General features: G+C 35.8%; 1 protein-coding gene across 1 annotated transcript; it reads right to left on the bottom strand.

The window, feature by feature from the left end:
- Nucleotides 1-36,574: 36,574 nt before the first annotated feature.
- On the bottom strand, nt 36,575-68,271 carry LOC149815835 (DDT domain-containing protein DDR4-like). Its single transcript, XM_089989788.1, has 12 exons — nt 67,613-68,271; nt 67,392-67,502; nt 61,969-62,055; nt 61,824-61,861; nt 61,654-61,735; nt 60,675-60,781; nt 60,367-60,520; nt 49,063-49,155; nt 48,788-48,911; nt 38,132-38,174; nt 37,831-38,019; nt 36,575-37,748 (listed from the first exon to the last, which is right to left on the bottom strand). The coding sequence occupies exons 1-12, from the start codon at nt 67,970-67,972 to the stop codon at nt 37,016-37,018; spliced, it is 2,121 nt and encodes a 706-aa protein (XP_089845914.1). The 5' UTR covers nt 67,973-68,271; the 3' UTR covers nt 36,575-37,015.
- Between the last annotated feature and the right edge of the window lie 312 nt (nt 68,272-68,583).

Genomic DNA, 68,583 nt, shown 5'->3' with positions numbered 1-68,583 from the left:
GACATAAGGTGCAACTTATATTTTTCAAAATATTCCTTTGCTAGGTTATTGATGCGCCTATCAAAAAACAGACACCCATCAAACTTATATAAAGTGAATGAATCTAGAAATTGGAGTTCTCTTGGAAGAGCCCTTAATGGGGATTGTGTCATATAATTAACCATCAAAGCCCATCTTTTAATATTAACAATTTTTACATCCATGACCAATAACAACAATGAATACAATTACAAGAAAATATACATTTATATCTCAACTAAAAACACACAAACTGGACCTACCATGCACATCTCAACAACTAAAGATGAGTTCATTCAGGAGGTGAGCGTTTGCAACCACAGAAGATGGCCGAGAAACTGCACCCTTTCCTGGCCGTGGGCTTGGCGTTCGGTGACTCTGCGCGGTTCGCCACCAATTCGGTGCTCCTGTTTGGGACAGGCCCAGATGTTGATGGCCTTCCAGTGATGATGAAGCGATCATCCCAAACACGGCCAGAGGAGCCTTGTCTCCTAAAGGACATCGATGACCTCTGCAATGTACTCATGAGGGGGAAAGGAAGGTGCGATGGTCACACAAAAATTGCTAAAAAGATAAAGAGAATGCATTGCTGGCTTTGGTTGTGTAAATTAATCAAACAATTGGTGAGCACAAGATGCGCTCGTCCGTGTGGCCATGAGTTGAGTTCGTTATGTTTGTTTTGGTGGTGCTCGGTTGTACCAAACGGCTGATGCGAGGTCCTTTAGTTCTTGAACATCCTGCCGAAACGCCTGCACGATTCTCCACTTGTGGCTGGTCATATTGTATATAACGGATTCATTGGTCATATTCAATCCTCGCCGTGAATCTCACTTGGTGAGATGTACACGGGCCCTACTCTAATGGTTTTCGAGCGAGATGCACAGTTCCCAAGTAAGATGTGTGATATTCAATCCTCACCACGAATCTCACTTGGTGGATGCATGGTTCCTAAGTAAGATGCGTGATGTTTGATTGGATATAACTGATGATAGGATTATGTTTAATATGCCCCAAAAGCAGCTCCATAATTTAAAAACCATGATATTTTCAAAGGTTGATGTGATAAAAAAAATATCGCCTATTTTTAAAAATACTGAAATTTTATCACAAAAATAACACAATTAAAAACGGATTTTTTTAGCACTCATATATTTGAAATTGTTCTTTATACTTTTCTAATCCTTTTATATTTTCGTATGTTTTGATATTTTCCTTGGATTTTCCCCAAAAAAAAAACATTTCAAAATGTTGCTAGATGTTCTTTTGAAAAATATTTGTGGCATCCAAATGCAGCTCCATAATTTAAAAACCATGATATTTTCAAAGGTTGATGTGATAAAAAAAATATCGCCTATTTTAAAAAATACTGAAATTTTATCACAAAAATAACCCAATTAAAAACGGATTTTTTTAGCACTCATATATTTGAAATTGTTCTTTATACTTTTCTAATCCTTTTATATTTTCGTATGTTTTGATATTTTCCTTGGATTTTCCCAAAAAAAAAAATTCAAAATGTTGCTAGATGTTCCTTTGAAAAATATTTGTGGCATTTGTCTAATTTAGGCTGCATGTGCCAAAACCGTGATCCCGATTTTGCCTTTGTAGGAAAAACGATAACCTGATCCATATTTAGCTAGGTTTAGTTTTGCAAATTTTAGGGGCCAGCTTTTTGCCCCTAATCCCAAAACGGGTCTCGCATTTCTGAATTTTCTGATATTTTCCATAAGTTTTCTGGAAATTACCAAATAAAGATCTCGAGTAATATCCATTATCTTAGGTAAAATCATATGTTTAGTTTTTTGTTTAGCCCTTCGGAATTTAAAACTACTTATTTATCCTCATAAAAAAACATAAAGGTAGGTGCTTGGGTCATTCTGTTATGCAGGATATTATTGTTAGTTGATTCAATCTAATTGAGATTTTTAAATGAAATTTTTACTTTACAAAATTGGACATCTTCCTTTGTTATCAAATCCTACTGTTCCTACCAGATCCAGTGCAGCTAGTCAATTACACAAGATAAATTTTAATTGGGTCGGTCGGATACCCAGACAAAACTCACAGCCCAAACACAATTAGAATGATGTTGGGATCCAGTGATCGGTTAAGTGATCTCTTATGTAATACCAGCCAATGACATGACAGCATTTTGAGTGGTGCCTTCATTCAGTTGCTGTGGGCTCATGGAGTGTTGTCATATGGTTGGCCTGTGTCACAGATCACTTAAGCGATCCATGTATCCCTACTAATGGGAATGGTACTCGGGTCGGTATTTTTATGCCCATATGTGGAAACTTTGATTTTGTGCTGGGCCGGATATCAAATACAGATCCGACCAATTGAGTTGCCATCCCCCTTGTTCTGGCCATACCCAGAAGATATCCTCTGTCAAGCATCTTCAACCTTGAGAACCACCACAAGGGTGTCTCAATAGCTTTCAGAGGTGGCCCACAAAAAGGCAGGGTGGTCATGAGGCCCCACCTGGGATTTTCTTTGCACCGGCAAGGGTTTTTCATCATAATAATAATAATAAAAAAAACTCTTGAGGAGGAACCATCGTGCACTATATCTACGGCTGTCAACAGATCAGACTTGCGTCGGACCAGCATTTGCCCAAATCTGCCCAAATAATAACCGGTCGGGTTCAGGGGCTCCACCCTGATTATGTCATGTCATGAACATGAATCCCAAACCCTACTTATTAAATTTAAAGAGTGAATATATGTTCGAAAAATTGATGCGTACCTTGTGACAAAAATGATGTGTTTTCAAAAATGCCTCACAATTTACTAAAATTCGTCAAATAGACAATATCCTAGGTTTTTACATTTTTTTTATGATTTTACCTCTTGTAGATGAGAATTTCTTATTTTTGCAGGCCACGATGCTGAAAGTAAATGGACCCACAAAACTCATCAACAAACTCGCATATGAGGTTGTGAAGTTTCAAAATACTTGTGAAATTCATGACAAGTATCACAAGGTACGTTGCAAAAAACTTTAAAGTTTGCAAAAGTTCATACCATACGAAATTTCAAATGAGTATCGTAGGGCTATTGTGAAATTTCTTTTTCTTATGAAATTTTGTCCTATATAAATGATGTATCATTTTTCAACCCCTTATTTGCATTTGGATGCCCTATTTTCGCAACCTTAGGATTCTTTTGGTCTCCCAACTAGTGGTCTTCAATCCTTTCGATGACATTCCGATGACATTCAGGCTTTGAAAAAATCCCTCACAGGCAGTGATTTACCGACAATGATAAACCCCGAAAGCATGGGTGGCACTTCATTGACAATGAGTTTTTTATATAAAAGCATGTGTGGCACTTCATTAAGAGTGAGTTTTTCTAGTAAAAGCATGAGCAACACTTCATAGATGATGAATTTTTTCGATAAAAGCATCAATGGTGAGAAGATCAATGACACTTTATCGACAATGAATTTTTTCAATAAAAGCATCGATGATGAGAAGATTGGTGGCACTTTATCGACAGTGATTTTTTTAATAAAAGCATCGATGATGAAAAGATTGATGGCACTTCATCGATAGTGAGTTTTTTTCTGTAAAAAGCATCGGTAGTGAGATCTTATGCTATGGGTGAGGTAGGAAACCAAAAGTCTGCGAGTTATTCATGAGTGTTGCATTCTCATCATAGAGAACGTAAAGAATGGTAATGCAGAAAGCATCTGCACTAATGAACTATGACAACCGAAAAAATGTGTTGAACGATGATGATGTAGAGTCTATATATCTCCATCAGCGTTCATTTGATCCTCAAGAGAACAACACGGAATGTAAAATCAATGATGGTATATTGTGTTTTCTTCCTACCAAAGATGTGGTATAATTTGGCATTCTTGAGGTCGAAAAGATGAAGATACCTTATACATACTTTATTTTCTTTTCATAAAAAAGGCAATGAGAAGCAACATTCTTGTGAAAAAATGGAATGAATGAAATGTATGAGTGTTTTCATTTTGTAAAAAAATAGAATAAATGCAAAATATATGAGCAACTTCAGTTTATAAAATAATAGAATTAATGTAATATATAAGCGACTTCATTTTATGAAATAATAAAATGAATGAGATTATGAGCAACATCATTTTGTAAAAGAATGCAATATATGAGCCACTTAATTATGTGAAAGAATAAAATGAATGTAAAATGTATGAGCGCCTTCATTTTGTGAAAGAATGGAATGAATGCAATATATGAGTGACTTCATTTTGTAAAAGAATGAAATAAATGAGTGACTTTATTTTATGAAATAATAGATCGCACGTACACATGCAGATTTCTATACAAACTCACACACATATATGCATATTTCTTTCAAAATATGTGAATTTTTTACTTATATAATATTTTTACTTTAAATTTCACTATTACAGAATAAATCCACTTGTTTAACAATTTAACAATACATATAAACAAAATTAAAATCATCTACAAACATAACAAAATAACTATAAATTTTATCAATCTTACATGCAAAGTTATAACCAAATTTTTAAATAAAACTATGAATGAACTTTACATCCAAATGACATCTAAGTTTTTATTCATTCTATCAAAATTACATCCACATAGAGATGCAAATAAGGGGTTGAGAGGACCACAAAAACTCTAAGGTTGCAAAAATAGGGCATTCAGATGCAAATAAGGGGTTGAGAAATTAAGTGTCATTTATATATAACAAGATTTCGCAAGAAAAAGAAATTCTGTAATACCCCTGCGATACTCGTTTGGAATTTTGCAAGGTCTAGACTTTTTGCAAGTTTTTCATAATGTTGCAATACCTCATGTGATGCTATTTTGGAATTTCAAAAGTTATGAACTTTCACAATACTTAAAAGATTTTTGCAATGTGCCTTGCGATACTCTTCACAATTTTTGCAAGTGTTTTGGAATTCCGCAATCTGTTTTAGAATATCTTAACCTCATATGTGATTTTGCTGATGAGTTTTGTGGGTCCATCCACTTTCAATATCATGACCCTCAAAAATCAAAAAATCGCAGCTGCGAAGGGGTAAAAACATCAAAAAAAGTGAGAACCTATGGAATTGTCCATTTGATGAATTTGGTAAATTGTGGGACATTTTTTTAAAATGCATCTTTTTTGTCTTCCATTACAATCATTTTTCAATATATTTACACTAAACAATACATAAAATGATTAGTTCAGCTGGGACAAGTTGGAAATCTGAGCAAAATTATATTTTAAACCCAACTTACATGTTGTGCAGTTCAGGTTCAGGTCGACCTGAAAGTTAAGTCGAGTCATAAGTTTTCAACCCTATACTCGGGTATTAGGGTTCAGCTCAAGTTTGGTATATGACACAAACCCAACCCATTGACAACCCTACCAACACCGCAGTTCATTCCATAATCAAGTAGTGTCATGGCCTTAACGCGCACCTTGGTGGAAGCACGTACCCCTGGATAGCCTAAAATAAATTGTATTTATTCATTTATACTTTGGCTCGTACCCTATGTCACCAAGACACAGATTTGACTGATTGTGATTTTTTTCAAAAAAATAGGACACAAGAACATTGAATCTTTTTATTATTTAATTAATTAAAAGCATTTTTTATAGTTTTATGTATAATATTTTACTATCAAAGTATTATTCAAACATTTAAAACAAAAAATAACCATGCTATCCTTGAAAATAATGGTATTTCACAAAATAGCAGCAAGATATCACAATATTGCTCACACTCACCCAATTTTTATCAAATTCTGATGATTTTACCCTTTAGCTAAAACATGATCTAGTGAAACTCAAAACTTTCAAGAAACTTGAGTTTGCCAGTGAAACTAAGTTTTGCCCTACATCAAAATAGCAAAACTGACTTTGGTAAACGAAATTGAGATTCACCAATATATTGAAATAGTGAAAGTCAGTTAATAAGACTTACTTTTATTTCTATAATTGTTTCTTTTCATCCACTTTAGCCTCATCGCCAACATCACTTCTCCTCCATCACCACTATAACACTTGAGAATTTTCAATGATATTAATTAAATAAAGATGCATTTTTATGTCTAATAATTGCATAAATTTTAAATTAGAAATTGGTTTCTGGATTTTAGATAATATTATGAATGGATCTAAATTCTAATGTTTGGATCCAATATGAGTTTAGATTAAAATATTGGATTCGGACTCTTAAATTAAGGGATGGACTTGAAAATTAATTAATGCTAATTACATCTAATCCAATTAGATTGGACCCTAGGTGGGATGCCCCTCTATGTGGGCCCACTTGAATACAAATGACAAGTGGTATCATGTGGTGGTGATTCACTGGAAGGTTCTAAGATGGTGGGACATCCCCACCTCTTTTTTTGATAATTAACTAATTAATTAAATTGGGTTGGAAACCTTATATATATGGACTCTCCCAAATGGGTTAGGAGTCTTCTTTGGTTATGGAGTCCTACTTGGAATTGTTGAAATATCTAATAAATTTTTGGACTCTCTCCATCTATCCACACAATTTTGTGATAGAGGGAGGTCTTCTTGAGAAAAGGAGAATATGAAGTTTCCTACTTTCTCTAGATAATGGGAGAGAGGGCATATATAAAGACCTTCTCACATGTCCCTCTATCTCTCTCATAACTCTCTTATCTCTCATAGATCCCTCTTCCTCACTTAGTTTTTTTGGGGGATTTTTGTTCTTCTTCTTTCTCTCCACTCACACTCCTAGAGAAAAGCACCAATCATGTGTAGAGTGCTGCCATAAATGTGCAGCTTTAAGGAGATGATGAAGCTACACACCAATATCCAACGATTTCTCAACAATTTTTTATCCTAGACGATTTTTGACGTAGGGATCAATTGACTTGAGTGTATGCATAGCACCAAGGATGCATATGCATGCAGAGATAATTTCTAGATGTATGGTTTCATATTATATCATCCCTAAAACATAATGAGATTAATATTATATGGTTTAGGGTTTCATAAAGCTTCAACATGAGTTTTTACCAAAAATAGTTTTGGGAAAACCCTCCCCCTAAATTATATTAATAGTATAAAAGTTATGTTGATGATTTTAATGTTTGTTCTAGATAAATATGATTAGTATGTGATGCATGATAACCATGTTAAAAATTATATGTATGGTATATAACTAATTGGGGTTCAAAAATAAAATAAAATGCTAATTTATACATAAAAGATTTTAAGGTTTTAGAGCCTTTTTAGAAAAATGTTTTTATAAGGCTTATGCTTTTGTACTTCATGTTGAGATTTATATACAGTATGATCTACATTTTTTTATGATTAGATCTTATATGATTATGGATGGCTAGAGTGAAACACTTAAATAGATTCATGTAAGCTAACTCAATTAGGGTACATGGTTTTGTTTATGGTTTGTGAAAGATTAATATACAATGAGCATGTGTTTATTCATATTTATGTCAGATTTGATATACATGTGCATGATTGATATGTAACTTGTAAATTAATTCTAAATTTATGATACATGTTTTGGTGTGCGTACACATGTTTTGAAGAAAATAGCCATGTGTGATTTAGGACTTATTTTCATGCATTGAATTGCATGTATACAACATAAATTGATTATATTTTGCATCAAAACATATATTAATTATGTTAAATCAATCTATCTAAAGGCATATTTTGTTGTATTTTGTGAAAAACATGAATTAAATATGTTATTTGTGTGAAAAACATGATGTCTAATTTTTATGAGCATAAACACTTTTTAAGAACTTTATAGTATGCCCGAATGGTGAGCCCAAAAATTTTCAAATTTTTATAGAATGTTCTAGACACATAGAGGAAATCTTTAAAAAAAAATTGTGTTGTTTGAGGTATAGATTGAAAAATTTAAACTTAGAGTGTGAACAGAAATTTTGTCCTAACAGAAAGTTTGTAGATGATTATATAGATTTTTAGATTTTATTTCTCTTAATCTGTTTTATGGATATGACAAAAAAATGTATACATATTGAAAAACTTTCAATAAAAATTTGATGTATAGATTTATTATGGTCTCTGAATTGAAATCATGAGAAATGGTTCCAAAACCTAAAAAAAATTGAAACATTGTTTGTCCAAGAACCTGAATAAGTTATGGTCTGTGTTTTAATTCATAGCTAGGATGGGGTTTGGACCTGATCTTAGTGGAAGATTTATTTAGACATATTCATCTATCTATGGTAAAATGTACATAATTGATATCCTTCTATAAATTTACTATTTCATGTTTCTTCGGATGACTAAACTAGACCAATTTTAATAAATTATTTATTTCTCCCTGATCCAGACTCTGATTGAGGCAAGCTTTATGGCTATAATTATCTAATACACCCATGCATCTGCTGTAAAAATTATATATTTTTATTCATTGTGGTTTGGTCATGACAGAATTTACACTGACTAATAAAATTTTGACCTTGCAGTTCCGAGTTAAAACTCTTATGGTTTTTGTATCCTGGTTCTAAAATTTAACCAGTTGAACATGTTTTGGTTCCAAAACTAAACTAGATAGACACACTATATGTTAGAAACCAATTTGTATTTCTAATAATATTTATGATTTGTTATGCGATGAGTATGCATGCTTTTATGTTATGATGTTTAGTCTGTATTGATGATATATTCATGTGTTTATGATGAATAACATGTGTATGGTATGCATATGATGTGTTTAATGTATATAGTGCTATGACAAATAATATGTATGTATATAGTGCATATGAGGTTATACATGTATATAGTATTGTGATATATAGCATGTGGACATGTCGTATTTATGATGTGATGATATGCATGTTACTGATTAAGTGCAACATGATATGATTATGCATAAAATGACAATAAAGTATGTCATGTAAAACCCATAATTTTTAAATATTATTAATAAATAAAGAACTCATTTTTTTTATCTTCAAATTAGAAATGTGTTTCTAGCTTTGAATTTTATTTATTTATTTATTATATATTCATTTGTTCATTCAAGCCAATCAGGGTATAATTTTCATTTACAGAACTATTTTGGGCTATAAATCACTATATATATTATATTTAAATATATTTTTATGGAATTTGTAAATTATTGGAGTGTATTTGTGTGCTATTTGGCTCTTGTTAATGATTTATAAGGTAATTTATTATTTTTGGCTAATCTTGTTAATTTTGAGTTTTTGGCATTTGTGATTGCATATGAAGGGTTCGTTGTATTGTTTGGGTAGCGGTCTTTGTGAACTTCAAAACTCCTCGGTCTTCTGAGTTTCGATGCATTGTTTATCACATTATTAAGGTAAGATACCTTAACTGAACTTATAAAGAGCATGTTTAGGCACTAATTGTGTAAGCAGGATGTTGCACTGAATATCTAAATGAATTGCAAATACAAGTTATGCTCACACACTTTACTTAGTTGTAGATATTTAGGACTCTTATGATTGTAGTTTGAAGAACATGCTTGTCATGATTGGAGTTAGCAAAATATGGAGTGTGTTTGTTGCAGGTACACTTGTGTGTGGGTTTGAATTCCTGTGCACTTATGAATGTATAATATATACACAATGTGTGTCGTCATACTTTAGTTTGCGCATACTATATTGCTTTGTGTGTTTGTATGAATTTGATACATGGTGCACATATAACTACTATGGATATGTATAAGTCATATTCGATGCATACTGTGAATATTATATATATTGTTCTGTCATATGATGGACTCATTTATTCTTATATAGAATAAAGCATGTGAATGTTATAAATTGTTTTGAACTTGTATGTCTTGTTTGCTTGAGAAATATATATGTATGATGTACGGTGGGATGGTCAATGAGATTTTGACCAACCCTAACAGAATTATATCTAAGGTGATATATCGATTCATGTGGTGAAAAATGCATATGACTTTTATCGTGGGTAAATCTCAAACTACATAGGAGTTATGTATGTTGAGGTTTAGTTGCTTCGTATTATGAAATGTGCATGTTCACGTATGCATGCATAGAACTCATATTTTGTTTACGCATGCTTTGAGGTTCAATTTACGAAGTGCAATATTCTTTGTGGCGATGATATGATGTGTAGGATAATATGCTTATGTATGATATGATTTAAATGCCACGTGAAATAAAATTATGAATGCATGCGATAAATGTTTAAGTTAAATAGTGAACTTTGGTTTATGAAGCCTTATTGGTTAAATGTGTGATTTTATAATTTTAATGCCATATGAAGTGATGTATGATGTGATGTTTTGATTGAATACATGTTTATGCCCGTGTTGATGGCTATCTGACCCTGAGAGTGGTCAATTGTATTGATGCATGTATCATAATAGTTTTCACTGGATATGGTACCCGTTGAGAAACTGTTCTCAAAGGATTCACTGTGAGGGTGTGCATGACCAAATCAGGTAATCCGGCTAGAGCGGTAAGTCTCAGTGCAGAAGTGCATTGTCCAAGAGCAGGTAGCCTGCGAAGATGGTATATTCCTGTGAGGAAATGCATTGTCCAAAACCAGGCAGACCATCCGTCTAGGGCGGTAACTCCTTGTGAGGTTGTACATTTCTCAAACCAGGTGATCTGGCGTGGATTTTGTAAATCTTTATTATGAACAAATGAAATGTTATGATGAATTGTGATGATCTTTTGAGTTGATTGAGATAGCCAATTATGAATCTATAGATTTAGATTTTCTATTATAGCATAATTATATATTGCACTCAGATATAATAATCAGATCCTTATTGATTTTAGATCTTGATATGAGGTTATGATTTTGACTCCTATGTTAGCGTATAGGTGAATGATATATCACGCCTACAAATGACTAGCCTTGACTTATTAGGTGAATGATACATCACACCTACATAGTTTCATTGCAAATGATTGCATTATGATTGTCTAAGTAAATATATCACACATATGTATCATGATTGATATGTATTATGAATATCTAACTAAATTACTTATAAGGTATGTGTGTGTGTTTCACGTTGGAATGGTCAAATGTAATTTGACTTATTGTTTATAAGAATTATGAATACATATGAAAATGATGCAATGATCTGAATGTCTTAGATATATATATATATATATATATATATATATATATATATATATATATATATATATATATGCGATGACTTGTATAACTTGAATGCATATAGATTATGATTTATTACGTGATTTAAGGTTGAATAGAATATTAAGTGATGAAATGCTTTTAAATGTTTTATGTTCGAATACTTGAAATGAATGACTCATAGGACGTTGTTCCCTTGTCTATCACTTGACGATGGATGAATAATATATCTTTACCTTTAAATGCTTGATCTGTTTTCTTTAAGTTTGAGTTTGAGTTGCTTTACCAGACATTAGCGAGCCTGACCCCATTTTATGGGGGACAGGTAATGCAGGTAAAGTATGGTGAGTAGTTGGAGCGAAGGGTTGGTCGAGCTGCATCCTCGAGGGTCCACTCTTACCTTGCGATCTTGGTATCCATGATCTTTTCGTTTTAAGTACTTGATCATATAGACACTGAAGTATTGTTTTTATACTCTGATATAAAATGAAATTAAAACTCTTCATATTTCAGTCTTATATTGTACGTGGTTTGAAATGTGTATATCTCATACATTTTGATTTGATTGTTATCTTTAGTGTAACCACGCCCAAAGTCTTAACCATTTTTAAAAATCGTTTCCGCATTATAAGATCTGATTTACTTATACTTATAAAAAAAATGGTCTCAAAATTTCAATATTTGAACTATAATTAAGGTTAAAAAAATTGGGGTGTTACATGTCATGTGTGTGTTTGTGCATAAGTTTGTAAGAAATAAAGTATATGCACATTGCCTCATAATTTGTATATTGAGCATTGGTTCTGAAAGAGGAACCGGGGGCATACTAAGTGGGTTGTTTGCCCATCTGTACTGACCTATGGCCTTAATAAGATAACCCCACTCTTGGTGATTTCTAAGCATTGAGTGTCAAAATCCTAGGATCATGGATCACACTTAGCGGTTCTAAGTGTTGACTGCCAAACTCGCATGATCAGAGATCCCATTTCTGCCTTGGAGATGGCAAGTGATACAGCTTGCATGGACACTATTGTTGTTTTGTGGGCGAAACAAAGTTAGAGGGTAGGACTACCAGTTTGTCCTAGGTGGCATGTTCTTGTTTCTGTAGAATGTTACGATAGATCCTATTTGTTGTCACTATAAGAGTTTTTCTCGGCATTGGATTGCTCTCAATGGAATTCTAGCTTAGGCAATCACTTGGTTTAATTAAAATACATAACATGTTGAAATTATATTGTTGATGTTGATATTTAATTGTGGCCTATTTTGGTGACATGATTTCTTGTACTTAGCTGTTGTAGTTATTCAATTGAATGCTTATAATTGCTGATTGCATATACTTGTATGCTTAGTAATGTGTATACATGAATTGTTGATATGTTTTTTTAATAAAACTCGTTAAAGTTTGACCCTTACTTTTTATAATAAATAGATATAAAATAATTGAATTGGAGAAGTTGTAGGATGTTGCGGTGGTGCTATGAGAACCAACTATTGATCCCCTAAAACACTTTGATAGAATGCTTGTTTGTTTCATTTATTTCAAACTCACAAACAATGGATTTATGGAATGAATGATTTAGAATTGATTATGGTTTGGTAGAGATGTTTTTGCATACTTATAACTCATCCAAAATGTTTCATCAATTTCAAAATAATGTTTCTGTTGTGATTTCAAATTTATTCAATAAAAGGGTTTTATCAGTTGAACGTCTTTTCTTAAATTCAGTTATAAGAAGTTGTTAAACGCTAGTGCTTGCGCAAACTGACTTTTTAGAGCTTAATTTGATTAAGGTATGCCATAAATAAGACATCATATTTAAAAAAAACTACATATTTTCATGTTAAAGTTTTGGAGTGTAACAACTACCACCACCACTCCTCCACCATTATCACCACCATCGTCACTATTACCATATCACCACCACTACTATCATTGTCATTATACTATCACCATTGCCACCACTTTCTTCCACTGTCACCATAATTCTTACTATTGCCTCTACCTTACATTGAAATAGAAGTTGCGTAGTAGTGTGGTGATTGTGATGGTGGAGTGGTGGTGATGAGGATAATGGGGGTGGAGTGAGCGAAAAGTAGTTGTAAAAAAAAGGTAAGCCTCACAAATTGAGTTTCGCTATTTCGAGTATATAGGTGAATCTTAGTCTTGCAGGCAAAAGTTAAGTTTTGCTAATTCAATGTAAGGTGAATCTCAATTTTGCTGGCAAAATCAAGTTTCAAAACTTTTGAGTTTCGTAAAAACTTTTGAGTTTCACTAGATCGCGGTTTAGCTTAAGGGTAAGCATCATAATTCGGTGAAAATCGAGTGAGTGAATATGAGAGGAGTATTATGATATCTTGTGATTATGCTATAAAATACTATTATTTTCAAAGGTAGTACAGTCGTTTTTTGCATTTAAAATAGTAATAATAGAATATTGTTTATACATGGGTGTGTCATGTCACTAGACTCAAGCCAAAAATGGCATGACAGAGCTCACATACGGTCTACATTAGGGGTGTCAACCGTGCAGGTATGATCGGTTCTTCCCCATACCAGATCCAGTAGGGTCAGGGTTTTGGCAACAAAGAGGGGCCTAACTATCTATCTGGTTGAGTCCATGAAGTCTGGCCAGTTTACGTAGCCAGGTATAGTTTATGAAATTTCAAACCAAATCAGATCCGGCCCAAGTTCTATGATAAGCAATTTTTTAATATAAAAAATACAAAGATATTATTTTATTGGGTATGGATTTGGTGTAGATTGAGTAATTCTTGTCAGATCCAGGTATTTCTTTTCTGTATAATATCATCAAACCCAGGATCAGACCCAAAATCAGCACCTCTTAGTGAAATCTGTGATTGGAGCCACCCAATTTGGGTTTCGGTCCAACCGGTTGATACAAAGAACTATGCTACAAGAACAACTAGGTAAATGAAAAAATAGGTTTAAAACTCAGGTTCACCCAATGTTGTTAGTATCAGTGTATAGTCCGATAAGTATCTTATCGGCAGAAAATTGATATGATACTAACTTGAATAGGCTATTTTTTAATAAATATAAAATACTTAAAATTAATTTTATTTGTATTATTTTAATGGTTTTAACATGTGTCACATTCTGGGGCTACCCCCCTCTCTTTCGGTAGCACAAATTGATTTTTTTTTCCTTTTCTTTTTCCTGCAACTCGCCCACAACCATGGCTACTGGCCCTCTAATCGCTCAAAAAAAAAGAATGGCATACCTGCTATCGTAGGCAGTGGTTCCGGTAAGCCTCTCTCTTTTTCTGCAACTTTCTCTATTTTCCTCTCACCTTCTCTCGCTCTCTTTGTGTGGAGGGCTCACCGTGAGGGCTCTTTATAGGGCCAGTAGCCATCAATCGTGGGGGTTGAGGTTTATCCTCATCCCTGACTGCAACAAATAGTTTAATTTGTCCATATGAAATAGATTTTTATTAATAATTGTAGCCATTTTTTATTTTATCTCAAAAAAATTTTTTGTAAAAGTCCTGCCTCCCGAAATAGTTATTTTTTTTATTTTTATAAAAGCACAGTCCTAGCCAGTCCTAATTCCATATGAAATAGATTTTTATCCATTTTTTAGCCCAGTCCTAGCCCAGCCGTGACTGCAGCAAATAGTTTGATTTGTCCATATGAAATAGATTTTTATTAATAATTGTAGCCATTTTTTATTTTATCTCAAAAAAAAATTTTCGGGGCGCTGCCCCCGAACCCCAGACTATCAAACCACTTTTTTTTTCCTACACCCCTGTTTGCGCCCCCCCCCCCCCCCCCCACATGAATCCTAGCTACACCACTGGTGACGTGCATCCTTTGCTGCAAGGTCGAAGCTGAGTGCAGTCCTCCATGGGCAAGAAGGATCTCAAGGGCTTTACCAACCGAAGGCCAGCCAATGTGCGGGGAGTGGTCTTCCCTTGGACTAGCAAAAGACAATGTTTGTGCCTCAAAGATATGCTATCCCAAGGCGACATTATGGGGAAGACGAAAAGCCTCAGTTTAAGAGCCCTTGAGTCGCATATGATCCACAATGAATGACAAATCAGTAATCCATTCTCAACTAGGTACAGCTTTGTGTGATATAAGGACATGGCATCTTATCTTAACATACATGTTAATCGACTTGATCAAACATGTCCTATTACATTAATGCCAAAACATGTTACTTTGAGCGATCATGCCTTCCTCATGAACAAATCAAAGTAAGAAAGGAATGGCAGGCTAAGCGAGCAAGGTCTTAGGAGAGACCACAAATCATGCTTCTCTTGCTCCCTCAGCAACAACCTACGCGTTTGCTTCTGCTGCTGTACAATGTCATTGACTGCTTTCAAGTAATTAGCAGACTCATGATCCCTGAGTATGGATCCTTCTGATCCATAAGCCTTGGGGTCATTAAGAATCTCCAGGGGGTGTGGTGAATTGAGGAAAGCACGCAAGGCACTTGCAAACTGCCTACGCCCAAGAGCTGCCCGAAACTTATAAAGGGCGCTTCCATATGGAAGCAAGGGTTTCATCTGGCTGAAGGATAAGCAAGTCGCCTATTGCAGTATTTAACAATTTCTGCAGTCCAAAAAAGAAAAAAATATGAGTGCTAGTCATATATTATTAATGATATAAAAGTGATAGAAAGAGGAAAAAATCTCTTTAATTGAGCAGCATAATAGGGTCGCCAGAGAACATGGCCAGTGTCTAATTTGTGCAAGATGGTTGGTATTGTCAGTAACATAATGACCACATAGAAAAAATCAGACCATTTGATGCTGATTTGGATCAAACCATATTTAGATCATGTAAAACAATGGACCGTCAATAGAATGGATTGATAATAAATCACTCAAAGCTACCTAAGGGGTGTTTGCCCACTCAAGGTTTTTGCACATGAGCTATCCAATAGGCATCACACGCCCATATGTTGTCAGGAAAATTAGGGTTCACTTGGAATGATGGACTTAGTCACGTGTCACATTATTTTTTCTAACTTTTTTGCAGATAAAAATGTAAATATCATGATAAAATCATTATTTTTTAATTTTTATGTTTAAAATGGGTGACAAATACTACAAAGCAATTATGATATATTTTGATTTCTGTCATTATGATTTGGGCTGAGACTTTGGACTTGTTAAGTTACCCCTTGATCAAGTTGACTCCAAGAAGGGGTCCAATGAAATAGCTAGATGGTTAGGTCACACTCTCATCCCCGAGGTGCCTCGAGTCCAAACCCAACAGGGTTATTGATGCAGAGCATCCAAAGATTCAGAGTTCAGAAACAGAGTTGGATCTCAATCAAACTCTCCAGACCCGATCCAGGCATCATTACCCGAGGCGATCCACACGCATGCAGGATGTCCCTTGTCCTAGTGGATCTGAAGTTTAGTCGATGCTCGTCGTGCTCCTTTGCTAGATGCTTTGATTCCATTGCGTCTTCATGAAATCATAATTTTTGGATATTTTGTCGACAGACTTTATTTCATGTAATTTTTATTTTTTATTTTTTTAGGAGTCGGATTCTACGGATCCGGATAGTTCTAGTGCCCTCTAAGATTCTTTTGTGGCATTAGAGGGTGTATGGGGAATGCGGGTAGTTTTATTTTTCACAATTGTAATTTTTTTAATACATTTTTGTGCAGGATCCAATTCGCTGCTCGATCTTGATTCAGATCTCGATCTATTTCAATGGAGTCCTAGTTGGCACCATTTCGAGTAGATCATTTTAGACCTATTTCAAATTTCAGCCTTGACTAGTCCAAGTCAATATGGTTGTTGGTCACTTAATGACCCTTAGCCAAAAATAGCTTTTTCAAAAATCATTTTTTGGAGCATGGCTTGGGAAGGTCATATCATTTTTATGGTGACCTTTCCCCAAGCTCCAAGCTCCTTAAGTGTGGAGGTCGACCAAGGTGAGGGGGGCTGCTTCTCTTTGACAAAAAAAAAATCTATTTGGTGGCTGAAAATTTCAGTTGGAAGCAAGACCTTCTTAGAGTGAAGAGAATCGATTTTTCACTTGGGCGTGTAAGGTGATCTTGTCTAGATCGACCATGTCGTGTTGGCACTTGGGTTCGTGATTGTTGTTTGTTCAAGGTGATGTCATGAATTTCAGTTTGGTGTCGGCTGCTTCCCAGCGACATCCATTGATATCTTCACCTGTACCTCACATTCGTTGGTTCACTTGTTCTTTCATTTTCGTTGTTTTATCATATGTGTTTTGTTTCTCTCATAGCATACTTCTTGTAAGATGCAATAGGTTATTTGTTGTTTTTTGATTGAATGAACAGACATATTTTATGTTATGAATTGGATGTGTTGCTCAAAGTATTTCCTAAATTATTGTGAAAGTTCGTAACTCATTTTCTATTAAGAAACAAGATAATCTGTTCTGAGTTGTATGGAATGACTCCAAAAAAGTGATCGTATTGGCCTAGATACTAGTTGGTTTCTGAAATTCTTTAGCTTCTCGGAAAGCTAAGATGAACATCTACAACTTTGTAGTTGAAATCATTGCGTGAATTGGCCTTCTGTATCCCTGAAAAGTGCTGACAAAGTTTCAGTTAGATTGGACTCCATTGTCACCTATCTGTTACAGAACACACATTATGGTGTTTTGTATTTTTCAATTATCTTGAGATTCCTTGCATAAAAAATTAATTTGTTCAATTCTGTGGAAAGCTAGAACCTAGATCTAAAACTTTTGTGTTCAGAGTCATATCTGAATCTTTATTTAGGTGCCTCAAAAATATCAATCTTTCTGCTATCGTCGAATCTTTGAATACATTTTACTATAATCATTTTGAGAATTCAAAAGTTTGTAGAGACTCATAGAAAACTCAAAAAAATCCAATTCTTAGTTCGTTGGAAAGTTCTGAATCTGACTATGTTTTCTCAGTTGTTGGTTTCCACAAAATTCACTGTCTGAGGGGTCAAAAACCCCTTTGAATAGACTGTCCACGGAATCTGGAAGTCTATCATAGACTGGTTTTTTTGTCCCAGTACCGAGTCTGTGGAATGGACACCTATGATCAGAATCTAGTGATTTTAGATTCGTTGGAAAGGCATGCGAGCCACACACAACTTTCCTTTGGACCACCTCTGTTGAAACAGAGCGCACAGGTCTTGAAAACCCTATTTTCTTAAGTCCTATTTGAACTCATCTTCGTGAAAGTTTCCACGCGTGTTAAGATCTGTTTGGATCTTGAATCATGGATTGGTGTTCACCGAGTCTACATCATTTTGGTATCAGAGTGGGTTACCAAATTTCTTAATCCGACATGATTCACGGTGTTGTGGGAGATCAAAAAAAAAATTAGATACCATTCACCATGGTGGATCAAATGGGCGGTCGAGATCAAAATACCTTTAATAGAGAAAACAATGATCGTGATCATCGATATGAGGTCCGAGATTTACAAAGACAATTCATTGAGTCTAATCTCCAAGTTGAAGAATTAACTCATCAGATGGTTGAAAATGTTAGGGTTCAAGATTGATGAACTGAGCAAAGTCCACACAATTCTCGAGGAACTCATGAAACTCAATCGTATGATTCTGATGATGACTTTGAGTCACACCGACAAAGTCTGGAGAGAAGTGATAACCTATAGTCGAGGAGATCCCATTGGAGTTCTGGCTTAAGATTTGATATCCCAAAATTCAAGGGGACTGGAACTCCCAAAGAATTCTTAGATTGGATTAGTGAAGTTTGAGAAATCCTTGAATTTAAGGAAGTCTTAGAGGATCGTCGTGTGAGATTGATATCCTTCAAATTGAAGGGTCGAGCTGCAGCCTGGTGGTGCCAGCTCAAGCAAACACGGAGACATCAGGGTCGTGCCCTGATTGAGCATTGGGAGCACATAGAGCAAAAACTTTGTGCTCAATTCCTATCATTGAACTATCACTAAGAACTATATCAAAATTATCAAAGCCTGAAACAAGGAACCTGTCCGGTGGACCAATACACCAAAGAATTTCATGATCTCGTTGCATGGAATGACATCCGTGAAAGTGAAGAACAACTCATATTGAAGTATATTGGAGGACTGAACTTTCAATTACAAAATATGTTAAATTTTGTAGAGTGTTTGACTGTGTCTAAGGCACATCAAAAGGCACGCCAATGGGAAAGATCTACCTAGAAGAAGACCTTAGCTAGGCCTAGTCTTATGACTAGACCAGCAGCGCGGGTCCCAGCGGTCCCCACTGCGAAAGCTATCCCACCCTATTGTCACCCTAATGTGTCCAACCCACCTAGGGTTATAAACCAGAATGGCCCGATAGGAAATCAGGCAAGAACTTCTAGCTCAAGTACCCTCATCAACTGCTATACTTGTGGAAAACCCAATCACAAGTCTACTTAATGTTGTGGCAAAGCCTTATTCGTTGAAAGAATTCATGAGGAAGAGGATGCTTAATTCAATCCCGAGTTTGACCCTATTTATGATCCAGAGATTGAATTCTTTGAAGAAGAACCAGAAGAGGAATTTGTGAATGAGATTTGTTATTACCTGATAGAGGCAAAACACTCATCACTAGGCAGATTTGTTTAGCCTTGCGATAAGAAATGAATGATCGTTGGCTAAGAACTCACATCTTTGAGTCTGCTTGTACCATTAATGGGAAAGTATGCAGATCCATCATAGACTCCGGTTGTTGTGAGAATGTGATTTTGGTCGAAGCCATGACCAAGTTAGGTTTGAGTTGTAAGACTCATCCCCGTCCCTATCAGATGTCTTGGCTCCAAAAGAGCATTGATGTCTTTGTCGACCAGCAATGCTTGGTCAAATTCTCTATTGAAAACATTTATTTCGATCAAGTCTGGTGTGATGTGCTCCCCATGGATGTGAGTCATATCATTCTCGGAAGGTCGTGGCTGTATGATCGTGCTGTTATCCATAATGGTTGATCTAACTCATACTCATTTGCATTTGAAGGACGGAAGATTCATTTAAAGTCGTCTAAGGATTTACCACCATTGTCTTCATCATCTTCATTTGTATCGTCATCTCGTACTCTAACTACCACCCAAATCTCCCACCTCACTTCATCCAAATCTGCTCCTTCGAAAGTTAAGCTTTTGAGTGCTTTTATTTCTAGACATGAGCTCCAAGAGGCATTGAGTCAATCTAGCATTTGTTATTTCCTGTTCTCAGTTGATTTTGATTCATCACATGGTGAGTCAAAGTCTGACACCATGGATCCTAGAATCACACCCCTATTAGAAGAGTTTCGTGAAGTCTTTCCCAATGAATTACCAGATGGATTACCCCCTCTGCGGGAAGTCCAACATCATATTGATTTACAACATGGCGCGGTATTGCCCCATGCCCCGCATTATCTCATGAGTCTTACGGAGTATGAAGAACTTCATAGACAAGTTAAAGAATTATTGACTAAGGGTCACATCCATAAGAATCTTAGTCCATGTGTGGTTTCTGCCCTTCTTGTACTAAAAAAGAATGAAACGTGGCGAATGTGCATTGATAGTCGAGTTATTAATAAGATAACCATCAAGTATAGGTTCCCTATTCTAAGATTTGATGATTTGTTGGATCAGCTGACTAGTTTAAAAATATTCTCCAAGTTAGATCTGCGTAGCGGATATCATCAAATACGAGTTAGGTCTGGCGATGAATGGAAAACTGTATTCAAAACTCGTGATGGTCTCTATGAATGGCTCGTAATGCCATTTGGCCTATCCAATGCCCCATCTACCTTTATGAGAATCATGAATCAAATTTTCTGACCTTACATCGGTAAATTTCTGGTCGTTTATTTTGATGACATTCTCATATATAGTCGAACCGAACCTGAGCATCTCGAACACTTACGTTTAGTATTTAAGATCCTCAAAAGGGAACAATTTTATGCATCTATAGATAAGTGTGTCTTTTGGGCCACTGAAGTCTTGTTCCTCGATTATGTGGTCTCAACGACAAGTATATTTATTGACCCTTAAAAGGTCGAGTCAATTCGAGATTGACCTGTGCCAAACTCCATTACTGTCGTTCGTAGTTTCTATGGGTTAGCTTCCTTCTATAGGAGGTTAATTCTGTATTTTAGCAATATAACTGCTCTGTTGACCTATTGTATCAAAGGTAAATCCTTTCAATGGAATCCAGAAACTCAACAATCATTTGAGTGTTTGAAATCTTATCTTTGTTCAACATTTGTGTTAGTTTTACCCAATTTCGAACTTGCTTTCAAATTGTCATGTGACGCATCTGGGGTAGGAATCAGTGTTGTATTGAGTTAGGAAGGTAAGTTTGTTGCTTATTTTAATGAGAAGCTAAATGAAGCCAAATTGAAATATAGCACCAACGATAAAGAATTATATGCTATCATAAGAGCATTAATGCACTTGAGGTATTATTTGGTGCATCGAGAATTTATTCTCCATACTAACCATGAGGCTCTCAAATACATCAATGGTCAGCATAAATTAAATGCTCGTAGAGCCAAATGGGTAGAATATCTGCAAGAGTTCATATTCGTTCTGAAACACAAGGCAAGAAAGGATAATGTTGTTGCTGATGCTTTAAGCAGAAAAATCATTCTTCTGTCTACCATGAAATTATCTGTTTGAGGTTTTGAGGAATTCGCATCATTATATGAGTCAGATACTTATTTCTCGAAAATTATTAATGAAGTGAATACTCATCTTCATGACAATTTCTTCCTGGTTGATGGATTTTTATTTAAAGGCAATTCGCTTTGTATCCCAGACTATTCCCTCAAACAACATTTGATTTTTTTTATACATAATGAGGGACATTTTGGTCTAGACAAGACAATGCATTTGGTGTCTTCAACATATTTCTGGCCTCACATGCAAAAGGATGTGCATAGATTCATGGAAAAATGTCATACGTGTCATATCGCGAAAGAAAATGTCATAAATGTAGAGTTATATTTGCCTTTGCCTATTCCTGAGAAATCGTTGCAAGATATAACTATGGATTTCATTTTAGGGTTACCTAAGACCTCTCATAGTCTTGATTTTATCTTTGTGGTCATCGATCGATACACAAAAATGGCCTGATTTATTCCATGTAGAAAAACCATGGATGCATCTCATATTGCGGATTTGTTTTTTCAGGAGATTTATAAACTGCATGGCATTCCGAAAACTATCACTTCGGATAGAGACGTTAAATTTGTAGAACATTTTTTTACGACAATTATGGAAGAAGTTAAGAACCAACCTACAAATTAGCAATGTACATCATCCTCAGACCGACAGTCAAACTGAAGTCGTTAATCGGTCTTTAGGAAACTTGTTGCGAGCTTTAATTAATGATAAATCAATGTTATGGTCTCAAATAATTGCATAAGTTGAATTTGCTTTCAATAAATCTGTGAATCGTTCTACTGGATTTAGCCTTTTTACTGTTTTGTATGGATTTAATCCCTATTCTCCTGTTGACTTAGCTCATATTCTTGTTGTTGGTCTTGTTTTAAATTTTGTTCAAGATCGTGTTTCTTTGTTGCAAGATATTCACAAACAGGTACATCTAAAGCTTCAAGACAACATAAGTAAGTATAAAGCAAGCTATGATAAGAATCATCGACAAGTATTATTTGAAATTAGAGATCTGGTATAGGTTATTCTTACTAAAGAACGTTTACGTCCTGAATTACATGGTAAGTTGGTGCCTAGGCGCATTAGTCCTTATGCAGTTACTGACATCATTAATTCTAATGCTTACAGGGTTCAGTTACCACCTTAATTCAAAACTTTGAACTTGTTCAACATCAAACACTTGGAGCAGTACCGTGGTGATGCTGAGGGAGAGGAGTCAACTTCGAGGATGAAGCCTTTTCAATCGGAGGGGGGGGGGGGGGGGGGGATGATGCAGAGCATCCAAAGATTCAGAGTTTAGAAGCAAAGTTGGATCCCAATCCAACTCTTTAGACCCAATCCGGGCATCGTTACCCGAGGCGATCCACATGCATGCAAGACGTCCCTTGTCCTAGTGGATCTAAAGTTTAGTTGATGCTCGTCGTACTCCTTTTCTAGATGCGTCGATTCCATTATGTCTTCATGAAATCATAATTTTTGGATATTTTGTCTACGAACTTTATTTCATGTATTTTTTATTTTTTATTTTTTTAGGAGCCAGATTCTATGGATCCGGATAGTTCTAGTGCTCTGTAAGATTCTTTTGTGGCACTAGAGGGTATATGGGAAACGCGGATAGTTTTATTTTTCGCAATTATAATTTTTCTAATGTATTTTTATGCATGATCCAATTCGCTACTCGATCTGGATCCAGATCTTGATCTATTTTAATGGAGACCTAGTTGGCACCATTTAGAGTGGACCATTTTAGACCTATTTCAAATGTCACCCTTGACTAGTCCAAGTCAATATGGTTGTTGAGCACTTAATGACCCTTGGCCAAAAATAGCCTTTCCAAAAATAGTTTTTTGGAGCATGGCTTGGGAAGGCCATACCATATTTATGGTGGCCCTTCCCCAAGTTCCAAGCTCCTTAAGTGTGGAGGTCGACCAATGTGAGGGGGTTGCTTCTCTTTGACAAAAAAATTTATGTTTGGTGGCTGAAAATTTTGGTTGGAAGAGAGACCTTCTTGGAGTGAAGAGAATCGATTTTTCACTTGGGCGTGTAAGGTGATCTTGTCTAGATCGACCTTGCCATGTTGGCACTTTGGTTCATGATTGTTGTATGTTCAAGCTGCTGTCATAAATTTCAGTTTGGTGTCGGCTGCTTCCCAGCGACATCCATTGCTATCTTCACTCGTACCTCACATTCGTTGGTTCACTTGTTCTTTCATTTTCGTTATTTTATCATATGTGTTTTGTTTCTCTCATAGCATATTGTCTGTAAGTTGCAATAGGTTTTTGTTGTTTTTCGATTGAATGAATAGACATATTTTATGTTATGGATTGGTTGTGTTGCTCAAAGTATTTCCCAAATTATTGTGAAAGTTCGTAACTCATTTTCTATTAAGAAACGAGATAATCTGTTCTGAGTTATCTGGGATGACTCTAAAGAAATGATTGTATCGGCTTCGATACTAGTCGATTTATGGCGTTCTTTATCTTTCCGAAAAGCTAAGATGAATATATACAACTTTGTAGTTGATGCCATTGCGTGAATCATCCTTCTGTATCCATAAAAAAAGGCTGACAAAGTTTTGGTCAGATAGGACTCCAATGTCACCTATCTATTACAGAACACACTTTGTGGAAAGATAAAACCTAGATCTAAAACTTTTGCGTTCAGAGTCATAGCTGAATCTTTGTTTATGTGTCTCCAAAATATCAATCTTTCTAGTGTCATCGAATCTTTGATTACATTTTACTATAATCATTTTGAGAATTCAAGAATTCGTAGAGGCTCATAGAAAATTTAGAAAAATCCAAATCTTAGTTCATTGGAAAGGTCTGGATCTGACCTATGTTTTCTCAGTTGGTAATTTTCACAAAATCCACCATTTGATGGGTCAAAAACTCCTTCGAACAGACTGTCTGCGGAGTCTGGAAGTTTGTCATATACTAGTTTGTTTGTCTCAGTCCCGAGTTTGTGGAACGGACACCTCTGATCTGAATCCAATGATCTCTGATTTGTTGGAAAGAAGTGCGAGTCGTGTACAACTTTTTTTTGGACCGCCTCTATCGAAACAGAGCACACAGGTCCCAAAAACCCTATTTTCTTGAGTCCTATTCAAACTCATCTTCGTAAAAGCTTTTGTACGTGTTAAGATTCGTTTGAATCTTGGATCATGGATTGGTGTTCACTGAGTCCACATCAGTTATTGCCTAGCTTGCTTGTTCAGAAAAACACGAGGTTGGCACCGAGAAGGGTGTTGAATGAGATAGCTAGATGGTTAGGTGGCACTATCAAACTAAGGGTTGTAGGTTCGAATTCGACAGGGGCTATTCTCTAGTTGCCTATTCAAAAAAACACACAGTTAACTCCAAGAAGGGATCTAATGACATAGCTAAACTGAAAATTATTGTAATGTACAGAAAATATGACTCATTTTCTGAAATACCCTATAATTTCTACTATTTTTCCCATGTCCAAAATCATAAATACTTAACTTCACTATGACTTTTTTAACCGTCAGATGTGCAGAAGTATCATAGTTCTTGCGATATATCGCTCCACTCCTTGGGTAACAAACTCCCACTTAAAAGGCGATCCACATGTTTTTTCTTCAGGACATCACGATCACAAAAAATTTTGTGTAAACTTCGTGTTAATCTCAAACTTTGGAACATCGCACATATGTCATAAAGTTCGCACATAATTTTATGTGAACCTCGTTTTGCTCTCAAACTTTAAAACATTTCACATATGCCACGAAGTTTGCATAAAATATGTGCAAACTTCGTGAGTATAAAACTTCATAAGCATAAATTTTTAGGATTATTTATGGTTCCCAACCTGCTTCCCAATAGCCACTTTTTTAGCAACTATTTTAGCGAGACTTAATCCTCAAGTATTTTGGATTCTTCGATGGCAATCTTTTTCTATAAGCATATATTTAACTGTTGAACCGGTTTTTTTAACATAATTTTTTTCATTGTTTTGATAATTTGTGTGCTTCTATTCCATCCTTCAGTTTTGTTGTTTAAATTTTATGGATCTTGTACAATAAACATGGTATATTAAGCACAATGTTTGGTTTTCTTTGTTGTTTTCTAAATGATTTGGGTATTTGTCTTTTGTCTCTGTTGCACGTCAGTTTACCTACGTTCAAAGTTTTGGTATTGTAGAAATTTTTTAATTTGTTTAATACAATATATAAATTGAGAAGACTATGTCAGAGGGGTCCACACCCAGATCATCTTCTACTGTTAGTGCATAACAAAAAAGACCAAAGTAGAAAATTATGAATTGGGTCATGATTGGTACTATGAAACAATGAGCTTGCTTGACACATGGATAGAGAGAGAACCACATCCAATGCCAAGAGTTTGGGTATCTGGCATTTTTCATGGAAAAGGCACCCTTCGTAAACTCAAAAAATTATTCTCAAACACTCAATAGAAAATGCAAATCAAGTTGGCTAAACAATAGCTAGTTGTTTCAAAGTGGCCCATATCTAAGAAAGAATGTGTAGAAAAAGTTGAAGGGTTTGTTGCCATAATCTTGTCTCCCATCTTAAAAGTATATAAAGAACGGGAGGGTGACTGACTAGTAAAGAAGAGTGCTCATTGGCTTACTCTGATGTTGTTGTAGACCTAAATGCTCAGATAGATAAGGCTGGAGATGTGGCAGTGACGAGATAAAGATGGAGGTACCTCACCAAGTGGATGATGAAAAACCTAAGGTTGAGTTTCAGAAAGTGGATGTAGCCCAGGGTCATGTAGCTATTTAGGATGTTGAGGGCGATTTTTAGACAGGGATGAAAAGTGTATTGAATGATCACCAGGGAGATCATCCTCATGAGTCAGAGCATTCGATCCTAGAGGAGAAAGTGCAAGCTTTGAAGAAGATGTTGTAGTGGGGAACAAGGTCTGGTCCTCCTGGACATGTATCAATTATATATTTATCTTCTAGTTTGATTTAATATTTAAAATGCTATATGTGTGTGTATTTGAAGTATGAACTATTATTTTCTCGTTGATTCATGTGTGTGTGAAACATGTTAGGATAGCTAGTTTGATTCTTGCAGTACAATGTGTAAAATGTTATCTATATGTGAAGCATTTTCCGTAAAATAATTCATTTAACTAATTTCTACAAAATTAATTGTTATTGCAAGATCTGCGGCCAAATGATTTAAAAGATCATCCTACATATACTGGTTATATTGGTTCCAAGAATACGAGTGGTTTGTAAGACTAATGGAGAAAGCGAATGAGTTAATATAGGGGATGCATTTTCGACTATTCTTCGATATCACACCATGGAACATCGGTCGCCCCCTCTTAAAGGTTGTTGTGCAGTTTTGGAATTCGGCAACCAACACATTATATTTCAGAGATTTTGAGATTACTATCACGTTTGAGAACGTGGCATGAATCACCAGATTGAAGTATCATGGAGAGCCATTTAGTAGACATCGGTAAAGTGATTTCAAGTAGTTGTGTGATATTCATTTCTGAGCGAACGAGGATGCATTCGACAAAGAAATGATTAAGTTGTCATGGCTAAGGGACATTTTTTCCCCTAGAAGGGGTGGGGCAAGAAGGAGAAGCTACTGTGTTTGGGAGGGAAGAGCGGTAGTAGGCTACAGAATGAAGTGAGAAAATTCTTGTTCTACTTCTTTGGGACATGTTTATTTATCGACACTGGTAGAAAGTCGATCTATGAATCGTATATGCAATTATTGCAAAACCTGGATCCCGTCGATCAATATGCATGGGAAGAAGCCTCACTTTCACACCTGTATGTAAGTTTGAGTAGAGCGGAAAGTCAAAGAAAAATATGGTGGTGTTGATGGTATTGTTGGAGGTATTTATTTTTTCATTATATAATAGGACATGATTTATACTCAAACGTTATTTAACATTATTAATGTACCATATTATGTATTAATCCTTACAAGTTTCGATATGGGAGCACATAACCACTACAAGGCCTCCAATGCATGATTGTCTACGTGGATTTTTCACGTATTGCAATATTTTGTCGATCACATAACGAAGAGATGACTAGTGAAAGATTGATGGGTCATCACATGGGGCGTGGCCAATTTACAAAATTGTTGCGCAAGCTGAGTGTTGATGTTTTTTTTTTTTTACTTTCTGAAATATAATGTGATATATAACTAACCATGAATTATTTAAGCTTTTATGGTAAAGTGGTGCTCCTATGAAGATGCGATGGTGATGGAGGAGAATGCTGATGTGATTGAGGAGGCGAAGGACATCGCGAGGATGGATATTTAGTTACACAACATGAATGAAGTTCAGCACCAAATTTCCAGTTGAGTCGTCTGACAGTTTGGGTTTGTTCAGCAACCTTGTCTCCTTTGCACTATATTCAAATTTGTTTTGCTACAAACAAATGATCAGATGAAAAATTACCCCCACTTTATTCTCTCTCTGAAATTAAAGAATGGTGCAACGGTAGTGAAGACATTGGCTTGTCATCTATGGTACGTGCCACTGATGACAAGGATAAAGATGTTATATCCCAGTAGGTTCCAATCATTCTCTCTACAAAGAGGCCATTGAGGAGGAGGAGAAATTTGGGGTGAAGCAGAGAAAGACCGATTCCACGGTAGAATCTTAGTTAGCTCTTTCACTAGATGATATTTTCATGTTGAAGGAGATGTTACATACTCAAGCTAGCCTTCTCAAAAATGAGAATAAGGTTAATGAGGAACTACAAACATATATAAGGCATCTACAACAATAATGACTATAGAACCTTCAATTGTTTTGTATTTTTAAGTGTAAATTATATGTTTTTATACAAACAACATTGAAACTCATTGTATGTTTTTTGGGTTGTAAAGCGTAAATTTGTTCAATATTCTGTAATTCATTATATGTTTTTAGATTTTGAATTTCCATAATATATATGTTCTATAAATTTTTAATTGAGCAGGTTTTTATTTTGCATGAATTTGAATTGTGAATGTAAATTCATAATTGAACTGCAAGTTTGAATTTATTATATATATTTACTTTTGATATGATTTGTCAATGATATCTTTTGCGTGAATGTAAATTTGTTAAATATTCTATAAATTCATATTAGATTTGTAAATGATTATGTAATTTTCAATTATGCAGGTTTTGACTCCATAAATGATATGTTTTGAGCAAATTTTGATTCTAAAAAAACAAAGTTTGCAATAAATATATGTAAAAAAATGAAGTACGCAACAAATATATATGATAAAACAAAGTCCGCAACAAATATTTGTGAAAACACAAAGTCTACAACAAATATATGTGAAAACAAAAAGTCTGTAACAAATATATATAAAAACAGGAAGTCTGCAAACAAATATATGCAAATAAAACAAAGTCTGGGCAACAAAATATATGAAAAATGAACTCTGCAATAAATATATGCAAAAAATAAAAGTTCGCAACAAATATTTATTGTGGACTTCTGCTTTTCGCATATATTTTGTTGCAGACTTCATTTTATTCACATACATTTGTTTGTGGACTTCATGTTTTGGCATATATTTGTTGCGGACTTTGTGTTTTTGAATATATTTGTTGTAAACTTCTTGTTTTCATATATATTTGTTGCGGACTTCATTTTTTTGCATATATTTGTTGCATACTTCATTTTTTTTTGCTTATATTTATTGCGGACTTCCTTTTTTCAAAATCAAATCTTGCTCAAAATATATCATTTATAGAATAAAAATCTGCTCAATTGAAAATTACATAATCATTTACAGAATCAATAATGAATTTACTTACAGAACATCCAATAAATTTACATTCATAAAGAACATATCATTTACAAATCATTTCAAACTGTGAATATATATAATAAATTCAAACTTGCAGGTCAAAACCTTTCTAAATTCATACAAAATCAACTATGAATTTACATATCATATCAAACTATGAATATATATTATAAATTCAAACTTGCAGTTCAATTGTTAATTTACATTTACAATTCAAAATCATGCAAAATCAAATATGAATTTACAGATTGTGCTCTAACATTAAATTCATACAAATTATAATTTTACATTGAAAATTCAAAATAAATTTGTCACAAGTGTCCACAGTTCAGCTATTGCAACCTCGTCAGTTGGTACCTCCTATATATACCATCTTCATTCTATTGTGGTTCAGCCTTCTTTTCGTGTTGATGATATTTTATCATAAATCGACAACTCTATCAAAGTCTTCTAAAATTTGTTATTAGCAAACAAATTATTGTAGATTACATCCCAAAGTAAACAGAATGCATACTTGCATGAAGTTCAATTCTTAGTTTCTAGTCAAGTACTTCATGTATGTAAGGACAAATGTACCAGTAACAGTCATATACCAAGTCATAAAGAACATGTACATGTACATGCACGAAACACGCGTCCAAAGTTAATAGACATATGTAAAGAAACTACCTATTTTTCTGTTGAAGAATACCCTCTATGCCCTCAATTATTCAATCGTTATAACAGTTCCAGCCAAACCACGCAGCAAAAAATTTAACTTACAATAAGCTCATCACATACAAGCAAGTTAACAAATCAATGCACCAAAGAGCAAAAATTGTACCAGTTGTTTGACATTCTTATCTGCAAAGTTTGTGGACCCCATGTAATTATATAATTTAAACATCTTCTCTTGCATGTCCTTCCTAAATAACCTACTAGTAGTTGCCCCAGATGACAGAAATAAAGACCTACAACATACATTGAGTTTAAGGTTGTTATGCGCTTAAAAAATTAAATTTTTTAAGTATGCACAGTTTCTCAAAGGATACCTTGTCAGCATCATAAAATTGATACAGCAAGTTGTTTCTCTTCAAGCACGAAGTTGTGCCACCTTTCTGCCCTTTAGTTGTGATCATTTGTTGTGAAAGAAATATTGTTTACCAGTTAGTTTGTATTAGTTGACATAAAAACAACTAAAACCTCATTTTTCTTACACAAAGAAATAAGGGGCAAAGAAAAGGGTCTTTGATAGTGTCATTCATTTTTTCATGTCCTCAGTATGGGCCACTTAAAGTCTTTCTACGAATCTTGGTATATACTACATAGTAAAAAACTGTGTTATATTCATGTTGTATTTAAATGACTTTGCATACAAATGTATCAACAACTATAGAAACAAGCAAACATAATACTTACATCACTTGCCAACAGAGTTTCTTCACCAAAATCATACTCTTTTATGGGCATAGTTGTTGCTTTCTCATTACCCTATTCTCATCACCACTTAAAATTGTATAAGAACGCATATCCTCATAGTAAGACAAATATACACATATTACTCTGGACGATGATTATACCTTAGGCACCATAATTGGTTCCTTGCTCTAAGATGAGCTCGACGAAGATTTGGTTTTTTCCTGCCACAATTGATACGTTCATACATTCTTGCTCTAGTAACATATAAATAGAAGACATACGACATTGGAGCAATTCATTAAAAAACACTAGATAAATTTAAAGAAGCAATTCATTAAACAACACTTAACAAATCCTATATTGTTATTTGTGATTTCGCCTGTTGTGGCCAACCTTGCCACACGCACTACACTTGTATGACACAATATCCTTATATTTTGTTCTTCGTTTATTAACCTTAGGTTGTCTTGCTTTATGAATCACTTTTGATAGACAGACAGGTATAAGAGTCGATGGACCAATATGTGAGACATTGTTTGCCATTGAGAAGAATGAAAATATATTATAAGCAGCTCAATATGATTAAACTGTGAATAACTTGACGCAATAATCTTTTGATAGGTTCTTCTCGTACAAAATGCATGTGATCATATGTTTGCATGAAATCACTCTAACCTACCACTCTTGATAATTGTACAAGTGCTTTTGAAGATCAACATTGTAACTATGAGATCGGTCGTGTGCTTTGTAGCACTTTTGGTGGCAATACACTACTTGCACACGTACTTGGTGTACCTTCCTCAAGAGTTCTTGTAGCTTTTCTTTTACTTTCAGCACCACAACGCCTGTCATATGTTTTCTCGCATTCTTTATTTTCTCAAAAAGTTTCATCAGCATGAAACAAAACTTTTCAATAAGAGGAATTAAGGGCTTCTCACGTATGGTAAATTCACACATTGAAGTTATTTGCTATATTGGATGTTAAACACCCATATCTTTTCATTGAAAAGTGACTGTTAGCTCAATATTTCAGTTCCACGTCAGTGTCAATATATTTTTAACAAATTTTTTAAAGAAAATAAGTGCATTATTGTCTCATAGTTTCTCAAGCTCCACTCCACCAAAGTACAATGAGTGGTGAACCAAATTTTTTAGAAAAGTTCTCTGTAAAAGACTTCATGGAATATCCAACATGACATCTAGGCCATGTGGCAGACAACATACTTTAGACCTTTATGCCTATCAAAGATTATTGTAAGCTCTAATATATTTTTATATTCATCATAGTGTATGAGTTGTTCCTTTATATTCTTTAAAAACCACTCCCATGAATCCTTTGATTCCTTATTAGCAACTGCAAATGTTACTGAAAACATCTTACCACAAAGATCAATATCATGGGCCGACAATAATATATTAGTGTATCTTCCTTTTAAAAAAGTGTCATCTACCATAAAAACTAGTGGGTATCTTTTCAAAAACCCATTGATGCTTAAGCGAAAGGATAAAAACATGTATTGAAATCGATATTTTCGTTCGGTCTGAATGTGCCTTAGCAATCTTAGGTTATCCTCCATCAAATTATCCAAATAGATGGAAATCATCTTGATGGACTCTTAGAATGAACCATAAAGTTTTCACTTAGCTTGTTCCCGTCCACGTCATGCTTGTTTATAAGTGGCATCCACTCCTTCGCGACTGAAGTCATTCATGAATCTTTTCAGAGTTATTTTTTGGTTATCGCTCATTTGTTTGCGAATAATATTTGAAATTCACTTGAAAGATACTTTTTCTACCACAAGGTTGTTTAGTGATTCACTACATGTATGCTCGTTTTGAGATTTATTCACTTGAAAGAATCTTATTTTGTGCACTTTTGTGTAATGAATCTTTCACGAGCAAACAATTGTAGTTTGCAGGTTCGGTCTCGTGCATATGACAATAACTCTGTTATCACAACTCTTCAGGAATTTTGTTTTATAGTTATTTTTTTATCACATAATCTTTCAAAAACTTGCAACAATGCTGGAGATCATTAAACCTTTTGTCGATAGCAATTTCTCAATCGTTTGAATTTGTTGTTAGCTATTGGAATTATTCCCAATCATTAAGTGGTTTGTTACTCAAATACTCATATAAATGAGATGTCTATGCTTCAATAATTTTCAATTGCTTTTCATTATATGAGAATCCATCGAGCGAAAACCTATTCAACAATGTCTCATTAGTGTAAAAACATAAAATAATTCTTATGCATAACAAATGTTCATATAGCTTCTTAAACATACCAAGGCTTCAACTTCTCAAATGTCATTCGTGAATCACTTTCACCCACCATTATTTGTCTCATATCATCACTGTCTTCGTCCACTCCCATCGACATAGTATAGTCATCATCATCAATATCATATAATTTTCTACTACTTTTATTAATTGATTGCTCGATTGCGCAAACTAAGTCAAGATTCATCTTAGCTATTACTTTCAACTCATCCATGCATTCAACATTCTTGCATTTTCAATATTCAATATTAACCATATATGTAAAAATACAATAATTGCACATGTATCTTAAGCATAAATTAAAACTTATACTAGCTTTATCACTGGCACAGGCTTGCCGAGATGGTTCTCCATCCTCTGCAGTGATCCTATGAACGTGCACAATATCAATTGTTCATTTTTCATTGATTGTATGTCGATAATGCATGTTTTTCAAAGGACTGAGATATATTCATGTTCTTCAAAGAATCCCCATAGTTTCATTCATAAGTGCTTCTTGTTCAACTCTCAAAGCAACAACATTTTCTTCAATTTTGTGAGCAATTAAGTAAATGTTGTCACTAAATAACATAGATTTTACGTCGCCATCATCCAAGACTTCTATCCATAATTGTTGGCCATCTAATTTTGCCTCTCTCCTATACTGAATGCTAATTGACTCTTTTGTATATTCGATTTTAAGAGACATCAAAGCTACAAATTCTTTATAGCTATTATTTTTGGAGACCATTATATATCTCCAAGTAAGGTGATCAATGCTACAGTAGTATATTTTAACCATTTTAGAGGCCATCATTAGGTGCATATAACAACCACATAATGTATATCATTTATCTTTAGAAACTAGCATGTGAGAAAAGAACATCAATATACACGAAATATATATTTATAGATATGAAAAAAAATCATAAATATAGTAAACCCTAAACGATAAACACAAGGAAACACGCAAAAAGATTTACAACAACAACCAAACACAAATAAATATATACATATAAACATCCACATCATGACATAGACGCATACGAATCATCGAAACAAGCCATTAAATCATGTTTCAAAAAAATTGTATTTAAAAAATAATGGGTTCAGTCACTATATATGCTTACTAAAAAAATTTATAGTCAAAGATTCTGAAATACTTGAGGATGAAGTCACGCCGGAATAGTTGTCGGAAAAGTGGCCGTTGGAAAGCAGGTTGGAGACCACAAAGCACCCTAAAAATTTATATGAACTGATTTTGGGTTGTGGTGTTTTGATTTTTATACTCACGAAGTTCGCACATAATTTTATGTGAACTTCGTGATATATGTGCGATGTTCTGAAGTTTGAGAGTAAAATGAGGTTCATATAAAATTATGTGTAAACTTTATGACATTTATGTGATGTTCTAAAGTTCTAGATTAATATGAAGTTCGCACATAATTTTATGTAACCTTTGTGATGTCCTCAAGAAAAAATGTGTATCGCTTTTTAAATGAGAGTTTGTGTTACCCGATGAGCGAAGCGATATATCACGCGAACTTCACCAGTTCTGCACATGTGAAGCCATAGTGAAGTTGGGTATTTGCGATTTTGAACTTGAAAAGACTAACAAAAATTGCAGAGCATTTCGGAAAACAAGTCCTATTTTTCGTACAATACGATCATTTTTCGATAACTAAATGGTTAGGTCGCACTATTGTGACCAAAGGTTCTTGGATTTCAAACCAAACGGGGGTTACTGTTTAGATTGCCAACAAAAAAGCAAAAGGTTGACTCTAAAAAGGGGGGTTGTTCCTTAGCTTGTCTATCCAAAAAAATGCAAAAGGTTGACTCCCAAAAGGGAGTCAGTGAGATAGCTAGATGATTAGGAAGTGGATCAGGTCATGCTGAACATGAGCGTTTTTTCTCATGCCGATATCGTGGCCAATTGCATTTTAAAAAGCTCAGAAGTCAACAAAACCACGTGGCATTCATCCAAAATGCAAACAGACGGCCACGATGTCGACATGAGCAAAAAAGCTCATGTTCAGCATGACCTGATCTGCTTCCAGATTATTAGGTGGCACTTTCATAACCAAGGGGTTTCTGGTTTGAATTTAACGGAGGTTATCCCCAAGCTTCTTTGATATTTACACGGAGAAACTGCCCCTAGGACGAGAGACTTAGCCCAGGGGGTTATCCCGATGCTTAATCCAACAAAACATGAAACAGGCTGACTCTCAGGCTCATACTTGAAGACTTAGTCATGATCAACATTGGACTCTGCTAACTCGGTTATGATAGTCGACTGTGCTTCTTCCAGATCTCGTCGTCAAGTTATTGGGTTTCCAAATCCTTGATAGGTGATCTTGCTTCACGTTCACATATGTCCAACTTTTCACGAGTTTTAATACTTTTAAGCTCATAATAATGCTTAAAGTACAGAAGTAGTATTTAGTGGCATCACTAAGGGAGTCCATACTAGTTAACAAATATTAAGGCTCTTTGGAAACTGGCAACTGGGATGAGAGTTAATGCATTTGGTAAAAACTTGATCAATCTATAACTTAGCTGTGGAAGTTTGGAAACTAGCTGCAGAGATGTTGTTTATGCAATACTTATAGGACAATTCAGGTCCATACAGGGCAGAGATGTTGTTTATGCAAAACTTATAGGATAATAAGTGTGTATCGACCAATACTTATAGGACAGAAAATCGATACGCTTCAGAACTGAATCGTCTATTTTTTAATAAATGTAAAATACTTAAAATATTTTTTTAATGGCTTTAACACATGTCACGTTCTGATTGACATATAATATCTTTAACTTATTTTTTGGTTCGATACAGAACGATTCACTTGAGTACCGGGTATCAGCCGATTCAGGTCCATACAGGGCCGATACCGATACTGACAACATTGAGCTCATGCATTTGAGAAAGTGAGGTCAATCTCCCCTTTACATTTGCACTAAAGCATGGATCTGGAACGTACGACCTCCTAGAGATGGTAGATGCCAATTGGCAGCTACCACTTCTTAGAATGCATAAATCACTCCCACCAGAGAAGTTATGACCATATTGCATATAACCAATCAACGATTGTGTTCAATTCCCATCACATCTCACCAAATTTAATAAGAACGTGATCACCACATTACCAGGCTAGAGACATTATCAATGGCGCTAAGACTACCATGGATTTTGTCAGTTCTCAAATTGGTACCCTTACATGAGACAGGCAAAGGCAATGACCCTGTTTTGATAATCACATTCAAGGGGAATGTTCACTAATTGCATACAAGTGTTCAACACCATCCACGAGCAAAGGATCGAATGAGGTAGATGGATGGTCAGGTCACACTATCATAACCAATGGGTCTCAGGTTCGAACACCATGTGGTTATCCCACAGCTTGGCCATCAAGAAAAAACAACCATCCACAAGCAAAAACTGCTACATATCAATACAGGCATAAAAGTTTCGGCCGATAGATTCCATCACCAAGTTCCATTGGTGGTAATAAAAGATACAGAGGTTAAAGAGGCAAAAGCAGATCAAACAGACCAAAAAATGCGGGCCTATGTTTCTGCAACCAAAAATGGCATACATGGCCTTTAAGCATCAGGATATGGTCATTAATTATCTATACATTTCAGCTATCAATTTTGCCGTCAGCTGAAAAACATCTGAACAGGTCACATCTATATGTTTCTCGTGAAATGAATGATTTCCAAGAATCCCTTCAAGAGCAATCATCAAAATTATTATACACCCTGGACCTGGAGGCGTGATAAGACCATAATCATTGGGAATCAGAGGCCATTTTTAATACAACTTACAGGAAGGGACAGTACTTCATCCTGCTGGCTTTTTCTCAGGATCTAATCCCCATTTTCATCTTTCACTATGCTACTACTAGGACCATCATCAAAACCAGTCCCTGGAGCAAGCTCATTCAGGTCAAGAAACCGCCTCTTTGTTTGCCCTTCACCATCTTGACTTGGGCTATTTGTTTTTACAAGTGGTTCATTGGACTCTTCAACTGCTGTCTCCATGTAATCAGGATGACCATTATCTTTTGTTTCCAAAACTTCCTCATCTGGCCGAGAGTCGTTGCTTTCCATGGAATAATCTACACTATCACTTGCATCTGACTGCCTTTCAGAGGTATTAGGCTTGTCAGGTTTCAATGAGTCAGCTTCCGAGTCTGAAAACTCATACTGTCTATAGTTGATGTGGTTCCGAGTGGCCCTCTTACTCCTTCGCAGACCTGACTGTATTTCATCGACTGATCTTAGTTTCATCTCCCTTCTACTCCGAGGTGGTTTTCTAGGTCTGCGGGATCGCTCCATTTCATCACTGAGACTCAGAGAATCTTCATCTTCTTCCTCCTCTTCTTCATCATCATCTTCTTCACCAACTTCCTCCTCATCCCATTGATACTCCTCGTCTCCCTCAGAACTGCTGAATGCCTTGTGTTTCCGATTTCTAAGGTATTCATCATCATACACTGCTTCTCCCACGATATCTTCATCACTATCGAAGTCTGCCTCATTGTCTGAAACTGCGTCAACGAACTCTGAGTACCTTTGAGGCCTTTGTCTTCGTCGGTTGCTACACATTAGTTGCACATGTTTCAGAATCACACAAACCAGATCTATTAAAGCACTGACCAAAGAAAAAATCACAAGAATACCGGGCATCAAGAGGACCAGATTTGTGTTCTCCATCAGTTTCCTCATAATCAGTTGACTTGGGTGATGATGTATCTACTGATACATGACGAGTGACTCTTGTTGGACCATTCGTTTTACCATTTGCAGAGGCCTCTGGTTTAGGAATAAATTCTCTTCTTGCACCAGGTTCAGGAGAAGGTTGCCTTTTCCTAGAATGCAAAACTCTCATTTTAACTTGCACCATAACACAAAAATAACACACTAACGGAAATAGGAAGTCAGTTTTACTTAGAAGTTATCATGATTAGTATAAGAGCTTACTTTGTGATTTTTATGGCCTCATTGATTGAACGGTCAAAATCATCTGCAGACACAGAACCAATTATCTCAGATCATGAAACCAATGCAAAATAATTGTTTGAAAAATGATATCATTTGATTGTATATTACTCAATCCGCCCTCTTTTATGGATTCAATCACCAATATAGACTTCACCAAAACATCCTATATGCAAACATAAACTAATCCACAAGCATGGAACAATGATGACAGGCACATATACCCTTCAACTATCAAGTTTTTAGTGAGCCTTAGAGAACATGTATTTCTTATTTTATTTATTTATCTGAGAATACATGCAATTCCTCATCCACGCATGATGGTACAAAATACTTTCAAGTGCCAATAACCTTTTTTCTTTGAGACAAAAAGTTCCAAGAACATTACAGCAAGTCCAAATATAATTGGACGACCTTAGCATGGCTATAACATGCCGTGTCAAGGTTTTAAGAGTGAATACTGAAATTTATTCATAAATACTAAAGACGATGTGTCAACTTCCAGATAATCATTTTTCAATCCCAAACAATTCCTCAAAGCTTGTACAAGAATATAAGTTAAATAATTAAAATTGGTTTTTTAGGGCAAATTCAACCAAAAAAAGTCAAAGGTAAAACAGCTGAACTCATTATTACGTTGTTGAACATTAAAGCTAGGTTGATGAGGATTTTGACAAAAACCAAGTAATTTTCTTTTAAATGCAACTTGGGCAACTTACAATGACAGGGATAGAGGTATGTAATTGCACGCAAAATGGCAAGTGTATGCACAGGAAGCATGTTACATCCTACAGTAATGAACAATAACCTACTCAGTTACCTAGTCAAGGGAAACCTAAACATGCTACCATCTAATGAGAGGCATCCACGGACCAAAAAACACAAACAGAAACTCCAATGAGACAGAGTTGTAGCTGCGCAAATTCAGCGATGAACTTCCATGTGCAAGCACTCTAACAGTCTTGACTCCATGAACCATACATGTGGTGACCTTAAGTTATCAAGAGAGTTGAACAAGCTAATACATCTCATAAGTCCACCTCTACATATATTTCTTGAAGATAAGAAGCCATGCCTATGTCAAATTGGATAAGAAATGGTGTATCCTAATATTTAAAAGATACTAAAAGGATTGTTCCACATGCATTGTATGATCTTCAACATTTCAAAACCATAAAGCACCCAATGTGAAAAAGCTGAAATGCATGTAGAAAAGGAATAAGGAGATTCAATGCAGATACACAATGTAATTCCAGAACTTACAATCATAAACAGGATACTACATGTACAAGTTTGTATTGTACAAAAAAAAAATGTTTTTCCATATGTTCAATTGACAGAAGACAGATATCGCTGAACACAATTCAAGGAGCCACATGAGACAAGCCCATGAATTGCTTTTTCATTGTTTTGACTGGCAATGATCTAGAGGGTGGAGGGGAAGGAGAAGACAGGTTCAGCCTTCCTTTCAATATATGATTTCATCTTCCTGCATGTCAATCTACATAAGAAACGTCTAGAAACAACTAGAAGATGAGCTTTTCAATTCAAAAAGGAGCTATTAATTGGAGCTTCCCTAACAAATTGTTCAAAATCACTGGGAACACAAATTGCACTTGTTCAATGCAGTTTCAAAACCGTGAAGTTATGAACACACAGGGCATTACACAGGGCATTGCACTTGTTTCATGCAAAGTGTGAATTAACAAGTACACCTTTTTATATTTGCTTGAGTAGGTTTCATGAATGGTACGACATACATGAAGACCAAGTCAAAAGACGTGTAAGACCATCTGAGACTTCACTAAAGTTGTCCACAAACACAGTCACAGCAGAAGTAATGGCTCCACAATAGAAGTCAGAACGAATCAACTCCAGACATGGAAGTGACCAAGTCAGCACCAACATCACTTCCAATAAGTATCAGTCTCTCTCAAGAAAGGCATTGTAAAATTTGTTCTCTATCTAGCATTTAGTGGAGCTATGATGCAAAATCAATCTAAACAGCAAGTGCTTTCATTTCCCTTTTAGGAAAATCTTGATTAGCAAATTATATTTTTGATAATCAAGAAAGCTGTTTCTTGACTGGAGCACAACCCACTGCTTGTAAGATGGACAACAAAAACTGCATCTAATTAGACGAGACATGAGCTCCAAATAGCTTATCATAGTACGTTGCAGATAGTAGACCATCCAGACATGTTTTATTGTATCAAACGGCAATTTGAATTATCAGATTGATAACCAGACTAAGTTTATATTTAGTATATGAGTAGATTCATTAAAATGACTGGCTCGTTCTTGATACCATAAATGTTATGTTGAACAATGTTAGAGTCACTTACAAGAAAGTTAGACTTACAGTTTCCTATTCGTTGAGGTCCTGAAACTTGGACTGATGTGGATCCCATATCCATGTCAAGCAAGGCAGGGCGCAGCTCAACCCTAATCAAGCCACCCACACCAACCCTTTGACACACACACACACACACATATATATATATATACAATTTTCATGTATTAAAGTTAATTCCAACATGATGTGCTAGGCCATTTTTAAATTGTCCTTATCTTCATGAATTGTAGGCCGCCGCTTTTTCACCACCTCAAGAATCAAATCTTATGGCACATTAGACATGATAAAACCTCCTAACATAATAAATAAGTCATGTTAAACACATCTGTGTGGTTAGACCAAACATTTGGTGGCTACGCATGCAAACAAAAGTGTGTACCACCACACTGTATCGTGGTTCAAACCACCATATTTTTTCTCATATATCATATATCATATATCATATATCATATATATATATATATATATATCCTGAAAAAACACAAGAAAATATTGGTATTCTTTGCAAAAATAAGAATGTAAAGAATACAAAAGCTAACAACAAATAAATTTTATTTTGCTTTTGGAATAAGTTTAAGCAAAGGGATATAAAGCTCTCAAATATGGAAAATCTAAGGAATAAGGAAACAATAGAAATTGTGACATTTCCATGATATTATCATGATATTTTTCCCTTTAAATTATTTATCCATCATATTGCAATACTATCATGATATTTTCAAAATATCAACAATATCCAATGTTACATGGACAATGATACAAGTGTTGGTGTTGGACACGAGTGTCAAACACGAGCTTTGAAAAAGTAGATACACAGACAAGGCCATACATATATTGAAACTTTATATATATATATATATATATATATATATATATATATATATATATATATATATATATATACACACACACACGAAAATTGGTAGTGGATCACTCGTTAGGTGGTAAAAGCTAAATCACTCACGCAGAGCATCCATCGCGTGGCGTGATGGATGCTCAGTGTCATTTTGCGCAAAAACACTTTTAATGGCGATAAGATAGCATCAGTAAAAGTCTCAGCGGGACACTTTTAGACTTTTACTAGCGCTTTTAGTGCGCCAGTAAAAGCATTTTTGTTCAAAAAGGACACTGAGTGCCCATCACACCGCGTGATGGACGCTCTGCGTGAGTGAGCTTCGTTTGAACACCTAACGAGTGAGCAGCTACGCATCAGTCTATATATATATATATATATATATATATATATATATATATATATATATATATATATATATATATACAATTGACCTAGCATTTTATATTTATTCTTTTTTTTTGGTAAATCTAACCTTATGGATGTGATCTGTGTTGTTTGTTTATTGAGGTTTTCCTTTTGCATCATTGGAAGTTGAAGTGTAAGCAGGTTTTTCCGTCAATTAAAAAATCGACAGCCATACGAAAACTTTTTTCAGAGAAAACACTATCCAAGGGTTGATCTTTAGCAATTCAGCCATGTTGAAAACATCTATAGCATCAAATTGAGTTAAAATGACTTGCACCTAAGAGATCCCGGGCTGATTGGACTAGCAAATATAGATACATACATATGTATGTATGTATGTATGTATGTATGTATGTATGTATGTATGTATGTATGTATGTATGTATGTATGTATGTATGTATGTATGTATGTATGTATGTATGGACAAGGAGCAAAGAGTTGTATGTCTAGACAAGGAGCAAAGAGAGAGGGTAAAGGTGTGACAAAAGGGAGAGGAAGATAAGAGATGAAAGGAAAAGGTCATCAATTCTCAACTAAAGGATCGACCAACCCCCTTTTCCTGACATGAAGAGAGAGAGAGAGAGATGTTGAAATCCAAGAGAAGAAAAAGACTTGCATGGTTAAAATGAGAAAATAGTTAAATTTAAAACTTCTTGAAGTTAAAATGAAAAAATAAGACTCTTATAAAATCAAAACTCAAATGGCTATTCAGTACTAAAAGTCATCAATGTTTGCTAAATAATTGATACTCAGAAGTGACTATACACAACGCATGAAGTATCCAACACATGAAACAGCACATTTATCATGTCTAACAATGTCAATCACTTTGAAGTTTGAAAATAGTTGATTCTAAACCATGTCAGGAAATTAAAGTGTAGATGTTCAACACAGCTGGATACAAACAGCTAGACCTAAAGGAGCGCCTAGGTAACATAAAGCTTTTATTAATATTTTATTGTATTGTACGATACAATACGTTGTATAGGTGTATCAGTGGATGAACCGATACAATATACACCATATATCGTATTTATTACAATTATCATATTGAGACCTATGTCACAGGGACTCGGCAAAACAGATGCCGCACCCGCGTCGACGCGACGCGACGCGGGTTCGCGTGCGGGTGCGGCACCGGGTGCGGTCAACACGACCCTGGGTGCGGTCAACGCACCCAGGGTCATTTTTGTCTATAATTTGGGAGTAAAAAAAAAATCCCCCGATGAAAAGGAGGATTAGGGCAAAAAAAAAATTTTGCCCTAATCTCTCCTTTCTCTCCCCTTGAGCTCGAGCTCTCCCATCGCCGCCCCAGCTCCGCCGCCCCGAGCGCCGCCGCCCCAGCTCCGCCTCCCAGGCTCCTCCTCTCGGCTCCTCCTCTCCTTTCGCAGGTATGTCTCTCACTCTCTTCTTGGGTCGGCTGGGGAGGGGCCGAGCACCCCCCCCCCCCCTCTCTCGGTCTCTTGTTGGGTCGGCAGGGGAGGGGCTGAGCGTCCCCTGCTCCCTCGTTTTTCGGCACAGGAGGGGCCGAGCCCCTCCCCCATCTAGCTCTTTTTTTGGGTCGACAGGGGAGGGGCCAAGCCCCTCCCCTTTATGTTTTTTTTTTGGGTCGACAGGGGACGGGCCGAGCCCCTCCCCTTTATGTTTTTCGTTTTTGGGTCGACAGGGGAGGGGTCGAGCCCCTCCCCTTTATGTTTTTCTTTTTTGGGTCGACAGGGGAGGGGCCGAGCCCCTCCCCTTTATGTTTTTCGTTTTTGGGTCGACAGGGGAGGGGCCGAGCCCCTCCCCATTATGTTTTTCTTTTTTGGGTCGACAGGGGAGGGGCCGAACCCCTCCCCTTTATTTAAATGTTATAAACTGTTGAATGGTATCTAGTAAGTCATCCACTGTTGAATGTTGCGTATGTGTCTTGAAGCATGGCAACAGTGGAAGTAATCTTATTCACTGCTCTTCTTCATTTTTATTTTGCGTGGTGGGACTAGGCGCTTGCTACCAGCCATGGAATTAACTAAGTATGCAGTGTATATCTAAGAATTAATAAGCTCAAATGCATGACTAAGAATAAATAAGTTCAAATGCATGTTGCAATTCAAGGGTGTGCTTGGTGGTAGAAATGAATGCAGAAGCTCCTTGCCTGGAGGGTTAGCACAGAATTGATGTTCTGGTTCAATCTGTTTTTAAAACCTGAAAGTAATGGGTCAACTGTCAATGTCTTGACCACTAAATGAATGTCTGCTTGATTTAATGGATGCTTAAATGAAACCACTTGCATGCCTGATTCCAGGTAAGGTCACTAGTACCCATCAAGAAGATTAGTGACATTCATATTCCTCTCCTTTAAGAGCTTTTATTTTCTAGAAGATGCCTTTATTACATTCATGGAGAAGCATGGTGAAAGTCCTGATTTAGCTTAATCTTAAACCGAGTTTTTCGTTCATTTCCATGAAGAAGTTCATTGAGTGGTATAGACTGCTAATTATCTAGAATATAACACATGGATTGGTGACAATGACTAAGAAACAGTGGTCCATTTCCATACTGCACCTAGATGAAACCTAGGAGAAAATCATGAAAAATTAAAATAAATTATTGTGCCTTATAACATTTAAATAATTTAAAATAAATGTTAAACTGTTAAAACTTCAAAATTATATATATATATATAATTTACATTTTTGCCCCTGCCGCACCCCCGCACCCGGGTTTTTTGGAAGTGCCGAATCCCCGCACCCGCACCCATGTGACATAGATTGAGACCAGTATGTATCGTATGATAGGGATGCATCATACTGTATCGTACGAGTTAACCATTTTCTTCTTTTCCAACACTAGAAAAGTTGTGACAGACCACTTGTGGGGGGCTATTTTTAAACTCCCAGGGGTCATTTTGACCCTATTTTTTTGTGCTTTCCATTCCCAAATCTCATTTCTATGGTAACATAAAGCATTGTATTAGTATTTTATCGTATTGTACGGTACAATACGTTGTATCGGTGTATCAGTGGATGAATCGATACAACATACCCCATATATCGTATTTATTACAATTATCATATTGAGACGGTATGTATCGTATGATACGGATGCATCATACTGTATCGTACGAGTTGACCATTTTCTTCTTTTCCAACACTAGAAAAGTTGTGACCGGCCACTTGGGGCGGGGGGGGGGGGGGGGGGGCTACTTTTAAACTCCCAGGGGTCATTTTGACCTTATTTTTTTGTGCTTTCCATTCCCAAATCTCATTTCTAAGGTTATCCAGCCATTTTTGTGATCAAAACCACCCTAAAAAATGAGGTTTTTCCTAGACCCAAACCCCAGAGGTGCGATTTGTCACAAATATCACCCATTTTCATCCTACCCAATATTTTTTTGACCTTTAACTCTATAAATAGAGCATTAGGTTTTGATTTGTGTGAGATTGAAGTTGGAGGGCTTAAAGCATCAAAATCGAGGGTAAGCTCATTTCTTTCGATGTTGCTTCAATATATATCTTTGTTTTTGCCTTTAGCCCCATATTTTAGCCCTAAATGTGTTGTGATCTTGGTTTATTTATTTTCATCTTAAATCATTTATTTTTGTATTTTTCAAACTCAAAATTGTGCCCTAAAAGTAGGTAGATGATGCAAGGTGTAGCTCAAACGATCTAGCATGGAAATATTGCAAACCGCTGGATTTAAGGACACCTTTGAGAAGGATAGTAAAGTGTAACTTTTGTGGGTTTGTAATGTATGGTGGATTGCATAAATTTAAATGTCACATCATAGGGCATAGCAACTCTATTGTATGATTATGTATTCAGCGTATTCTCTATAATGTTTGTGTCAAGCTTTTTACGAGTCTCACATAAGGTGATAAAAAAAATGCACAAGTACATGCAACATTTGTTAGAAAAAAATTTGTAAGAAGTTATTCTTGACTCAAAAGATGAAGATGAACCATCAATATCTCAAGCTAGTGGACGTTGTAGCTAACAAAAAATTCATCGAGATAATATGTGTGTGTGTGTATGTTATCTTTAGTTTGCAACCTTGTATGGCCTACATTGGTCCTATAAATATGTGTGAGTGTTTTATCTTTAGTTTGCAACCTTGTATGGCCTTCCTTGGTCCTGTCATTGTGTTATATAAAGTTGTAAACCTTTTGACTTTGGTATGTAGTGATATTTTATTTCAAGTTTTAACTAATTGCATGATAATTAGATTTAGCAATGGTTGGACGTGTTGATGACCTAACTTGACAGATTTGTGAGATTAACGACAATTTTAGGTGACATAATGTTGTGAGATGCATATCTTGCCATGCATTGATTAATGGAGGTTAGCATCGCATAGCAACACATTGTTCGAGAACCTAGATATCCAACGCGAGCTCCAAACGATGCACGTGATATAATATATGTCAATCTGGGTGAGATATATAGAATGAAAGAAGCAAGATTATAATAATTAGCACATGTGCAAGCCTTCATGCACTGACACGATGCAATGCAGATAATGATTAAGAAGAAAAACAACAAGAGGCACAAGGTCCCAACAAGATGTCATTTCTGATTATGAACGAGAAATGTCTGATAATGAAGATGATTGATGAGTCTTGTTGTAGTGAACAATGTAGTGAATTATGTAGTAATGAACTTTTGAGTCTTTTCACTTTTTTCGTCATGTAGTCAACTATCCGGTTATAGTGAACTTCTATGTTATTGACTTTATCTAAAAAATTACCGAACTCTATTTCATGTTAATGACATGTCAATAGTTTGTGTTTATTTTTATTTGATTACTTGTTTTAAATTTTTGTACTCGTTCTTAAATTTTTTTTTTTCTTGTACTTTAAGTTTTACATTTTTTTCTTAATTTTTAGATTTTTTTCTGATTTTTTTTATTTTTCCAAAATTTAAATGCTTTTCTCTCCTGTATCTTACAATATGGTAAGATACACCTGTATCCCGAGACTTTCCGATACGATACAACATTGACATAAAATCCACTAAACCAAAATGGGTTAAACACGTCAACCCTATATTGTCATAGGTATGCCTACAGATTGCTCTGTAGGGTATGCCTACAGATTGCTCTGTAAACCACCTATAACTCAACAAACCAAACTTACTTGAAATGTGTTGAGTTGAACCTCACAAAAGAGTGCAAGTTAGAACCAATTCAAATCACATATTCCACAGTGTGATTTGGAATCACATGAGATTCACTATAAATGTGATTTCAAAACACATTCTCTCTCTCATTTGCATGAGATTCCAAATCACATGTTTGGTTAGCCATGCAAATGAGAATTTGCATGAGATTTCAAATAACTTGTTTGGTTAGTTGTGCAAATGAGATCCATTCTCTCATTTGCATGTGATTCCAAATCACATTTTTGTGCAACCAAACATACCCTAGATCTTGGACATTGACATTGAGGAATATTTACGATGACAAAAGCTTACCGACTCTTCCCTTCAGCACACATCCTTGCACAAACTGAAAGGTGAGCAAAACAAGATAAAATGCAAACCAACAATTAGGTAAACTACCAAGATCAAATTTCACTTAACTATGTCCACTAAGAGTGCATATTGATGAGATGAATCACTCCAATTATGCAGAAATCTGTTTGGACTCCAGCAATGGCACAAACCTCATTCTCAAGAAAAATCTGGGCAAGGAAAATCTCATGATATATTGAAAAATATTTCCTTCTCAGGAAACACATAAAAGTACATGTACATATACACATATATATGTATATACATGTGTTTGCGTGTGTGTGTATATAATATATATATATATAAAGAAATAAATAAGGAAAAAAATTCAACATGAAAATATTGGGCATGTTTGCAATGCCCTATGATTCTTGGATCCTGTTATTGTAAATCACAACACCCTCAAGGTTAGTGAAACATGAAAAAGTACAAGTTGTGATTGTGGTTGCCAGTTGTGATTGTTTTTGCCTGTCTTGGGCTTGAATTTTGTGAAAGACCAACAATCACAGCTTCAACTTGCTCAGCTTTTACTTTGTCAACTTCTACTCTCACCTATGACCAAAGCGGACATGCGCATTGTGTTCTTTTGGCATATACAGGAATTTGAAAATATTGTGATTTTCTGATACATTTTACATAGTTCTCCAGAACCAATAGATCTCGGCCTTATGATATTAGATGTTAGAAGTTTTACTTGTGTCAACCTTTCCTGTTTGAGAAAACATATGCAAAGAAATTAAGCTATGCTTCCCTGTCTGACAAAGGAATATGTACAGAATGGTAAAAAGCATGATTTTGTCATATCCAGATAGAGTGGTTCAGAAGAATCAAGCTAAGCTTTTTTCCTATTTTTTTAAGGAAAAATCAAGCTAACCTGCTTTGAGATGGTTACTATAACTCCAGCATCAGTAGAAAAAGAATCTCTAGATCTACAAAGCAAGATTATAACAAAATAACCTGTAATATTAAACCCTGTCACAGATTTGAAGCAACATTATGCAAGATGAATAGAAAGTGGTTGAAGCGTAAGAGAAGCACAAGCAACCATGTGCAGTAAGGTGCGTATGCATCTGACATATGAAGACTCCTACAATCCTGTATTCATTGATAATATACATTGAGGCAGCCCGAGATGGAGATATCTAAGAAGGTGCTCTATTCACAAAGTGAGGCCATATACTTCATTGAGCCCCAAAAGAAAAAAATTAATGCAGTCTAATATGGCAATCAATCACTAACAGTAAGTTCAGCAGAGAAGAAATGATGAAGCAACAGAAATGGAGGTGAGGAAATAGAAGAATATGGAACATGCAAGGAAAAACGGATGAATAACTCAAAGAGAAAACGTCATAATAAAAAACTAAAAGAGAAAACTAACTATTCACTGTGCCATTTACTATCAACATTGTTCTGGTGCCGAAAATCATTGGTCACTGTAAAGCGCATACATGCACACAGAGGATTGCAGTCATTCTGAATAAAGATATACTAGAGATGAAAAAGCAATGAAATACAAGATAAAACTTCTCACCAAAAGTATAAGTAACGGGCTTTCGGTCACGAAGAGAGCGCCCTGCAGCAAGCCCATCAGCACTAATGTAGCTATCTAGAAGTACAGCTTGTCTTTGTTGTTTCTTGAGTGCTCTCTCCTTCCTCTGAAATAATGTCTTAAGATATTAGACTTCTCCATAAATTTTCCACAGTGACTTGCTCCAGCAAGACAATGAATGAATAATAGTAAGTGGCACAAAAATTGAAAAGAATTAAATATAATCACAAAATGTTCAAAAAGAATCAAGTAAATACCTTATGAATAATCTCAATCTCTGGAAGAATGTCAATCTTCAGCCTCTTTCCCAATGCAGCCTCCGTCCTATTTTTGCTCAATGAAAGCTTTTCCTATGGAGAAAGACAACAATTAATGCCAAAGGATATCCCAGGAATAAATTCTGAAACGTTAGATGTTGGTAGCTTTAATCAAGAATTTTAAAATTATCATGCACACACTTGCATGGCAGCAGCTTCTCATGGTGAATCCCCCAGTGATAGGCCGGCCTAGGGATGCAATTACCACTCCCAATCAGTTGCCTAATGTTATTGCTAGTCTCATCGCATGGATCTAAGTACCTAACCGTATGCATACCCCTGTCTGAACATGCAACTCGAATTTCAGTTCTATTCAGGCATACACACACACTACACATCAGCCCCTTAACATGGCAAGCAAGAAAGGGAAGATCACTGGATGGGGCAGTCCCTTCATGCAATGATCTTCACCGAACCAAGACTAGCCCCCATCCCTTACTAGTGTCAAAATATTTATGACTGGTTTGGAGGACATGGGTCCCCCTTTCCAAGTGCAGAATCCAACAATTTAGTTTCTTCTAGCAGATCAATCCAAGATCAAGAGGTTCAATGAAGTCATATTTTATTCCACAATGTGAGCTCACACGTGGCTTTAATTTTCTGCCATCATCTCAAGCAGCAGTAAATCACTATCTTTCAAAAGATGCATGGCCAAGCTATTGGTAGTCTATCAACAGGCACCCTTCTTGGCAGTCTTAACCCTCTTTAAAGGGGATGGTGCTCAGGCATTGATACCACTCCATGGGAACACAGCATATGTTTATGGGTTACCAGAGGCCAGTAAGCATGGTACTCACAACAAAAGGTATGAATTAGGCCATTTGTGTGCCTATTCAACCATTCACAAGCAGCCCTTGCATAGAGGAGGTATAAGGTAATTGATGGAATGGTTAAATTCAAGAATTGTGGAATACTGAGCAGATAACACCGGAGTTGGTAGGACCATAAGAAAAAGGTGACAGAAAATACTCTTGGTCATGGCAATGAAGATTGTGGTACACCAGGTAAAGGGATTTTCAAGAAGATATATGCAGTGTAGATTGCAACAATATCATAACTAGTGCATGTATTCTCACTTAAAGCTAACTTTTCCTTGACTTGATTAATTGAACACATTCCTCTAGATTATATATACACTTGCCTTTTTCACTCATGATAGGTAAAGCAATAGATCAGTCTCGTGCCTTTATATGGTTACGTTATGCTTTACACTTTTGTAGATGGGAAACAACCTGGAGGTCAGACAGTGCTCCTATTTTTATTTTAATCATACACATTGCATAACATAATTAAAACTGTTGAGAAGGCATCAGATCTTATTGTCTAGCAAATGAACAGAAATGATCAAGTATTTGGAAATGTATTTGTGTGTACATGCATGTATATATGTCTTTTGATTGTTATGAATGCTCTCCTTAAGGAGTAATTACACAATCTCATTCTAATTATGAGATTCAGAAAAAATTGCACAATCTTATTGTCATAGACTATCTTGAGGGCATCTACTATGCTTCAAGATAAACTTCATAAAAAAATAATATTTTATGTGTATCTTTAAAAAGTTTCTTACAAATCTTAGAGATAGAAACTTGTGATTGATTTGCTATTTAGTTGTCAAAAAATTTGTTATTTGATTTGGAAAACTTCTCTGGTATTCAAAAAAAGTTTACAGGAGCAGAAGTGGATGTGAAGTTGGTTTTTGAGTTAGACTAATGGCTGTTGATTGAATGGTGGAGGATTTGGCATCAAAAAATGCATCATAATTTGTTAATCTTTACCAGGTTATCTGTCAGCAGCAAGGGTATGGTTGCTTTAGTTTAGTTGGAATAAATTATTGTTGATGAGTAGAAGGTTTTCAGGTTACTGGATTGCAATTTTCAAAGCTAGCAATTTGAGAGCAGGGTTGATTGATTCTTTTCAACTAGTACTTGTTTGGGTTTTGGGTTCCACTGTAATAGGAACTGATGTATGTGTAGTCCTTGGAAGAAACCTTTGATTTCTTTAGTTAACATTGAACAGATCTTGACCCACAAAGTGCTGGTTGTAGGACTACATTTCTTTTGAAAGCTTGCTGGATGAAAAAGGTTGTTCCCTGGAGGGGAGGTTGGTTAGTATAGACGACCATCTAGAGGGTTCTAGGACAGTGAACTGCAGTGTTCTTCTTTCAGGTTATGGGTCATGTTCATGATGGAGATGTTTGGCTTCAAAGAGTAAATGAAGCAAATCCGCACCACTGTTCATGCTTGAAGAGAATTCAACCTGTGCAATCAAATGGTGTCTTCTTGTTTCAATCATGGGATGTCTCTAACAAGTTTCTGTCTGAAGGCTCTTTCAGCATGTAGTTCTTCCCATGCTTGTTTTTTGCTCATCAAAGCTCTTTTCACCAAGAGCTATGTAACCGGGATGCACCATTCCAATAGGCGAACGCGTCGACACGGGGGCGGGTACCAGGCGCAGTGCGGGTACGCCGCAGGTCGTGTCCCACACTGCGCCGGTTCGAGTCCAACGCAGACCCAAACCTTTTTCCCTTGGTCAAACCAAGGTCAAAGGGGGCGGGCCATTTTGGTCTCACCCCACCCAATAAATCTCTCTCTCTCTCTCTCTCTCTCTCTCTCTCTCTCTCTCTCTCTCTCTCTCTCTCTCTCTCTCTCTCTCTCTCTCTCTCTCTCTGCAACTGCAAGGTCACTTGAAAGAGCTCACCTCCGATGGGCGATGAAGAGGTAGGAGGAACATCTTTCTCTTTTTTTTTTGTTTTAGGCTGTTTATGGTGATAAAGAGCTCGCCTCCGAAGACATTCCAGCAAAATATGCTTATGAATGTTTTTCTATATTTTTGTTTGCTAAGTGCTAATTGTTAGGCATTACAATTATCTTAAATTGTTATTAGCTTGTTATAACTTATTTCTTCAATTGTTAATTTGTTAGTTGCAGTTCTTACTTGAAATTTGATTCTTGGAATAAAAGTTGTTAGCTTGTTACCAGTTTAGTTGCTTGTTAAATGTTAAATGTTAAATTAATTTGTGAATTCAATTCTTTGAATTTATTTTGTATTTATGTAATATTTAATATATATATAGTTGTGTCCTCATACCTACATTTTTTGGAATTGTCGTGTCGTATCCTCCGTACCCATAGTTGGCAAACCCATGACTCAGGCTCGGATCGCCCGACCATTGACTCGCAGGTCAGCGGGTCGACTCGGTAACTTGGACGGGTTATTTTTTAGTATTTTTTTAAATGATACGTTAAATATTAAATATAACACTATGTTTTCTACAATATGAATGCAAATAATTAAACTCCAAGCAGCAAACTCATTAAATCAAAGCATCAAAGAACAAAAACTATAAAATATCTGCAAAAAAATAAATAAGCTACCTTTTTAAGTTCTAATAATTTCTAACAGTATTATGCATTAAAAATTGAAAATCATAAAATGCAATTAAAATTGTGCATATAATTTAGCAGTATGCACACAAAGAAACAAAATTGTGCAAGAAACCCCCAACAATATGCACAAGAAACACCTCTGCAAAAAAACCCAATAATATGTGCAAGAAACCCCCAACAAAATTGCACAAGAAATCCAGCAGCAAAAAAAATTTGCATCGCCCTTTAGAGGCTCGCCATGTAGAGAGAGAGAGAGCGTGCATTGGCTCGCCTCAGAGAGAGAGAGAGAGAGAGAGAGCATGCATCGGCTCACCTCTCAGAGGCTCAATGCTCGCCTCTCATAGAGAGAGAGAGAGAGAGAACCTACAACACTCTTTAATATTTATTTTCCTTGTAGTGATCCAAATGCCACCTAATATATACATTTCTATTACTACCCTTCTTTCTTACTGCATACATCCACCTTAACACACCTCGGTTACATGCACTAACTTATCCCTTCTTAATAACCCACAAATGAACATGAGGCATTTTCCTATCACATAACTCTCTACTAGCATGTCCTACATTTTATCTATTAAGCACCAATGCTACTATTAAGCTTAGTTGTCAAAAGAGCCATTCAGAGTCTAGGCGGAAGACACCTAGAAGGACTAGTTGGGGCATTGACCTGACCAAAAAAATAGAACATCAAGAAAATAAAAAATACTACAATAAATAGTTAAGTTTAGTAACAAATATATGATTGTAACAATGAATGAAGTGTGTAATTCAGTAATAACATGTCGCAAAATTCATGAAATTACATAATATTGAACATACACCGAAACTTGGGGCACACCATCCGATTACTCTATATACATACATATATATATAGAGAGAGAGAGAGAGAATGGGGATTATCCTGGCCCTGTTTCGTTAGGTCACTCTTAGAACCCTCCAAAAATAATAGTTTTTAGATGGTTTATACTCTATCTAAACCGTTAGATATGTATATGATTGTTGTTGAATGGAGAACATGTAATTGATTAAGCATCTTTATGCTCAAATGTATATTTTAAAGAGGTAAAAAAATCATTGGTTGATATAGTACTAAAATTTCATGATAAAATGTTCATATTTTTTACATCAAATCAATTTGAAACAAAGCCTGTTTCTCAATAAATAAGTATTGATAAACACATCTAATGGTTCAAATTGAGCATAAAACACCTAAAACTTTGATATTTGAAAGGTCTTAACAATGGCGTAAAGAAAAAGGGGATAGGATGAACCCCGTTCATATATATATATATATATATATATATATATATATATATATATATATATATATATATATATATATATATATATATATATATATATATATATATATATATAGAGAGAGAGAGAGAGAGAGAGAGAGAACTGAAAACAGATTTTAGATATGTGTGTGTTCGTCTGTATCAAAAACACATGCATACATGTAAACAACAAAAATAAATAAAAAATAAAAAAAGATAAAAAGAAGAAGGGAGTGGAGCGGCGAGAGGAGGAAGAAGAAAAAAGAAAAAAATAAGAAGGAATAAAAGTTTAAAAAGAAAAAGAAAAAAGAAGGAAAAAGAAAGATGAAGAGTAAGAAAAAGTGAAGCTGGAGGGGTGAAAGGAGGAAGCAAAAAGAAAAAAATAAGAAGGTAAAAAAAAAATAGAAGAAGAAAAAGAGAGAACAAAATAAGAAAGCTTTTACGGAAGGAGGAAGAAGAAAAAGAAAAAATGAGAAAAATGAGAAAAATGAGAAAAAAAAATAATAACAACCATATCCTTGCGGCCTAAGCAAAGAAAGTCCAAGCAATGCCTAGGCAGCCTAGGTCAAAAAAATAAGACCCTACTGCCTAGACCCATAAGCTTAGGCGGTGGCCCTACGCCTACCCCGCCTAGGTGCAGCTTTTGACAGCTAAGCTATTAAGATGATCTATCTTTATCAAGCCCAACATGTTGGTGTATTAACACCAGACTTACTAAAAGCACCATAGCATAGTGCTAAGCCTGCTGCATAACTTAGTTGTCAAAAGTGGCGCCTACTAAGCGACCCAGGCGAAGCTAGGACTTTTGGTTGAGCCCAAAAATACAGGGCCTGAGGGCCCTAATTTAGCGCCTAGGTGCCACCTAGCTCACCTAGGCTGGGACTGACTAGGTGTAAGCCTAGATCAGTCCCGTTTTGTTTTTTTGGTTGACCCATATGGGTCATATAAAAGGGAAAAGGGGGGGCCTAATTGCCCCCTTTTCACACTCTCCCTCTCTCCTCTCTTTGTTTATGCAAGAAGAAGAAGAGAAGGAGGTACGGCATACTCCTCTTCTTAGTATCTTTCTTCTCTTTTCTTTTTTTCTTCTTCATGTTTTTTCTATAACATGCTAATTTTGTTTCTGAATTTTTATTTGTTTCTGTGAATTTTTCTATGAAAGTCCAAAAGCATGTTTATATATATATATGTGTGTGTGTGTGTGTGTGTGTGTTAATGTTCTTTTGTAATTTTTCCTGTGAAATGTTGAATTCATATTTTGTTGATTATACTAATACATTATGAGTAATTGAATCTATATATATATATGTATATACAGTTATATATATGTAATTATGTATAATCTGCAATATAATCTTAATTTTTATTAGTTGAATTTTTATTTTTCTGTGAAAGAATGCATAGTGAATTTTGCTGATTTTCTTTTTGTCTTTTACAGCCCGAAAGCATGTTATTTTGTTGATTAATTTTGTTGTTATATGCAGTTATTACTTTCTGAATTTTTATTTGTTTCTGTGAATTTTTCTATAAAAGCCCAAAAACATGTTTAGTGTTACTTATTATGTAATATATTATATACTTACATATATATGTGTCAATGTGTGTTTCCATGAAAGGATGAATTCATATTTTGCTGATTATAATGATATGTTTTGAGTAATTGAATATATATGTATTTCAGCATATTATGTACTATAGCATATATATATTATATACACTATTAGTGTATTTCAGCATATATATTAATTAATGAGCTTATGTTATTTGTTGCTTACTCCTTTTAATTTAGCAAATTTACATGCTTTTTTGTTTAGATGTTTTAGAACAATAATGGAAGGGGCTTCTTCTGCAAGTGCTAGTGGGTCAACTCCAAATACGGTATTTCGAGAATTGGAAGATGTTCCTAACTTGAAGCGAAAATCTAATGATCCAGCATGGAATTGGGCCTACTGTAAGGATAAAAAAGATTTTAATTTTGTGATGTGTGATAAATGTGGATCAACTTATAAATGAGGCATATATACAATAACGCAGCATCTACTTGGGATTGAAAGCAACGTGACGGCCATGTGATAAAACAAATACAGAAATCATACAAGTACTTTTTAAGTACATGGAGGAATAAAAGAAGAAGAAAGATAAAAGAAATAAGAGAAAGTCCATATATTTGAAAGAATGTATGTTCTTAACTTCCGATTCTAGCGAAGGACTTGTTGCAGTCTCGCAGATAGAAGGTCAACCGAGTAGTACATTCTGCTTTATACCACCACAGGCAAAAGGGCCTATGGAACAGTATTTTCAAAGTGATCCAGAAAAAGGAAGTCAAGCAAACAAACAAAGCACGTTAGAGAACAGCTTCAAAAAAAAGGAAAAAGTGTGAGTACATTAGTAGGTGGTTTTATGACATTGGAATACCATTTAATACAACGAAGTTGCCTTCATTTTACAGTATGATTGAAGTTATAGGCCAATTTGGACCAGGGATGAAGCCTCCATGATATCACGAACTACGAGAATAACTTTTGAATAAAGAAATAGAAAAAGCAAAGGAGATCTTGGACCAATACTAAGTACTTTGGTCCAAATATGGATGCAGCATAATGTTAGATGGCTAAACTGATACGAAAGGACATGCACTCATTAATTTTTTGGTTAATTGCCTTTAGGAACAATGTTTTTGAAATTGATTGATACATTGATGAAGTAAAAGATGCAAAATTGTTGTTTGCATTGTTGAATGATATTATTAAAGAAGTTGGAGAAGAGAATGTGTTTCAAGTTGTTATTGATAATGTCTCCAACTATGTCAAAGCTGGTAAATTGTTGATGGATAAGAGAAAACATTTATTTTAAACAACTTGATGTTGGAATATATAGGAGAACTAAAAGAGTTGAAAAACATTTCTGAAAAAGTAAAGCAATTGGTGGTATTCATATACAAACATACTCAAGTGTTGAGTATGATGAAAGCACACACACAGAGGGACTTAGGTCTTCAGTGACGAGATTTGCTACTAGATTTTTTACTCTAAAAAGCATATATAATTGCAAAAAAGACTTAAGGTTCATGTTTATTGGAGATGATTGAGCAAAAAGTAGCTTCATAAAAACAACAGTTGGTAAGAAATGTAAAAGCAAGATTTTGAGTTCAAAATTTTTTAAGGGAGTGAGTCGTGCTCTTAAAACAATGGCCCCTTTGATTGACGTGTACAATGATGAAAAGCTTATTATGGGTTACATCTACGAGAAAAAGGACCATGCAAAGGTCAGATAAAGGTATAAGTTAATTTTTTATATTCTACTAATTGTAAATTTGTTTTTAAATTTTAACTTAGCTTTTATAATGGTTATTTTTAATTATTTTACTTAATAGATGAATTGCGCGGTAATAAATAAAGATATAGCCTGGTTTGGAAGATAATCGATAAAAGATAGAACAATCAATTGCACAAACCTTTATATGAAGCATGCTTATCTTTGAATTTGGCCATATATTATGAGTATGAAAATATTGAGTTTAATTAAGAGATAAAGAAGGACTTATATGATTGTATCAATTGTCTAGCTCGAAAGCAAAGCGGATCGAGATGCACCAGTAGACCAACTCATAAGATATAGAAGTGTTAGTGGGCCTTTCGGGATGGAGTTAGCAAAGAAGAAGAGGAAAGTGAAAACTCAAGGTAAGAAGATTAAATTTCATATAACTCACTTTTCTTTATTTTTATAACATATATATTTTAATTACATTTAATTTGATTTTTTTTATAGTGGATTTCTTGTGTCGTTGGTTGCCCCAGATCCAGACCTTTGTTGTTCAAATCTTAGGCTTCACATGCAGTGCACCCAGTTGCGAACGTAACTAGAGTACTTTTGAAGTGGTAAATTATTATTTACTATTAATTATTAAATAATATTTGTTAGTTTGTATATATTTTAACTTTATATATATATATATATATATATTGTAGATTCATACCAAGAAAAGAAATTGTCTTTTGTACAAGAACTTGAACGAATTGGTTTTTATACAATATAATCAAAGATTGAAGCGAAGGTACAAGGAGCGAATAAACAAAGAAGATCTCGACCCCATCGTCTTAAGATGGGTCAACAAAAAGGATTTGTGGCCAAGTGAAGATGAGGCAGTCTTCGAAGATGACACATCACTTACATGGTCTCTCATTGATATGACATCTAAAGCATCGAGGTAGGGATGGCAGTGGACCGGGGGAAAACGGCGCCCCACCCTACCTCACCCCGTTTGGACTGGGGATAGAGGACATGAGGCGGGGATGGAGGTTAAAATCAAAACCTATGCAGGGATGGAGGTGAGGATGGACTTACGCTTTCCCCCGCCCTGCCTTGCCTCGCCCCGTCCCTGATCCCTGTTAGTAAAATGCTAAAATACTCGTTAGGGATGACAGTGGACCGACGAGAAATGGGGCCTCGCCCCGCCTCGTCCCGTTTGGACCAGGGATGGAGGTTAAAATCAAAACCAGTAGAGTATGGAGGGTAGAATTTTGAGACGGAACGGAGGTGGAGACCTTGTCCCTCGCCCCTACCCCGGTCTACTGCCATCCCTACGTCGAGGCATAGGGCGGGGGCAAGAACGTGTAATACTAAAGACCTAAGAAAAAAAAGGTCTAACAAAGGAAAGAAAGTGGTAAAGGTGAAAGAAGAAGAGGCTAGCTCTGCAGTTCAAGAAGAGCAATATATCAATGAAGATTATTCAGATGATGATGATGGACTTTCAAGTTCATCACCTAAGGATTAAATTATTGTTGTTATTGTAAATTTATTATAAACTTATTGGGGTTCTTTGACCCTTACCTTTTAAACATATATCATTTTAAATTTGACTATTTTATACTTGAATGCACTTGTAGTGTTGAATGTGCTATATATTTGCAAATATATTTGAATGTGCTACATATTTGTCGCCTTTCACATCTAAGTTGCTTGCTTGATTTTTTATTTTTTTTATTAGTTAAGTTTGTTACGTGTGTACTAGTAGACTTATTGTCTAATATTTGTATGCTTATAGTTTTTATTTGGTGGTTAATTGGTTATGTTTTATTTTAGATTTTTCGATTTCGTCTTCACGTTCATCTCATGTTTGTTTTGTGATGTTAAAGGTTGGATCGGTTGCATGGTTTGTTTATTCCTTTGTTCATTTTCTCTTCTGATTTGCCTACTGCTTATATTATGTCTATTGTTGACTTGTTAATTTCTTTTACACATGATTTTATTTTTTGTATATTGTTCATCCAATTTGGTATGGTTTGTTTATTCAATTGTTTATTTATTCTTCATTTTTTTTTAGCAGATTATTTAATATAATAGTTTTACAATGTTCGACCGTCGACATGTTATGTTTTGTCTATTGCTTACTGCTTACTCTTGATTGATTTTATGTTGTACATATTTTTTATTAATTTTGGCAGTTTGTTTACATATTTGGTGTGTTTTTAATTTTTATTTGGGGTATCGCCTAGTCCGCCTAAGCCCCACCTAGTCTTTTTAGGGGCTCACCGCCTAGGCTCTGCCCAGCGCCTTTGACAACTAAGCTGCATAAGCAGGATGCACCAACCTTTCAAGTCATTTATGGAAGTATGGTTTTTTATGAGAAGCATGTCTCCTAAAAAATGAGAAGTGTGATTCTTCAATTATGAGAATAGTGATTCCCATGTTTTAGAATTCGGATTCCCATTTCTTGAGAATCACAATTCCAAAAGTCAGACTTATTTTCAAAAAAAGGAGTTCTAGTGAATTTTTTTAATCATCAATGAGAATAAAAGACATTTTATTACATCCACAATTCCAAAAGTTTTCCTTATTTTCAAAAAAGGAGTTTTAGTGAATTTGTTTAGTCATCAATGAGAATAACTGACATTTTATTACATCCATCTTGTAAATACAGGTGATTACTATTATGCCATTAATATGAATGGAATCTTTATATTTTTTTAATGACGAGGAACCCTTACCAAAGAAACCCCAAGGTGGGGCCCCACGACTACCCTGCTTACGCAACCCACCTCTGAAAGCTACGAACACACCCATGCACCAGCAGCGTTTGATCCGGCGCCTTCATCTCAGCACCCTCACAATCAACCCACTGGCCACGCAGGCGATGTTAGCTGCTATGTAATTATTATTGTGCCATTTGATAATGTGGAATTTATACAATGGTAATATTTGCACTATGTTGCTTGCTGTGCAAAGATTTAACACCTCCATTTCCATTTTGCTACTCAGTTAAGCTTCTCAGTCTGGCAACTATGACAAACCACAGAGAATCTAGGTGAGCACCATATTTAAGCCTAGCATTCAAATACCCAACTCAAACGCTTTATACATAGTATATGATATGCATATGGAAGAATAGCATATACTCATTGTCATCTAATAATTCAAGCATTACATTACATTACATTTCTTTTATTTTACGGGAACAAGTGAATGAAGTATTAGTTAATCCTACAAATTAATACCATGCCATACATAAAGCAAACAACAAAAATAGAAAACACATCACAGAAAACAAGTAATCCAATTACAATACAGATACTTACTGAAACTTCCTGAAATTCATCCATGTTAGCAGCAACAGTCTCCCACTGGCAAGATATGATGGGCTGGGTTGGAAGTCCCTTCCTAAACCTCTTTGTTTCAATTTTTCGAATCTCCCTGTACAAACGATGCCCAATAACAGCATCATCATCCAACCTAACACAGGATCCAATAACAACATCAATTTACAACATCAGAAAACATAAGCATACACATTTCAGTATCATGACTTCAAATTTAAATTACTTTTGAAGGAAAGGTTGAGCTGAAATGCAAGAATCGACTGGTCATTTACAATTTTTCATGTTACCAGTAATTAGTTCCATATGCATCACCACCTATTCGTTCACGGCGAAATGTGGAGAGCTGTACCCCGTGCTTTATAGAATCATCAATATAGTTCCGAATGTCCTCTTGCTGTTAATGAGAATATTAAAACCAATAAAACCACAAGTTTTTCAGAAAAAATCTAGGAAAATTCACATATATTTAAATGTACAAATACAATGAATTCTTATAATTTAAAAAATTAAAATAAATTAACTTGTAAACATTAATTGGTACTAAGAATGTTCCAAGCAAATGCCATTAGATACTAGAAATCAAACGCAAAAGAACTCATTTTAAAATGTACATTAACACATAGAAAAACATACAAAGTACAAATTATTACAGCACAGCCTACCAAATAAAGACAGGCCAATTTGAGTAAGGAAATTTATGGGCCTACAAGGAAAACTAAAAGAGGACCCTAAGATCGTCTCACTCACCATACAATTTTAAGTTAATATGAGCACAATGGGGGCCTCAAAAAATAAGAAAGATACTTCTCCCAACATGGAATAATTATTGCAATTCAAAATCTCTTCCAAAAGTTTATTTGGTTTCCCAGGTATTTCTAATATGCAAGGCTCATTGGTCTTGTGATACAAATTATGGCTGATTCCCAACAAACCACATGCCCAATCCTTCCTCTACATCTTTTGCCTTTCAGGTAATTTTCTTTATTTTATCAATAAAAGTATGTCTTCATTGACCAGATAATTTTCAGTGTTCGATAGATAACAAGTGTCAAGTAAAAGAAAGGAAAAAACTACAAACAACTGATACAAAGTTTTAAAAATCACGACAAATTGCAAGCTTAAGTATTATATACACCTGCTACATCATACAGTCATTACAAAGGTATGAGAGACTGAGGGAGAGAATATGAAAAGCAAGTTGCATCAAGCCTGTTATATTCTGAACCACCTCCATAAACAAGAACTCTGTATTAAAGATGGGAATACCTCTACACGAATATCGCAGAGGGCTTTCAAGATCACTACACGTGTCACAGGCTCAAGTGTTTTATACACCTCTACCTCAGTCCTTTATCATAAAACATAAGATAAATTTTAGACAGACATGCATGCAAATGTGCATTCATAAAACACTAAACCATGCAAAAAATACTCACCCATGTGATGCAACAATTGGGATCTCCCCCCCGGCAACCTGCATTAATTGAGAAGGCGAATGAGATTTGTTTAGTATTTAAGAGAAAGAGCATAGAAATGCTGGCAAGATAAAAATAGGTAATAGCTATCGAGAAATTTACACACCCAATGCCACCAGTCCCTCAGCTTCCTGCATAATACTGTCACCCAGGTTGCATGCCCCAGTGCCATTCTGGTTATAGGAGGAATTGCCTGTAATAGGAAATAAACATGTTACAAGATAAAAATCAGCATGAAATTTGTGACAGACTACTACCTAGTAGTGGTAGCATCAGACCACAGGCATTGCAAACTTTAAAAACGAAACATGGACTTCACTTTTGGATCAAAGTTAGGTGTGTTTTCTCCATAAATACAAGGTAATGAAAACTATAGTAGAAAACTCCAAGTCATTTATCACTGAACACAAAGATCATGTTATTGATAAATAAGATCCATATATATTTCACATTTTCAGATAAAAGAAATAGAAGAAAATTCTAACTACCCTTAAACAAAAAATAGTTACTGAAGAAACTCGCATAGCATCCAATTGCACCACAATTTCAGAATTCTGGTTTCAAATTTTCAATTTCAACTGTTAAAATATGACACAAAAGGAATCAGTTTTCAAAGCAAACATGAGAACATCCAGAAGGCTGCCCAAGAATCAGGAACCATTCATCATGCTTGGTGGCAACCATCTACACATTCAACAACTTGATGGAAACAAAAGAATACATGGGCTAAGATATGCAGGAAAGAACGAATTAAATACCTTCTGGTTGCCTGTGCAAGAGAATGGTGAACTGGTGTTGGACAAGAGCACAATAGGTTGACTTAACAGGACCAAAAAAAGGATGTATATGTGCATGTTGTGTTGACCCAATCAGACCTTATAGATGGGTTAACCATGGTCCAAATGCTAAGGACTGGCTATTGGATCGTGATGAAAAAAAGCACAATTTCATGAGCCAAGGAAATATCATGCATTATAAGCTGTTTATTTTTCAAGGATCATAAATCATGCCTACATCCTGTAAATTTGTAATCGGACAATCCAAAAGCTGAATTCCATTAACCAAACCATGGATATTACACTTTTAAGGTTAGTTTTATGAAAGGAAAAAAAAAAGCATTCCAACATCATGACAACCTGATCGTATATTAACCCAAGGAACCCCTTAGTGAAAAAAGTAATATTTTTATTTTTTCTGTTTTTTGCACATCTGTCCCTTTAGATGTGATCTACATATTAAGTTTAGTTGAAACTGACCTTTGGAGACGTATATGTCAGATTTTACAAGCGTTGAAAAATCAATGGCCTACAATGCACCAAATTTTCAAACCTCAAAAATACATATTTTTACGTCCAAAAACTATGATTCAATACTTTGACCATGCTGAACACATTCATGAGGTCAGATTTGGTCAAACAACCTCCCCTTATGAGTTCTAACTTCTACTTAGGGGATTCATATATATATATATATATATATATATATATATATATAGAGAGAGAGAGAGAGAGAGATATCGATAGAGAGAGAGATATCGATAGAGAGAGAGAGACACACACATCTATGTGCATGAATTGCCGTGTCCACGTGTCCTACTTTTTGAGAATTGTTGTGCCGTACAAGCATAACCATATTGTGCCCCGTTCTATTATTCATATCCATGTGACATAAGCTTGAGATGGCTGGTGGAGGAGACCAAGAAGCTTGATTGTTGCACTTCATAATAATACAGCATCTATTTGGACCTTCTTCTGGCAAAGTTCACTAATGATTACAGGAGCAGGGAGAAGAAAAGGTGCCATGGTGGAGGCGGAGAGAGAGAGATTTCTAAAAGAAGTGGAGGAATCGAGGATTTCGGGGAAGAACTTTTCTCAAGAAAATCTAAAAGCTTCTCAAATAAATCATAAACCACCCATTTAAATGAGATCCAGTGGTTCAAAAAGAGTGCAAAACAGTGCACATCTGCCCATATGTATGTGTTAAGATTTTGCTTATCAATATATGACCAAGACGAATATATGTGACTTTATATACTATATTATATCATAATGTGTCCTACTTTTAAAGCTTTTTACCAAAATGATAAAAAGGAGAAATATCATGGTATATCTCTAAAATACGTCACTTGTAATACTACTATGATATTTATTTCCCCAAAACTTCATTTAAAAATTAAATTTATTTCATCTTTTGAAAGTCTTACTTTTATTCAAGTAAATATGTTGAGAATTGAGATCTTCCCAAAAAAAGTTATTGTTAACGTTCTAACAAATCTCGTGTTATCATTATCACGAGAATGATATTAGAGACTTAGATATGCGTATTTGTGCCTACATGGACAAACACTTGCTCATTTGGCTCATGCACCATTGAGTTGCTAGCGGTGAACAAATAATCCATATTGTGCAGATCATGGTTCACAATTAACATAGAGAATCTATATGCTAAGAGCTTGGAAGGAAGAAGCATGACAAGATAAAAACATATGGGTCGAAAGACAGGGACCACAACTAGCGTGTCAAAGATCAGCCATCACTACCAACAGCCATGTGTCATCCTTTACTCATAGTTTACAAAAAATGGGCTCATTATCAGCATTACCTTTTTGCAGAAACATTTATTTCCGCTTTAAGTGATTTTTGTTCTAGCATAATATTAAGATGTAAGACCAAAAATGGGTTTGGCGCATCTCAACAAAAAGAAGATGAAAAGCAGCAAACACTATACAAGAAACTAGGCAAATCCTACAGTTTATCAATTACCACAAATCAGCAATGCATCCAAATACCCACATCATGTTGAATAGTTATCACTAAAAGATTTGAAGGCATTGAAGTGATGTCCTTTAATCAGGTGATCATATCCAAACAATACTTAAAAGATAATGTGTTCCACCCATTTTCCCGCCATCAATTTTACTCTTTTTAAAATTCTAAGAAAATCAAGAGTGACTGACTACATTATGTGTCAAATTCTGTTCTGGTTATTCTGTATTGTTAAAACAGAAATGTCAAAAGAAAGCACAGACCTGAACAAAAAGTTGGCACCAAGAACAGTCCTCAGTTTGATCATTATTCCAGGCAGAAGACAAGGACTTGGAGCATTAAGGGCCTGTTTGGATGGCAGTTTTGAAAAAATGTTTTTCATAAACTTGTTTTGGTAAGTAAATTTATTAAAAAGTAAATGTCCAAAACATCATTTTGTATTTTGATGTTTTTGGTTGTAAAACATATTTTATCTATTTTTAATAAAATAATGGGACCGAAGCGGCGACTGGCTGTTCTCCCCTTCTTCTTTAGTGTACCCACCGGAAAAATGTTCCTTTATTGAAAACCCATCTCTACTCCTACCACATCCACCCCCATTGGAAAACCACTTCCTGGTTAGCTCCCTATCATACCTCATCCTCAAAATGCCATTCAAAACCATCTCCTCAAGCCCCTACCAATCCTGCCGCCCAAACAAACCACCAGTATATAAAATCTGCTATCTGGACCCAATCTCAGCTGTGTCAACACCTTATAAGACACAGATTGATCCATCATCATCAGGTGATTTGGGATCTCATGCCACCTCTTTGACCTTCTATTGAGTTTGAATTTAGACAATGCATCTTCCCTTTGCTCACGCCAGTCACTTTTTGGGCAAGTTTTTTACAACAATCTTGCCCAAAATCGACAAGGAGAATGGGGACAACATACTAATACGTGTTGATCGGCACCGGATTATCATTTTCTAGCCATAAGATGACCAGAAAAATGTGAAATACTTGTTGATGGAAAGGGATATTATTCTAGTTTTCCGGTGCATTTTCTAGCATTATGTCAGATGGAACGTGGAGAGATGGTATAATCGCATCTCTCTCTCATTTTTTTGGGCCAAAGTATGGCCAGATTAATGCCGAAAAAATGGAAGGGAGCATGTAGTTACCGCCTTGCAGTGAGAGTGAAAACAAACCCTGAGAAGAGAGCTAATCCATAATAGGATAACGCCCCTTATGAAAAAACGGGTCTCACTCATTTTTCCAAAACTTCATTTTAGTGTATCAAAAGATTGTTTTGAAAAAAAAAATTTTGGTAGCAACGTCAGCCAAACATCCTCAAAATCTATGTCACAGGGATTCAGCTAGCAGGGTGCCGCACCCACGTCGACGCGGTGCGGGTGCGGGTGCGGGTGCGGTCAACGCACCCAGGGTCATTTTGGTCTATTATTTTGGACTTAAAAAAAATATTTTGCAAAGAAATTTTTTTTAATATATGTTACAGGGATTCTCCAACTAGGTGCCGCACCCGCACCAGATGCGGTCAACCTGACTCTGGGTGCAGTCAACGCACCCAGGGTCATTTATGTCCAACTTTTGGACTTTATATATATATATTTTTTTTTTTGCCGCACCCCCGCACCCGGGTTTTTTGGAAGTGCCGCGTCCCCACACCCGCACCCATGTGACATAGCTCAGAATGAAGTTTTTTAAAAAATAGTTTTCAAAACCTCATTTTGAGCGTCGTCCAAATGGCCCCTAGCTGTATCTGGGCAAATGATTCCTGCTAATTCCATATGTTCAGAGTTTGTGTCCCAAAAGGCAACATTCATAAAGCCTAATCCCAATGCATCTTATATTAAACCAAATTGGAATAAGATGGAATTTGATGATCTTGAAACAAGATTCACTGTAAACTTAACACTGAAACAACTAATATTTCCAGTTTGAGCTTCTCATAAATTAGGGGACCAAAAACTGATAGTATTGGGTTCAGGGTCAAACCATTTCCGCAACTTCATTAAAATGTACGACAGCAAAAAAAATTATGAACAAGTGCAGTGCATTCACATTCCCATCACTAAATCAAGTTTTACTGTGCATGTTAACTGTTAAGAAGCTCCCATACTAACGCATTTCCTTCCTACAAGTTGGAGAAATTCCTTCCAAGAAAAAAGATACAATTCATAAGTCATTTATTTTAGTGTCAATTCACAGGAAACTGGCTTCATGTAAAGTAAATGTTCTCAGTTTACTTGGCAAAAAGAGAAAATAGATATGTGATCCCACAACTCAGTTACAATCTTAAAAAAAAAGAAACTCATTTCATCATCTGGCCAGACATTTTCAGTAATACTACGAGAAAAGAACCAGACATAACACATGGAGCAACATATTCAAAAGTACAATCAAAAGCAAACAAAGGCAACATCAGGATTAAGAGTCTAAGACATGTAAAGGAGATGAAGAAGTGGTATTGCACCCATAAAACCTAAACATAATCACTCTCAGCAAACACACAATCCAATTTTCATAGTTGGTTTTTCTCAAAGGGCGTTAGGGCACCATAGAAAGAAAACAGCAGAAAATATGGTACCCAAGATCATAGCATTTACAAATACACTCCACTAAGCAAAAAGGATAAAAACCCCTCCTACCACACCCACATTTCATCAGACCATACAACAAGGCAACAACTAAAACGGCACCACAATTTCGTGGAAAACAAAGGACTAACTAACTCGGAGGAGAAAGCAAAGAGTACGAGCCTTGAGCAACGGCATATGTATATCGTCTAACGTGCTATTCGGCGTAATGAGGGCCGTCTCGAGCTCCTCCGCTGAGAACTCGACATTTATGTTCAAAAGGGGTCTGAAAATCTACACAGAACAAGGAGCACAAAAGAAACCAAAAAGGTTCAATCTTTCCAACAAAAGAGGAACAAAGAAGAAAAGAGATCTTTTTTCTTTTTGGGGGTTATGATTCTTACATGGAGGAAGTTGAGGATGGAGGCGAGCTCCCACATGGACCGGAGCGACCACCGCTGGAGCTGCGAGGGCGGGGGCGGCCGGGAGAGCGGCGTGATGATCTTGCAATGGGGCTCCTCCTTAACGGCAGGCGGCGGCTTCCGCGGGGGCTCAGCCGCCGCGCGGCCAGCGTTGAGGATGCGGGCGACGTTGCTCCGGACGGTGCAGGATCGGGCGAGGCGCTCCTTCCTCTGCAGCTGTGGGGGCTGCGGCGGCGGCTCCGGTTGCAGTCTATCGTCGGAGGACGATGCTTGGTTGTGTTGGATCGAACCACCACTCTTCCCAACCGACCCTCCCGACCCACCTTCTTCCTCACCCAACATCACCGATTGATCAAACCACAAGAAGCACCAAAAAACACCACCACCACCAATAACAACAACAAAAACAACAGAGAAGGGGAAAAGGAGGAGATCAAGCGTTGGTTTTGAGGGCGGAGCGTGGGGAATCGAAGGGAAGGAAGGACGGGAAGATGCGTAGCAATCGGGGACGAGGAGAAGGGGCACGATGGCATGATGTTCCTGTAGCAAAACCCATCCGAGAGAGAGAGAGGGAAACAGAAAGAGAACCAGAGAGAGAGAGAGATCGCGTTTGCTTTTGGGATCGGTCTTCGTCGTCTGCCCGCCGTGTCTCACTGCTTCCTCCTTATTTATTTTATTTTTTAATTTATTTGTTGGTTTTTTCTAACTAAACCCTTGGTCGGATCTCACATTTTATCCCTAAGCCCTCATGTATTCCACTCGGACCTAGTCCTTGAGGAACGATGGCATGCGCGTGGCGCTCTCTTATATTGGATGAGCGCATCGGATCTGGGCCATGGTCTCCACACTCCAGACCCAGTTTCCCGTACGCATTATGTCAACAGGTTCAAAAGAGAAAAGGATACTGTTTTGCTGTACCTGGTGAAGGTAGGGCTGCAAAATGTACAACATAA

The sequence above is a fragment of the Nuphar pumila genome, chromosome 15, assembly GCF_984573655.1.
Source record: "Nuphar pumila chromosome 15, dmNupPumi1.hap1.1, whole genome shotgun sequence".
In the NCBI taxonomy this organism is placed as follows: domain Eukaryota; kingdom Viridiplantae; phylum Streptophyta; class Magnoliopsida; order Nymphaeales; family Nymphaeaceae; genus Nuphar; species Nuphar pumila.
Note: the sequence above shows the minus strand (reverse complement) of the source record. Positions and strands in the feature narration are given on the sequence as shown.

Excerpts from the sequence above, each read along its gene's own strand:
- LOC149815835 (XM_089989788.1), bottom strand. The coding sequence starts at position 67,972 with ATGTTGGGTGAGGAAGAAGGTGGGTCGGGAGGGTCGGTTGGGAAGAGT. Across the intron at positions 61,736-61,823 it reads CCAATTGTTGCATCACATGG|GACTGAGGTAGAGGTGTATA; the intron begins GTGAGTATTTTT and ends TTTATGATAAAG. Across the intron at positions 60,521-60,674 it reads GCATATGGAACTAATTACTG|GTTGGATGATGATGCTGTTA; the intron begins GTAACATGAAAA and ends ATCCTGTGTTAG.